This window comes from Microcebus murinus, chromosome 22 (genome assembly GCF_040939455.1).
Source record: "Microcebus murinus isolate Inina chromosome 22, M.murinus_Inina_mat1.0, whole genome shotgun sequence".
In the NCBI taxonomy this organism is placed as follows: Eukaryota; Metazoa; Chordata; class Mammalia; order Primates; family Cheirogaleidae; genus Microcebus; species Microcebus murinus.
In genome coordinates, this window is record NC_134125.1 from 23,633,030 (window position 1) to 23,705,118 (window position 72,089).

At 45.9% G+C, this 72,089-nt stretch overlaps 1 long non-coding RNA gene and 1 pseudogene across 1 annotated transcript; one reads left to right on the forward strand and one right to left on the reverse strand.

Moving 5' to 3' along the window:
- The first annotated feature begins 27,634 nt into the window (after positions 1-27,634).
- Positions 27,635-41,385, forward strand: LOC142863527 (uncharacterized). Its single transcript, XR_012914303.1, has 3 exons — positions 27,635-27,703; positions 30,259-30,315; positions 40,013-41,385. It is a non-coding gene; the product is annotated as an uncharacterized LOC142863527 (long non-coding RNA).
- Positions 38,273-38,923, reverse strand: LOC105862787 (NADH dehydrogenase [ubiquinone] 1 beta subcomplex subunit 9 pseudogene; annotated as a pseudogene).
- Positions 41,386-72,089: the final 30,704 nt, after the last annotated feature.

Genomic DNA, 72,089 nt, shown 5'->3' on the forward strand with positions numbered 1-72,089 from the left:
GTCTGACCTCTGGGTCCCAGAGTTCAAACTATATCCCCACCAGGGAGAGCAGTGCTGGTCCCAATTCACCCACAGGGAGCCCAAGCTGGGTCTATGTCTCTCAGCCTCAGGGGCTGCCCCGTTCTCCTGGGATCACTGTGCCAGCAGCACCTGGGAGGGCTGGCAGGTAGGGAGCTCACAGTCTAAGTTCCCCTTAGTCAGCTATAGGGTCCCAAAAGGAAAGGTCCCATTCCCTGGAGGTGCCTCCGGCTGGTGGCTATATTGTCTCTCTGGGCAGCCGCCAATAGGGTCGGCAGAGGGGAGAATGAGGCAATATGGCACCTGCCATGCAGTTCCGGTCTGTGCACATGGAGGTGCCCGCGGGAGTTGGGAGCCTGGTGCCACGTCTGCCACTGGCTTACTGCTCACTGGCAGCGGCCATCTCTGGGCTGGTGTCTGCAGGTCTCTCCACCCACTGGGCAGCCCACCAGCAGTCTGAGATGCAGGGGAGGGGAAACCTGGCCGAGCCACCTACCCTTCCCGCTGGTCTCCGGGCTCCTCCAGCAGTCTTAGCTTCCAGTTCTCCTCCGCAACCTCCTCCCGTGGTCTCAGGTACCCCTCCTTCTGACCCTCGTCCACTGTATGCTTGTCTTCTTGCTTCTTTCTTCTAATTTCTGCTAGAATCTGTCTTTTCTGCAGAGACACTCTGTCTGGCGGTGTTTCTCATCCGCCATCTTTGAACCAGTCCTGATTGGGTAATTTGTGAATCCCACTGTTTTGGGTTGGATGTTAAAGCCTGTTACTGATTGGATGTTCAAGCCTGTAGTTGATTGGACGCTTCTTGAGCCCTACCAAAGGTATAAAAGCAGGGGCAAAAGGGCAGGAAGGGGGAGAAGATCGGAAGACAGGAAGAGACCTGTAACAGTAGGTGTGCTGAGCCTGCTGTAGAAGAATAAAGGCTGTTCTCCGACTCTTCATGTACGGCTTGGTTCTTTCCCCGGTCAAATGGATAAGAGCTGTAACACTAGCTGTACACACTGCCACCTGACTGACTACCGTGATTACACAGCCATGATCGTGAGAATGTCCATCTGAATGAGGGCACACCACAAGCCCTCTTAACCGAGCTGTGCCTTAATCAGTAGTGAACCTTCTGAACTCATGCCCTTAAAACACAGGGCAGGCTCAAATGACAGATGCCTTCGGCCAAACAGACACTAGTCATGAAGCAATGGACAGGCCAGGAAATGTACCCGAGGCCATGGGATGTGGGGAAAGCACCCTGACTACACGGAGAAAAGAGGTATCTGTGCAAACAGAGTAAGATCAGGAGGAAATACCCAAATTTCCACCTCCAGGGCTTTCCCAAGGATAGCTAAGGCCTTGCTTACCTCCAAAGGAGGGTGGATTTCACAGGGCTGAGTAAGAAACTGAGACCTGAGCTATCAGGCCACAGGTCAGACCTGCTGGCTATAGTGGGGCACACCCAGGAACAATGTTCTTCCAAATAAGTGTTTACACTGTAATCCTAGCACCCAGGGAGGCTGAGGTAGGAGGATCCCTTGAGCTCAGGAGTTGGAGACCAGCCTGAGCAAGAGTGAGACCCCCATCTCTACAAAAAATAGAAAAATTAGCTGGGCACAACTGGCGCATGCCTGTACTCCCAGCTACTAGGGAGATGGAGGCAGGAGGATCGCTTAAGCCCAGGAGTTTGAGGTTGCTGTGAGCTATGATGATGCCACCGCACTCTACCCAGGGTGGCAGAGCAAGACCCTGTCTGAAGAAAAAAACAAAACAAACAAAAAACAAAAACAGAAAAAAAGAAAACAAAAAACATAATGGAATTCTGTTGAATGAAACAATGTTATTCAAGCACCTGCTGTTTTTTTTTTTTTTTAAGTTTGTTTAAACCCTCCTTTGTAGCTCTCAAATAACAAGGCCAGCGGCACAGGCGGGCCAGATGCCAGCTCAGCCCTCCACTGCAGCTACCCTGCGGTGCAGAGGAAAGAAAGGGACTTGTTCTCTCCTGTTTTCACTAACACAGTGCTTCACACGCGGGGTTCTTTTCCAGCTCCAATTCAATAAACTGCCTGAGCCTCAGTGTCCCAGTCAGTATCACCAAATGGTCACTATGCCCAGGGAGTGCTGGCAAATGTCTAACAGCCAGCACAGAGTGGGGGAGCCTGAATTTGTAGCATCTCTCTATTTCCACGGTGTGGATACTCCCACCGTGGCTTGTCAAGCTACCAAGGTGTCCCAGGGAAGAGGCGCCCGGGATCGTGGGCTCTCCTGAGCTGCCGCGAACAGGCTCCAGCGCACCACTGACTGCGCTCTCTGCAACTCCCTGTTCCTTAATTCTCTGCAACTCCCTGTTCCTTAATTCTCTGCAACTCCCTGTTCCTTAATTCTCTGGTCTGGGCACAGTGGCCTCCCTGTGCTTCTGTACAAGTAGACAGCGACACCCGGTGGCACACGAGTAAGAAGCATACCCCCTTCCACCACCCCCACCCTCCCAGGACTTTCTCTCCTCCCTCCTGACCAGCCCTGGGGCCCATGGTGTCCTGCCAAGGCTCAGAGCCCTCCGTGTGCCTATGGAGGACCCCATGGATCTCCCTCCACGTGGGGGCTGGGAAGCAGTGGCTTGGATCCTGGCGTTGGAATAAGCAGTGGCCTTATGGAGCAGTAATTGCCACTCCCTGCCCCTTGGGTGAGAGTTATCACAAGGGCACCTCAACCCAAAGCAGTCGCCACAGCACTCCTAGAACTAGAGTTACTCAGCATTTGTTACTGAGGAGTACCCTCTTGGGTCCTGGAATTGGAACCCACATCTCAGGGCCTCCCTTTGCTAGACTTCCCTCTGAGTCCATGTGCAGCCCTTGCCTCCCAAATCGCAGTGGCTTCAACAGCCCAACCTATGGCAGGATAGGTTTGCAACAGCAAAACCATCACACTTAGCCCTTGGCCACCAAGACCCTGTGTGGCAGCAACAGGTTGCTAATTAACAAAGGTTCCCCCCCTTTCCATGGCGTACTCTTAGAGAAGGCATCCATTCAGCCCAGGACTCCATTTTTCACATCCCTTAAAGGGCAACGGAGGAAAAGATCACTAATTCAGACACATCCCCAGGCTGCCGCTTCCACGGGGCAGCTCCTACGCATGCTCAGCCGCGGCCTCCCACCCCAGGGCTGCTCCTGCAGCCTGCTCTGGCCCGCCCACACCCTCCAGCAATGGTAAGCCCTTCTGTGAACCAGCTATGGCTCACTCCCTGGCAAGTCCCTTGGCCTCCGGAAGGCTACATATTCCTCCAAAGCCGAGCTCTCTTGGAAAAGCCCGAATCCCAGCCTTCTGTGGGGTCCCTCTCCCGAGCCCCTAGTTCCTTCGTGGGCCAGCACCCTTGGTGTGGATCAGCAGCTGTTTTCTGAAATCGCTGCTAGTGAACTGCTTACACTCCTTGTTCAAACTCTTCAAGAGTTAACAACTCATTACTGCTAAGCAACTCTGAAAAGTTTCCAGTTCAAATTACTGACGTGGTTTGTCTCCTGACTCCACCGTGATCAAGTCAGTAACTCAGCATCAAAAGATGAGCTGGAAATGGGGTCATCTCCAAACTGGTGTTAAAAGTTACCTAACACCCAAACCAGCGTAAAAATACCTGTTTCCAGGGATAAGTAGGAGATGTGGAATGGGAGGTGCCACCAGGGAGGTGGTTCAGACTGTACAGATACACCTCACTCACCTGTGGCCCTGCGCAGCAGGTAAAACCTAAGTAGACCTGGCATGGGGGGAGAATATCAATTCAAACACATCCCCTGGTATAGATGGACATCAATTAGTACTGGCTAAAGGGAGAAGTCCTCAGCTAAACCTCCCACTTCTCCATGGTAGATAAGGCTGATAGTTTTGGAGTGGCCTTTATAAAAGACTTCTGGAGATAATTGCCTTCTTGTGGGACACAGTCCCATATTTTGCATCTGGCTCTCATGATGCTTCCAGTGCATTCTGTGTCCTCTGGGTTCTCATGCATGAAGCCTCTAGGCTTTGGGTCTTGCAGGAGGCAAAGAGCCACCTGCCACAGGGAACAGCGGAGGGCAAGAGCTGTCACCAAACAGCTCAATTGCTAATCGGCCCAAGCCAAATTGGGGTTAAACTGGGGGCAGATATCTGCCAGTGAGCACGCAGTCACCTTCCTTTGGATGGCCATTTGGGGGGTGTAAAGAATGGACGCGGATGCTCTCTCCTCTCCAATGAGTAATGTGGACTACAAGGCCCACTAGGCTTAGTGAGATTTTACTCCCAGTGAGATTTACTCTCACTACACTACTCGTGTAGTGAGAAAACTACACGAGAGAAATCTGTCCAGCAGTATATAAAAGAAATCAAAAATTTCTGGTGACCCCAGAAGGTGTGACAGCTCAGGACAAAGTAAAAACACTCTTGCAAATGCCTCAGGCCTACGTCTAGTAAAAAGTGATGGGCCATGGCCAGGAGCGGTGGCTCACACCTATAATCCTAGCACTCTGGGAGGCCAAGGCAGGCAATTGCTCAAGGTCAGGAGTTCGAAACCAGGCTGTGTAAGAGGGAGGCCCTGTCTCTACTAAAAATAGAAAGAAATTATCTGGACAACTAAAAATATATATAGAAAAAATTAGCCAGGCATGGTGGCACATGCCTGTAGTCCCAGCTACCCAGGAGGCTGAGGCAGAAGGATTGCTTGAGCCCAGGAGTTTGAGGTTGCTATGAGCTAGGCTGACGCCACGGCACTCACTCTAGCCTGGGCAACAGAGTGAGACTCTGTCTCAAAAAAAAAAAAAAAAAAGTGATGGGCCAATCATGTGTCCAAGAGCTCATAGGGGCTCAAGTGCATGTCAATAAGGAGAAAACTGGCAAGGCACAATGGCTCATGCTGGCACTTTGGAAGGCAGGAGCATCACTTGAGGCCAGCAGTTTGAAATGAGCCTGGGCCATATAGCATGCCCCGGTCTCCACAAAAAAATTTTTTTAAAAATTAACCAGGTATGGTGGTGCGTGCCTGAACTCCTAGCTACACAAGAGGCTAAGGTGAGAGGATTGCTCGAGCCCAGGAGTTTGAAGTTACAGTGAGCTATGATCATGCCACTACACACCAGCCTGCATGACAGAGCAAAACCCTGACTCTTAAAAATAAAAATAAATACTGAGGAAACCAATTTTCCTTTAGCCTTTGCTTCCCTAGAGCTGTCACACTCAAATGTTCCCATTTCCAAGTTCATGGAAAGAGATGTCATCTTAGTGAAGACAACCCTAATGATGGCTTAGAGTGGAAAACTTCTCATTTCAAGGATGGCCTCACACAGGATGGACATGAACTCCAGTCCTCCAGCGCACCAAGGTCACGTTTCCCAACAGTGGCCATCCCTGTCACTTTTAGGTCTTTTCATGTGGTGAGGAGGCAGTGGAGGTATGACCTGCAGTAACTGAAACCAACATTCCAGCGGAACTGGAGAACGGTAAGTGAAATAAGCCAAGCACAGAAAGACGAATCTGACGTGTTCTCACTCATATGTAGGAGCTAAATAATAAAAACGGTTGATCTCTTACCAGAGCTGGGAAGGCTAGTGGGGTCGGGAGGATAAAGTGGGGATGGTTAATGGGTACAAAAATATAGTTAGATAGGTAGATAGAATGAACAATATTTGATAACACAACAAACTGACAATAATCAATATTATGTTAGAGTTTAAAATAAAGAGTGGAATTGGAATGTTCCTAAGACAGAAAAGATAAATGACTGAGGTGATAGATACCCCAAATACCCTGACTGGACTAATTCCCATTGTATGCCTGTACCAAAACATCACATGTACCCTATAAAGATATACAACTATTATGTACCCATAATAAATAAAAATAATTTTTTTAATTTAAAAAATAAAAAACAAAACCAACATTCCAAGACAAACTACCACTGAGGAGGCTGAATTTTGTCTTTTCTAAATGATCCTTCACAAGTCAAATGAGGAAGTGGAGTCCGTTGCACTGATCAACCAGTTAAGCGACATGGATGACAGAAAACAGCTCTGGAGTCCAAGAGCATCAGCTTCTGACTGGCTACAGACAATAAGCCTCCAGCCCTTGGGAACAAATCCAGGCAATTTAGCCTGGCAACCACTAGATGGCTGAGCTGGAGGGACATCTGCATCCGATCGATGCCAATGGACGCCTCTCTGCCGGAAGGACGTTGTCGGGTGAGAGTAACTGGATCCAAATGAAGGTCGTCCCCCACTGCTCACTGGGATGAAGACACACAATGTGGCATAGTGGGAATCCCAACAAAGGAGGACCACGGATGCTTTCTGTCCTTTGAAGCTCTAGGTGTAAAAACAACAAGCTCCAAAAACAGCCTCTCTTCTTGGTCTTTCAACTGCTGGTCAGCATGACTGGGAGAGGACTGGCTGATAACACCCCTGGTATATCCTTTATGATTAACTCCAATGTTTGCCAAGTTTGCTGCCCAAGAACCGGAAGGAACCCTGAACTAGAGGCCCAGGGACACACATACCTTGCATACTCTACAATGAGCCCACACCTGAACTCAGCACCACTGGGGAAGTACCAGCCAGCAGCCTGTGGGCATGGAACCAGGTTGATTATTCGGAACCCTCCGCTAACAAGCTCCAAGTCTGGTTCCTGGTAGCACTGTCATACTCACTGGGTAAAAAATAACCTCATCGAAATGCATTATGGTCAAACTACCACAAGACACCAGGGTAAGATGTTTCAACACTAGAGGGAGCCAGAGACCACCAAATGTAATCAAGGCTCAGGGTGGTCTATGCAAAATTGGCCACCAGGTGGGGTGGCAGAAATGCAGGAAGATGGTTGGCATTTACAAATAGTTTCTGCCCCAGGTTCCCCTGTCTCTGATGAGATAGAATGAATCCAACCCTAAAAGAGGACTGCATAACTACTTGATTGTGACTGTTCCGAAAGGGCTAAGAAATTTAAAATTAAAGGTAACAAGGGTTTTGGTCTACGAGCTAATACATGGCTAGCAAAAAACAAAAAACAAAAAATCATTTGCATTTAAAAAGAAATTAAGAGATGGGTCCTCAAGTCTTCCTGCAGTGGGAGACACCCACCTACACACCCACCTGGCCATGTACATCCAGAGTTTCAAAAATCTACTGGGGTTGGGGAGGGGGTAGTTCCACTTCCAGAATATCAGTGTGTATAATAGTTAAGATTGGTTGATTGATTGATCGATTGATAGTCTCTGAAAATGGCCTTACAGGAATATAGCAAATAAATATTTATTCAAGAAAATCAACTACTACTTGGCAAGAACACATGGCATGTCAATCATGACCTGCTCCCTTCCTCCCACTGCCAGCCCAGTGTGACAGAAACTCCACTCCAGGTAGATATAGCCAAGAACACAGGGCAGCCTCTCCACCCAGCTTCAAGTCAAGGGCTGCAATGCCTTCCTAGGAGGGCCAATCCATCAGCATTTTCATCCCGCTCCAGCTAACCAGGCTTGCAGACTAAATTTGAGGTGATTGTGGCTATAGGTTTGAGCCCTCTTCTTCCACTCAGCCCCGACTTATGGGACAGAGGCTCTGCCTTGGGGCAGGGTACTGAGAATACTGGGACATCTGTCACCCTTGCCCTGGCTCCTTTGTAAAGCACAGGTTCCATGCTATAAGAAGCAAGGTAAGAATATCAGAGTCCCTCCAATAAGCACCTAGCTCCTAAAGCAGGGGTGTCCCTCACAAAGAAGCAACCACTGTCCCCAACCCCAGCCACAGTGCCATAGCTCAACAGTTCTGAGGTTTGTCCCAGGAGGAAAGGCAGAACATAAAATAGAGAGCTCCAAATGAACCTGGATGGAACTAGAGACCATTATCCTAAGTGAAGTATCTCACTTAGGAATAGAAAAACAAATACCCCACGTTCTCACTTACAAGTGTGATCTAAACAAAGCAGTGTGATGAACATTGAAAACTAAGAAGGGGGAGGGTGGGAGGGGGCTGAGGGATAAAAATCTACCTGTCGGGCACCATGTACACTATTCTGGTGATGGGTACATTAAAATCCCTTACTTCAGCATTATACAATTCATCCATGTAACAAAAAAAAACTTGTATCCCTGAAATCTACTGAAATAAAAAAGATGTATACTATAAACTTTAAAGCAACTACTGAGATAATACAACAAGGAGTTAGAGTTAATAAGCTAATCAAGGAGATAAAATGAAAGCACAAGTACACACACACACACACATGCGTACCAATTAATCCAAAAGAAGAAGGAAAAAGAGAAAAAAGAACATATGGGACAAATGGAAAAGAAACAGCAAAATGGTACATTTAAACACAACTATATCAATACTCATATAAGTGTAAATGATCTGAGTCTGCTAATTAAAAGATAACCTGATTTTTAAAAAGCAATACCCAACTATTTGCTAGCTATAGAAACCTCACCATAAATATAAAAACACAAATAAGCTAAAGATAAAATGATAGAAAAAGATACACTATGCTAACACTAATCAAAAAAAGAAGTGGTTATATTAACATAAAAATAGATTTTAGAGTAAAGAACATTACCAGGTACAAAGGAGTCAATTCAACTGAAGGACATAATGTTTATGCATCATGCATGGTAGAGCTGTTTATTGGATGTGTAAAAAACTTTAAAGATAATAAAATGAACAATATTAACGTTACCAAAAGTTCAGCACTTGTCCCCAAGGCCACATCAGAAGAATGAGGACAAGTGGTTTGAGAAAAAAGGAAAGAGACCTTTATTAATTTCACCGCAAATGAGGAGAGCAGTGGACTAGTGTCTCAAAGACTGCCATCCTGTCTTTAAGCAGAAATACAGGGTTTTTTAAAAGGGAGAGAGGTTGGTGGTTGGGCTTGCGTCTACATGACCAGTGTCACATATCATATCATGGCTTTTGCCCTTTAACTGACCTTATCTCCAGTGATGGCAGTCTACTGACCCCTGTCCAGGATAATTCTGTTGAGCTACCTCATATGGTTTAAGATACTAGAAAACAAACAGCAAAGAACATTCTTCTGCCCCTTTGATTACTGGCCTCAGGAAAGGAATGAAGGTTTTAATTCCCCAAAAGGTGGGAGTTTTAGAGAGACAACTCCTAAACATTTCATTGTCCATTGTTTTTTTTTTAATCTTTACCTGTCTTATACAACTACATAATCAATTTGATAAAAAGTTTGTTTTCAATGGTTCAAAAAAATTGATAAAATGAGTTGCCTAAAATCAGAAATAAATATCCAACAATAAAATTGTAATGATTTTTAACAGAAGTTGAGTTTCTAACTTTGCCCAGCTTTAAAACAGCTTGGATTCTTGCACCAAAAAGAAAAATGTTTCAGATGGAAAAATGACAAAAGGAATTATTATTTCATTTACCAAAAAAGGTCCATTCATGAGCTAGATCAAACTTATAACATAGATATTTTTAATCTTTTACATTTATCAAAGAAGAATTTCAGCTAAACATGAAAAAAATAGTTTTTATGATGATAGATAGTACTCCAACTATGTCAGGTCAAAATTCTGGATTTAATGGAATTTTAAAACAATAGACCGATGTTTCCCTTTATTGCTATATTCTACTCTGTGATACATACTAAAAATATTTGTGCTCAGTTTTTATAGCAGACTCTATGAAAAGCATTGTTGATGGATAGAGTTGTTACAACCACTCAGTATATACGTGCAAGTTCTATAAATAATCACCATTCTATGGAACTGATGAAAGAAATAGAAGATAATGAATTTTTTAAATGGCAGTCTGTACTTACATTTTCTCACTAATGTATACTGTCTAAGAATAAGCTAAATAAGAAGAGCCAAAGAAACAAAAGGCGTATTTGTGATCTAACTAGACAGGTATGAGAACTCATGATGAAACTGAAACTTTTCATAACACAAATCAATAATGATGACTTTACACATTCTCCTGACATAAGTTAGTATGCCAAAGATTTTAATTGTAACTAGCTGTGTTATACAAATGGAGTACAAATGTTGCAGCAGTGTATACAGCTAAGTGTTACAGCTCTTGTTATAGCTCTTATCCATTTGACCGGGGAAAGAACCGAGCAGCACAAAAAAGCCCGAGAACAGCCTTTATTCTTCTACAGCAGACTCAGCACACCTAGTATTACAGCTCTCTTTTTGTCTTCCGATGTTCTCCCCCTTCCTGCCCTTCTGCCCCTGCTTTTATACCCTCAGTAGGCCTCAAGAAGCATCCAATCAACTACAAGCTTTAACATCCAATCAACAACAAGCCTTAATATGCAATCAAAAACAGTGGGATTCAAAAATTACCCAATCAGGATCACACAAACAGCTGGCCGGAAACAGGCAGTGGCACATGGGCCTGGGGACATTGGGGGGGGGGGTGGCAGGCGGGTATCTGGAGGCTGTGTGCCTGGGGGGGACAGCAGGGGGAGGGCAGCAGGGGGGGGCAGCAGGCAGGTATCTGGAGGCTGTGTGTGGGGGGGGGAAGCAGGGGGGGGCAGCAGGGGGGGCAGCAGGTGGGTATCCGGAGGCTGTGTGCCTGGGGGGGGCAGCAGGGGAGGCAGCAGGGGGGGCAGCAGGGGGGAGCAGCAGGCGGGTATCCGGAGGCTGTGGGGGGGGTGGGGGGGGCAGCAGGGGGGAGCAGCAGGCGGGTATCCGGAGGCTGTGGGGGGGTGGGGGGGCAGCAGGGGGGGCAGCAGACGGGTATCCAGAGGCTGTGTGCCTGGGGGGGCAGCAGGGGGGCCAGCAGGGGGGAGCAGCAGGCGGGTATCCGGAGGCTGTGTGCCTGGGGGGGCAGCAGGGGGGGGCAGCCGGCGGGTATCCGGAGGCTGTGTGTGGGGGGGAAGCAGGGGGGGCAGCAGGTGGGTATCCAGAGGCTCTGTGCCTGGGGGGGGCAGCAGGGGGGGCACCAGGGGGGCCAGCAGGGGGGAGCAGCAGGCGGGTATCCGGAGGCTGTGTGCCTGGGGGGGCAGCAGGGGGGCAGCAGGCGGGTATCCAGAGGCTCTGTGCCTTGGGGCGGCCCTAGCAGCGTGCCTCTAACTGGCCGCGCAGCACTGACCCCCAGGAGATGCCGAACTACGGGGAGGCAGTAATCGGCTGCCTCCCGGCGCCGGACATTTTCCGCACCACAAAAACTAGAAGAAAATTTGAAAAACACTTTGTATTTATTAATCAATTTAAAAATGCCTTTCAAATTATGTATTGCCTCTATGAACTCAATAATAATGAGTTGACAACAATAGTGAATTAACTTGGACAGACATAATTTTGAAACTGATATGCCTTTACTTAAATCAATTCTTCTGAAAGGTTGAACCAGTTTTGTCACTGACTTAAAGGAAAATGACATTTTGGCACTTAATTCAGTTATTGGAAAACTTTTAATTGTGTTTAGAACAACTTGGTATGTGAATATACTTTCACAACAGTAAATTTTATTAAATCTAAATACACATCAAGCATTTCTGACAACTTACTGTATGAATTGAGACGCACTGTAAGTGTAAAATATACACCAGATTTCAAAGACCTAGTGTGGAAAAAAAAGAAAAGAATATATCTGAACAACTTTTTACACTGATTACATATTTTGGATATAGCGGGTTAAAGTATATCACAAATTAATTTCACCGATTTCCTTTTTTTTTTTTTTAGTGTGGCTACTGGAAATTTTTTTCACAGAAATTATATCTGTGATTCTTATTTTTATTGGGCAGCACTGAACTAAACTAGGACCATAGAATTCTGCCCAGGAGGCTGACACCATAGACTTCCCACTTGTCACAAGAACAAGCATCCCTGCCCTTGTCATAGACTCAGGCCGTTTCAATATCGTGAGAACTAAATGCGCTCATACTTAATACGAAGTGCATGAAAGGTGTGGCACCTAGCAAGAGCTATATAAGCGTTAGCTATTATTATCGTTACTAGTGTTATTGACCAAGATTTACAGAAACACAATTTAACACAGAAACACATGAGGAAGGAAAATGCTTGGCTCGGATTAAAAATGCACACATCGGGAGTCCACTTGCTCCGGGCTTCTCGGGCGTGGCTCCAGGACATTTTTTCGATATAAAAATATAAATATAAATAAAAATGCACACATCCCCAGTAAACGATCACATTGCAAAAGGGTGAGGACCCTCTGCGATCAGTTCTTCCAACCAGAGCTGTGACTAGGGTAAGTTTTGGTGTAGAATGTAAAGGGACGCCCAAAAACTCAGTAATCGAGATAAATAATGTACTAATGACATATTTCAAGCAATCAGAATTCATGTAAAAAATACACGATGAGCAAAACATCAAAGTTTAAATAAAGACAGCAGTGGTCTTCCCGATTTCGGCTCTGAAAGCCACCACGGCCCATCCTGCCTCCGTGGACTCACGCTAGACTCGCCGCGTCCGACCCTTACCGGAGGATGAGGCGACTGCGGCGACAGAGGGACAGCACTGTGCGGGGCCTGGAAGCGCCTTCGCCTCCCGCAAGGCCGGCGCCTGGAGAGAGAGGTCTCCGAGGCCTGGCGGGAGCCGCCGCAGGGCCCGCTGGGAAGGGAACGCCCAGGCTGCCCCACGGCCCTTCCCGGCATGCCCTGCGGCAGCCGCCGGAGCCTGAGCTGTTGCGCCTGCAGCGCCGCCTCCCTGGCGGCCGGAAACGCCGCTATGGACCACAGCGGGTCCGGCTTCGCCTCAAACTGGAGCACCGAGGGCCTCGGCATCCACGACACCCTGGACTCCCTGGTGTTGGCTCTGTACCTCCTGTCGGTCCTCAGTGTCGGACTGTGGGTACGGCAGGGCCCAGAGGGCAGGGTGGGGTCCGGACTCCTGTGTGGGCTTGACTGCTCCCTGCCGGTACCCGGCCCCACCTCGCGTGCAGACCCTCTCCGCACCCCTCTGCCTTCCCTTTGCCTACCCACTCCCGCCTTTCCGGCCGAGGGAGATGAGCTTCCTTAGCAGTGAGGCCGCACTTGGCCATGGCTTCCTCACATCTTCGTCCTCTTCCTCCCTGCCCCACCCCACACACAGGTCAGATGCTCCTGTGCCGGCCTCCTGGAACCTAAGCGGTATTTCATGAGGAGTCGTTTTGAGGACCGTCATGGTGATAGTGGTAGTAGAGACAGCGATTAAACTTAAGTGCTTGCGTGCCAGGTCCTCCTCCAGCACCAGGCCCTCACAACCATGCTGTGAATAACGTAGTGTTATGTGAACTGTTGCAAAGAGATTAAGCGATAGCCACGGAGTGATGGAGTACGGATTCAGACCTAGAGCTGTGTGACCTGATTCTTGAGCTTAACCTCTCTGCCTTGCCAGTAAGACCTCAAAGGGTCATGTGCAAGTTAGGGCTCTAAGTGTTTCCTTTAATAGGGTGGAGACCATGTCTCCTTCACTACCATCTTCCCACTAGAGTTTAGCATGTAAACACTCAAAAAGATGTCCCTTAACCACAGTACCCAGGGCCAGATACTGCCCGTGTTCCACTGAAAGGTCAGGTGAAGATAAAAGCTTTGGCTGTTGTCACTTGTCTCCCCTAGGCTAAGCTGTTAACCATCAGAGGCCTCTGCCTGGCCTGCTTCACCAAGCAGGAATGGCAGGTGACAGTGCCGCCAAGACAGTTCCACCAATTGCTAACCAGCTGGAGAGTTTTCATTGCAGGAAGCCCCCACCCAGCTGAAGCATTCATGGGCATGCAACCTTTACTCTGGGGGGCTTTACCTGATCACAGGCAGCATCTTACTGTGGCAGTTGTAGCCCTTCAACATATAATCATTAGACAGTGTTCAGGGCTTAGGAGTCATTACGCCACTAGTGAAAAGATGCAGTAATGGAGATGTGGGCCCTATCCTTTTAAGAGGATTTTGTACCAGAGAAGAAAATATTGTCCCTTTATTCCAAATGCGAAGGGGAAACCTGAGGTTTTTTTCCAGATCATTCAGACAAATGATTTTTTTAAAATTGTCCTCAATTAGGAGAAACACCCTTCTTGGTGGTGCAGGGGCTCTGAAGAGTGAGCACCTGTTTGGGGATCATCCCCTCAGTGCTCTTACTGAATTAGGAGGCCCACACACAGCTTTCTCTTGGCCCACTTGGGGCCCACATCTCACTGAAGTCGGAGGACTAGTAACCCATCCAGTCACTTCCAAAGGAAACGTGCTGTTCCTTCTGTTCTTCCAGAAGCCATAAACGATGCAAGGATCCTTTTTTCCCTTAAATTATTATCTTTCTCTTGGTTCTTTTTAAAAATCATATATACTGTTGACAGGGAAAACCCTCAGGCCCTGGGAGGCAGCCAGCCGCTAGCTGCCAGCCACCGATCCCCGCCTCCCTGCCCACCCCCCCAGGAGTGGCTATGGCTGAGGCCCTTGCCTCCCTCCACCGTGCTGCTTGTGTGATCTTGATTGGATACTTTTTGAATCCCACTGTTGCTGATTGGATGTTAAAACTTGTTGCTGATTGGACACTTTTTGAGTCCTACCAAGGGTATAAAAATTGGAGGAGAACAAGGAAGGGGGGGGTCAGCTGAGCCTGATGGTAAGGTAAAGGCTGTTTTCCAACTCTACATTCCCTGTCCAGCTCTGTACCACTTGCCTTAACACTGTTAATTACAAAAGTATTACATGCTTGTTTTGAGAAATGAAAGATGCATAAAGACTTAAAAGAATGAGTTGTTATTCTTCCTCCATGTTTCCTGTCTTTCTGAGGTAACCAAGGGCTGTGTATACTTCTTCCTCTTTCTCAGTGCTTATGCAAACATACAGACACATATGTAGGGTTTTTGTGTGTTGTCTTCACAAAAAATGGGACTATATCATACAGTTTACTCTGCAGCTTGCTTTTTAACTACACTACAATAGATACAGATCTAGTTCATGTTTTAATTAGCTGCACAATAGTCATACAGACATGTACTTCCCTATTAATTAACACTTAGATTGCTGCCAGGTTTGTTTGTTTAATGTGTTGGGACTTTGAATTTGTGTGGCATAGATTCCCGAAATTGGAATTGCTGAGTCAGAAGGGTATGTTTACTTTAAATTTTAGCAGATGTTACTTAATGGGGAAATCCCCAAAGGTAGTTGAGATTTGTTATTTCTCACAACCAGTGTATAATGAGCATGCTCTTTTCCCCAAGCCCTCACCAGCTATGAATGTTACTTCTTGTTTAATGTTTTTTTTTGTTTTTTGATAATCTGATGGGTGAACGAGGTATGTCATTGTAGTTTTACTTTGTTTGTCCTAGACTCTAACGAGGTTGAGCATCTTTTCATGAGTTTTTTGTCCACTGAATTTTCTTTGCTGTGAATAGCAAGTTTATTTCCCCATGTTTTAATTGGATTGTTTGATCTTGCTTTTGTCAAGTTGTCTGTCATTTGAATCGCTGAACTACCATTTGTCTAGACCAGTGTTTCTCAACCTTAGCACTACTGACATTTGGGTCCAGATAATTCCTTGTTGTGACGGGTCTGTCCTGTGCACTATAGAGTGCTTAGAAGGATCCCCAACCCCTACCCACTTGTGACAACCAAAAATGTCTCCAGAATTTACCAAATACCCCCTCAGAAAATGGGGCAGATTCACTCCTCATTCAGAACCACTAGTCTAGACTCTGGTAATGGTGTCTTTTTGTCATTTCAATTTTTGTTCACTTTAAAGAAGTCCAGTATCTCTCTTTTCTTTTGTCTCTTCTAGATTTCCTGGCACTTTTCCCCCACTCAAAGATTGAACAAAGATTATTCTTAAGTTTCTTCTAACATTTTATAGGTTTCTTTATATTTAAATCTCTAAAATATCTGGAATTTACCTTTTTACATGATGTGATGGGAGGAGTCTAGATTTATTTTTTTCTACTTATCAAACATAACTCCCTTTTCCCACGGAATTGAAATGCCCACATTTGCACAGATGGGACTCCTTTCTGAAGCATTCATAAGCTTAGGTCTGCTAGCCCTCACAGGGAAATGGGAAGTCTTAGTCTTCATTGCTGTTGTCCTGGCTCTTAAAGGGTTATAAGGGAGAAAAAAACTTATACTTTTTTTATTTGCTTTCTCTTTATCCATTTCAGCCTAGAGATCTTTGGGAAAGTATTGGAGGCATATTCCTCCCTGACAGCCTGGCTTTTATGGCTGTTGTTTTATTCCAGAAACAGCAGGAAGAAAGAGTCATGTGCTTAAGCCACTTTCTTCCCCAAATCTCTTCTTCCTGTTTGGTTCTTTTTTAATGGAAAGAGAGGGTGACTTCATTCATCTTAGAACATTTTATAAATTCCTTTTAAAGTTCTAATGCATCTCTACTTACATGCTGCTAATACCTTTTCTAAGAAAGATCAGCTATACACATAGTAGCCCCTCCATAAATATTTGCTGAGTGGAAGAAATAGGATTAACTTAATGTGTATGAATTTAGAGTTACTTTTTTGGTTTTATGATGTGAAGAGACTGACCATTAAAATGTAGATACCTTGGGTGGTGGTAGTAAGTTCACTCTTTCCATGGAAAGCATTTCTATCAACCAGTTGTCATACTTAGATCATGCTAGTCCTCAGCAATCCAAGAAATGGCAGTATTGTCTTGTTACATGTCACATCTGGGAATCACAGCTGGGGACCCTGAGCAGAGAAGACTTGGATGCACTGGAAAGATGCTATAGTAATGGCAATGTGACTGCTAGGCATGTATTCACATTTGCCATCCCTGATTGATCCATGTATTCTCTAAACCACTTATCTCCCTAACTGTGCCCCAAACCATGGCAGTGGTTAAGTATTTGGTAAAAAAATAAAGCAATCTTATTTTCACAAGAGTGAAGAGAGATGGACATGGCCATGTAGTTTCATAGCTAGAAGAGACTCTAGTCTCCAGGTAGGTGGCCATAGGCCCTCCTATAATTCAGGTTCTATTCCTTAAAAGAAAGAATGAAAGAAGGAAACTGGGGATAAGTGAAGGCCATCTGTTTAAGAGACCTGTGTCTTTGGAGCAGTTAAGTTTCTTGTATTCCATTGTGATTTTTTGTTTTTGTTTTTAGGCCATGCTGTCAAGCAGTCGTGGGACCGTAACAGACTTCTTTCTGGCTGGCCGGAATCTGGCATGGTGGCTGGTGAGCAAGCCTTGCATCCACTTCGAGGGTCTATGTGTTAGCTTGTTTATTACTTTGATTTAAGTGTCTAATACCCAAAATAATTTGAAGTTGCTAAATCAGGAATATGATTTAATTGGTAGTTCCCTTAACTATTGAGTAATTTCTTACCTAAATGTTTCCATTCAACTCTGTTTAGATCAGTAACCATTTATAGGTGCCCAGTGTATACAAGGCAGTGTTCTAGATTCTAGAACATAGACAGGAAATAGATAGTCCCACCCTGTGTAAGTACACAGATTGAGAATTAGATGCATATTCAACAAATTACAGCACGTTACAGCATCGGACTCCTTGATATGAATGAAAGGTAACGTAGGGCTTGCTGGGTGGAGGGAGTACATACTGCAGGGTGGAATGATCTTAAAGAGGTTGGGTTGTTTGAGCAGGCTTTGGAGATGGAGTTGTAAGGGAGAACTTTTCCACTCCCTTCCTAATAATAGCATAACTGCAAACTAGCATGACAAAGCAACTAAAAGAGTGACCTTTGACTAGATTTCAATTCTGTGCATAACTGCAAAATAGCATGACTAAGCAACTATAGAGTAACACGTGACTAGACCTTGGTCTTGTGCAGACTTTGTAACCATTTGTGTCTGTAACATATAAAAGCCACCATGCTCAAACCCCATTTTGCTCAGAATTTGGAGGCGAGACCCCTCTGAGCCCGCCATCGCAATTAAAGCCTGTTTTGCAGTACTCTCATGTGGCTCTTGGTTTGCTTCCCAGTCCGGTTTCCTGTAACAGAGTAGGTGTTTGCCAGGTAGACGAAGTATGAGCGCTTCCAGGCAGAGGGAATAGCATGAGCCAAAGCATGGAGGTGTGGGACAGCGAGATGGAAGGAGACAGGGAGGAGGGCAAGAAACATTTTTTGTTGTTTGTGTGTTAAATAATTTATGGATTATACAGAGTTATTCCATCCAAGAGGAGTGACTCAGAACCCCATGGCAGTGGAAGCAGCTGCCCATCCACAGCCCTGTAGCCATGATGGAGTAGGTGGGGGCACCCCAGCAGGGAGGAGGGTGAGTTGAATGGAAACATTTAAGAGGCCCGTGCCAAGTATGAGACGGGGCTGCTTCGTGATGTGTTATATAAAAATACACACGCATTTCAAAATACACACGCATTTCCAACGTAGGAATGTAAGGATCATTTAGAGAATTGTGCAAGAACCAGGCCCTTGGTTCATAATTTATCCTTTGTCCTCAAATGTTACACGGTCTGATGGCTAGGATTCTGTTTTTCCCATGAGGGTAACACTTCACCAGACAAGTCTCATCTCAGGAGGAGGAAATGCCTTTAATCAAAGGGAAGAGGAAACTGCAGTCATTAACTCTGATGAATCAAACAATCCAACAGAAGTAGCTTTCCCTTAGTTATCTGGGAGGTTGGCAAAAAGCTTTTTCCTGCTTAACTCTCTGAATTATTATTACTTTTCATTTTTCCTAAACCTGGTTAAGAGATTGATGTGGCAAAGAAATATTTGCAGTGGACCTCTTCCCTCAGTTTGTTTTTTGGCACAGGATTCCAGCAACACAATCCCTTCCTGAGCTGTGAGGCCCCCGGTCTTTTGTCTGAGCCACTCTTTGGCCTTCAAGTCATGTTATCTGTACCCAGCAGACCAGGATCTGCTACTCATGTTACCTTGTATAACTGTGACACTTGATATGGCATTGAGAAGACATTACTATGCTTTAACCTCACAATGTTTATATTGTGATTTATTAATTTCTTTACTGTGACTTCTTTTTTCATTATTGGGATTATTGCTCGATGAATAAAATATATTATGATATTAAAGGAAATTCAAATCAAAGAATAATTTTACCACTTTAACTTTCTTTATTAGTCTTTTGTATTTTTACACAGTCAGCAAATATCTGATAGGTATTAATGACCCTTGTCAGGGACCCCAGTAACTTCCCCATAGCTTATTCTTGTCATCAGTTGTCCATCCCCATCTTGCCTGGCTTAGCTCTGGCATCTGAAACCCTCACCCTCCACCTCTCCCTGTTGGTCTCCTGGCTCCCACGCCATCGCCCTCCTCATGCCCTGCTCCTCCAGCCCCTGCTCAGACTCCCTTGCTGGTTCTTCCCTATCTCCCAGCTTCTTAATGCTGCAGGTCCCTAGGGCTTACTCCCTGACCTCTTTTTCCCAGTTACTCTACTCACTTGGCACTCTCTCTAGTCCCATGGCTTTAAATACCAGTGACATGCTAACAAATGCCAAATTTACATCCCCATCCCAGATCTCTCCCTTCAACTCCCAACTGGTATTGTCCAGCTGCCTATTTGACACCTTGCCTTGAAAGGTCTGTCACCCCAACCCTAACCCTAACCTGTCAGGGCTCTCAAACTGAACAAGTTTCCAAAGGAAATGCTGGGTTTTCCTCTGTAAATCTGCTCCTCCCAAAGTCTTCCCCATTTTGTTAATAGCAACTCCATCCTAAGATCCTAATTGCTCAGGTTGACAAACTTGGAGTCATTTTAGACTCTCTTATTTCTTTTCTTTTCTTTCTTTTTTTAATGTAGAGACAGGGTCTTACTGTGTTGCGCAGGCTGGTCTAGAACTCCTGGCCTCAAATGATCCTCCCATCTTGGCCTCCTAATTGCTGGGATCACAGGTGTGAGCCACCACACCTGGCCCCTGAGACCCTTTCTTTTCTCTCATACTCAGCATCCAGTGCCCCAGGAAATGCTGTGACTTTATCTGAAGAGATAATTTGGAATCTGACTACTTCTCATCAACTCTACCTCCAGGTCCATGCTGCCATCGTCTCCCACCTGGATCGATTGTAACAGCCTCTTTGGGCTCCTTCTTCCTACCTTTGCTCCTCTATACCCAGTCTCAACAAAGCAGCTGAAGGGAGCCTATTACAACTCAAGTCAGACCATGGCACTTTTCTGCTTAGAACCCTCCAGGGCCTCCCGTCTCACCCAGAATGAAAGCCCAGTTGTTTACGGTGGCCTACATTAGGCCACAGATGGCCTACACCTTTTCCCTCTTGGACCTTGCCTCCTAGGATGCCTGTCCCAGGGTCCTTTAACACTCCAGGCGTGCTCCTGCCTCAGGGCCTCTGCCCCTGCTGCTACCTCTGCCTGGCTGCTCTCCCCAGACAGCCACACAGCTTGCAGCTTGGCGCTTCCCCTCATCTGGTGAACCTCAGCTCATGTCTCAGGACAGTCTCCCCTGACCACTCTGCTGCTAAGCATTGCTGTCCACGTTCCCACTTTTCTTTTCTTTATAGTATTTATCACTATTATGCTATAAAATAATATATTGTGTGTTTTTTTTGGTGTTTTATTTTAGAGACAGGGTCCCACTCTGTCGCCCAGGCTGGAATGCGGTGGCATGATCATCGCTCACTGCAAACTTGAACTCTTGGGCTCAAGTGATCCTCCTACCTCAGCCTCCCAAGTAGCTAGGACTATAAGATGCACACCACCGCTCCCAGCTATTATTTATTTATTTGTATAGATGGGGATCTCGCTGTGTCCTCCAGGCTGCTCTCAAACTCCTGGCCTCAAGTGATCCTCCCATCTCAGCCTCCCAAAGTACTGGAATTACAGTTGCAAGCCACTATGCCTGGCCTATTGTGTTTATTGTTTCTCTTCTTTCCAAGCGAATGTTAGCTTCATGGGTGCAGGGATAGGATTTTTTCTATTTTACTCACTAATGTATTCCTAATACCAATAACGGTACCTGGCCCATAGTTGGCAATAGGCATTAATTAATGGTCATTGAATTAATGAATGATAACTTTTTAACCTATCTTTTCATTTAATAATGTGATAAGATATATCACTTATTATATAGACCCAGAAAGGTCTATATAAACATAGACAAATATAGATATACTTATATGCAATTGCATAGTATCATAGGATATGGACATTCCACTATGTACCATATTATAGGGCAGTCTAGACTGTATGTATATAATTTTTCACTATCATGATAAATACAGTGAACATTCTTTTTTTTTTCAGTTTTTTCTCTGTTTTTTTAGCCTTTATAACTTTGAGACCAGTGAACATTTTTTTTTTAAGTTTAAGTTTCACCCATCCAAGTTTAGACTTAAGACAATTTAAACTAGATGCCTGCAAAATTATTTGTGAATCAATTGTCTTTTAAGTTCTAGTCACTCAATAACTTATGGGATCCAGGCTTACAAGCAAATGTTACAAATTTAGCACAGAATGATTAATTCTTTGGGTAAAGATTAAGAGATAATAACATAAATATAGTTTGAAAAAGTGTCAAGTCTTATATCTTCTTCAAGGTTATTACGGAAGAAAATAAGGTATACGTATTTAGCTAACCTTAGAGTTAATAAATAAGCTATTTAGATAAAAATAATTAAATTGATGCTACAAATTCAAACTCAAGTATTTCTGATTATTGAGGTAGTTAATATTCTACCACCTGAAATCTCAGTAGCAAACATAATACATAAATTCAACATATTTTTGCTATTTGTTAAATATATATGCATATAAATGTTTCCTTCAGTAAACTGTAAGTAGAAAAACTAAAGAACAGATCTTTTTCATATTTGACTTATTTGACTTGAAAATAGTATACTTTCCAGCTTTCAATATATATACAAATTTCTTCCCTAATTGTATAATTTTACACAACTTGTATTATTCTACTGCTATTAGCTGTATTAATTTATTACACAGAAACATTTGTATAAGGGAACTCAAAAATTCACATTTGGGCAGAAAATGAGAACTGAACAGTGATTTTATCACTGCAAAGTTAATGGTTACTTAGTATCCCCTAATGCTAACATATGGCAGATCACTAGCCATAAAGTGCATTCTGGGATTTAAGGGACATTAGTTGAAGTCCTTCAATACAATCATATCATTCCCAACATTACCTTTGAAAATAAACACTTGGAATTCTAGGACATATCTTAGATCCTGTTTGGACATTCCATTCAATTTATTGGAATACTTTTTAAAGAATGTGGCATTACAAATAGAGAATGAAGGGGAAAAAAAGTTAAATTTCACCTTAAGCACTTACCAGTCTAATAGCATCACTAAAAATGGTATTCTTTTGGTCATGGCATGAAATATGCATATAATCTAAGGCTGTTTTTAATTACCGAGTGCTTTCAAGTTGGAAAATGTATTATGAAACAAAGATGTTGCCAGGTTTACTCAAAGAGTGCTTTTAACAGTATATAAATAAGTAATACCATACTTATATGGTAATATAAGTAGTAAGACAGAGTAATACCATAGTTATATGATTGGGACTCAAGAATCATTAAATGATACAACTGAAAAGAGCTGTATGATTCATTTGTCCAGGATTTATAAAACTGTTTCCCAATAAAATACTTAAACTATGCATACTCTCTAAAACAGTCTTTCAATTTGTCCAACATGCTTGCTCTCCTGACTAGATATTAGCTAGAAATCAGCAAGAAAAGCCTTTTCCCCTATTATCACCTGGCAAATAATGTAAAACCAAACTCTGAAACCTTTCTGCCAGCGGGGCTGCCCTCTACTGGACTATTTACGGTATTCAGTCAACAGGTCAATGCAATTTTACAAGGTTACACAGTAGATATAAATGTAAATTTCCCATATCTCAATCAAACTGAAGTTCCCTGAATATGTTTTTAAAAAACAGACAACAAAAAATAACTCCTGCCGAGTCAAAACCTAATTCAGAAGCTCTGCTCTTCACCACCATTTACCTCTCAGAATTTTCCAGAAGCATCTTTTAATTCAGATATTCAACTCACCTTATCTTTTCTTTGTAAAAAAAAGCCAAAGCCAATGTTATTACTTAATTCCAATTATATGAAATTTTAGTATACCTTCTTTCCTTTTTAGTATACCTTCTTCTAACATAAGGTATACCTTTAGTATACCTTCTTTCCTTTTTAGTATACCTTCTTCTAACATATGGCAGATCACTAGCCATAAAGTGGCTTTTCTTTCCCTTTTCCCCAAATGGTTTCTGACTCTTCTTCTTCTTAAACTATCTTTTAATTATAAGCCACCTTCATTCCTCTCTGAAAGTAGGCAAACAACAAAAAGAATACCTTAAAATGGGCTCAATTAATCCCCCCAAATTAAGAATGCACCCCCCAAATTTAAGATGGCAAAGATCATGTACTGGAAAGTATATGCATGGGCCTTTATTTGTAAGGTCCCAGTAGTGATACACTTGTTAGGTTCAAAACAAATAGTAACTGAGCTTGCATCTCATTTAAGAGCCTGGCCTACATAGCATCCTAATTTAATTGTTCTTCTCCCTCATGGTTTCAGGCTGTATTTCTGCTCTGTTCTCTTGGTTGGATATTTGTTCCTGTTTACATTAAGGCTGAGGTGAGTGTCTGGTACCAGGTATTCTACTCTCTGAAACATTTTTTATCGTAAGTATTACATGTACAGTGAAAACATCCTGGAGGATAAGTTAAACTTCTCGGTCTTTTGATCCTTGTACTGACTGCCCTAAATCCTGAGATGCCAGCAGTACATCATTCTGCCTTGGGTAAGCAGACACCTGTAACTCTCTGCTTTTTTATTCTGGCCCTTACTCAGTGGTTCACCTCTTAAGGCTTTTATGGAAAACTTTTTAAAATTTAATTAAAAAGTAAGACCTACATAAGTGAAGAGAGCAACTATGTTAATTACTGGAAGACTCAATATCTTAGAAATGTTCGTTCTCCCCAAATTGGTCCGTGTACAGAATGTAATTCCAAACAAAATCCAAACAAGGTTTTGTAAGGAACTTGACAAGCTGATTCTAAAATATACATAGAAGAGTAAAAGTATAAGAATAGAAAAGATAATCCTATCATAGAAAAGGACCTTTCCCTAACAAATAGCAAGATTTTCTTATAAAGTTGTAATAACTAATGCACTATGATATTGAAACAGGGATAAACACTGACAAGGGAAAAGGGGGGAAAGCCCAGAAACACATACACACACACGGAAACTTGACTTACGACATTGGTGGCATTGCAGATCACTGAAGAAACCAGTGCCAATTGATTATCATATAAAAAATAAAATTAGAACCAGGTGCAGTAGCTTATACCTTTAATCCTAGCACTCTGGGAGGCTGAAGTAGGAGGATTTCTTGAGGCCAGGAGTTCAAGACCAGCCTGAGCAAGAGGAAGACCCCATCTCTACAAAAACAGAAAAATTAGCTGGGTATGCTGGTGAGCACCTGTAGTCTCAGCTACTCAGGAGGCTGAGGCAGGAGGATCACTTGAACCCAGGAGTTTGAGGTTGCTGTAAGCTATGATGATGCCACTACACTCTAGCCCTAGTGACCAAGCCAGACTCTGTCTAACAATAATTAATTAAAATAAAACTGGATCCCTACTCTATACAGAAATAATTTCAGATTGATTAAAGACTGAAATAGGAAAGGCAAAAAGTATAAACATTTGTAAGAAAGTTTAGAATATATTTATGTCCTTGAGATAGAGAAGGATTTTTAAGTAAGATATAAAAATCCCAAATCCCTGGCTGACCACTAAAGTAAGTAAACATGTATACGTGAGACTGCAGTGAACCTAGTCAGAAAAAAGAGAGAAACTAGAAGAAAATCTATATTGGGAAGACAAGACTGGACCCGGTGAGTTTGTGAGTTTATGGTGCCTTCAACTGACCGTATTCCCCAAGCCACAGGGTGTAGGCACTGGATAGCGAAGTCTTCGGTTTGAGACGTCAGAGGACGACGTGAGTACCAGCAGAGCAACTGGAAATTTAGATGAGAGCTCTGAAAACAAGGAAACCAAAGAGAAGGTGACTCCCAAATCTGAGTATATTTTCTGCCCAGATGCTTACCTGACTGCTGAGCTACACAGGTGCGGAGGAAACCTCCAGAGAGCCAGGCTAAATTAGCAGCAGCTGGAAGCTGAAAGAAACAGAAACATCAGCTGCTGCACATGGCAGGATGGGAGTGGGGAATGGCATGAAAGATTTTGCAGTTTGAGTTCAGGCAAAGTACTTGTCTACTAAAACAAGAAAGAGCAATCCCCAAAAGAACAAAACAGATTCTAAGGTGGTACATTGTATTATCTATGATGGTGAATTTTCTACCAAGAATTACCAGTTGTACAGAGAAATGGGAAAATAAGTGTGATCCAGACTCTGGAAGAAAAAAAGTCATAAAGAGAAGCTGACTCTGCGCAGGCCACACCACAGCAAGAGCCACCACCACAGCCAGAGCTGCCACCAGCACCTCAGCCACAGCCTGAGCCTGAGCTGACGCAGCCACAGCTGGAGCTGCTGCCACAGCTGCCCAAAGGTCTTCTTCAACATGGGCGTTTCCTTCTCGTGGCAATACGTTGTCCTTAGATGTGCTTTGTCATTCTCTGACCTTCATGAAGGCTGCTGTCTTCTGTATTAGAATCTTACATTTATTTGATTTGACTTGTTTTGATATAGAAACATAAAACACTTTGCATAAGGGATTTTATCCCATTTCCCAACACGGCGACAAAACAAATCTAACTGGAGAATAGGTTTATAGCTCAGTGAGCCATTAGGGGGCCATATCTCCCCAGACCCAAGAGAGTACTGGGGCCAGGCATTATTACACAAATCTGCCATCCTTTTCTTCTTCGTAGCCTCATAACTATACTCAGACCGGTTTTGAATGATACAACCCAACGGCTACATTCAGGAATTGAATTCTTACTTCCCATAGTCGCACATAGACACACACACACACACACAAACTGCAGTTCCAACAAATAAGCCCAAGGAGTGCCAAATACAAACTGTCAGAGGTCCTGCACTCCCAAAGGGCTGAGGCTCTCAACTCAGACAGGAATTTCAGAGGCTCGCTCCACGTAGAGAGAGAGGTTGTTCCGCTGTGCACTACCTTCAAACAGCACTCACCTGTTCAGACACAAATGCCAAAATCCAAGGGTCAGAGGTCCATTCTTCCCTGACAGTCGGGTGGCCTGGAGCTGTTGAGAGCAAAGCCAGCGGGAGAAACTAAAACCAGTCTCCGCAGACACTCAGCCAGCCTGTGACCAGGGAGGCTTCAAAGTCTCTCCCTGTCCCATATCCTCTAGCGGTGAAAAACAAAAAAAGCAGAAATAAAAAATACGAGAAAAAAATAATAAAGTCGCTCCCTGTTCCATGGCCCCCAAGCCATGAGCAACAGATCCTGGACAAGACCCCAAATTGCTGACGAACCCACAAGAGGGGGTTCAGTGTTGCTCATTGGGCAGAAAGCCAATAACAAAGACAACAAGGACTGTCCAGGAAGAAAGGATTTATTAGTGGGGATGCATCTACTGGGAGTGGGAGGCACGGACCATGAATCCACCTCCCCGACCAACAGGGCCGGGTTTTCTGGAGGTGAAATGAATAATGTATGAGGGGAGTGAGCCTCACTGCGTGTTTGGGTACCGTGCAGGGCACGCAAGCGCCGTGAGAAATCATGCTGATACACGTGTATTCCATGATCAAAAATGGTGGGTAAGTCATTCCCAGGGTGGGGACTTTAGTATTATAATGAGCGAGGGGTTAATACGGTCATTCTTTCGGCCTTGTGCACAGGCTCAGTGGGTATTTGGGCACGATCCATGGTGGACTGTCACTCGTCTTCTCCAGACAAACAGGTGACGTGAGACTTTGTAGTTCCTTGCGGCTGCATGGAGGTGCTGCCATTTCTGGGGGAAAAACCTCAGAATGTATCAGTGCAACGGAAAGGTACAAAGTTCTGGTCAGCAGATCACACTGAGAGCTCTCCACCTGTTTTCTGCCTACTGTGAGACTGCGGCTGCTAAGCCACCAGGGCTGAGATAAAAGTCACTGTCAAGGTCACTTAGAGCAGCCCGCCCCAGCCACACTGTGAACTCATTTGAAATATGAAGGAACTAGAAACACTATCGAGAAAACATTTTCTTGCTTATGGAGCTGGTTACAACATTGATAGAGAAATTCCTGTGTGAATTCACAGAGATTGAGAGATAACTCAGTACACAGCAATATATACATATGAAGAAAATACAGTTTGATAATCATATGCCAAGAGAAATATGATGTTTTATGCCTAATATCTGTTAATGCTGTCTTTTGTCTAATCCTGAACAAAGTCTACTTACTGGTTCTAGAAACATTTGATGACTCAGGAGTGGTAGGAATGTCTAAGGATGGTATTTCTAACCAAGAATGGGACCTCTGTGTGTTCCTAACATGTCAGATTTGTTCCTCTTCAATTTGAAATCCTCGCTATTGACTACATTTGGGGGTGCACCCCCCTCCTATAACTTGCTACAAGAAACAGAGAATAATGATTGTGGGTTTGGGATTCAGTTTCTAAACTAAAACACTTAATCTTCAATGACATTTTGTGTGTGTAAAGGCACACTGGTCTACACCGCAGCAGTCGGACCTCACAGTGTGGATTGTGCAGTCACTCTGAAAGGTGTATGATGCCCTGTCGCCATGGTTACGTGAATATATATATATATATATATATATATATATGGCCACCAGCTCTAGCTACCACTGTCCTGAAACATGGGCAACCTGTGTTCTTCTCGTGCTAAAGGTATGTTCCTATTGAATAGTTGAACGCTGTTCTCCTTCAAAGGGACTAGTTAGTATTTGTCAAAATATTTTATATAAAAAACACTATCGTCTGCATTTTTCCATGGGCAGTTACAAATGTATTTTGTGGTTTGTTTTATTCCTCCATTTATATATTTAATTCTTCTGCAAGCCTTTAAACTTCTCCACCATTTAAAAATGTGTTATTTTCTAGTACATCATACACCCATCAAACTTCCCCCAATTAGGTAACCATTGGGGAAAATATGGCAGAATCTATTTTAATGCTGTTTTTACCTAATTAAGAACCTATTAAAATTATTATTTCCAAAATTTGGAGGAAATCCAGAATGGTACAGATGATTTTTGAAGTTTTTCACACAAAAATGGATATTTTTAACATGTTTCCCTCTTCCTTTTCATGGAATCTGTATTTAGTTCAATAAATCTTGGGTATGTCGTTTCTATTCATATATTAATATATAAACATAATAAAAACATGTCCATCCATCAGTGTATGGAAAAAAGACACATTTATATTTATGCATTTATATTTGACATCATACAGAATCATAGAGATATCTATTATAGCTGATCACCCAACCTTCGTACCTCTCCAGGGGTAAATATGGTCAAGTAGAGTCATTTTCTCCTTGGTTACCTAGTGATTAGCCACTGTTTCAATAGGCAAAGGTCGATATAATGAATTAGTAGAGACTGTTAACCAACACTATGCAGATTTATTTACACTCAAAAACCAGTAGATCATACACATACTTATGGAGATAAATACAAGTTATACTAAGAGATACTTGTGTAAATTTAAATATAACACTGTACCTTTGAGAAACTATTTCTCTGTTAATGCTATTTTGATGTATTATGTGACCTAGTTCTTCTGACCCACCATCCAGAGCTCTTTCTAAGAGCTAAGCTATGGTTGGTTTCACGACTTGGAAGCCTTCTAAGGGTAGAGGCATTTATATTTGTTGACAATAAATAAGACATGAATTTTTTCATGATTTGAGCATATCAAACTTGTTAATAGATACGCTGTTCCACCCAGCCCACGGGCGTTCATCTCATTGCTCATCTCATCAGTCGACCATGAGTCAGACAACTGGACCATTCTGGAAGACAATGGTGTCCTTTTCTGTGGAGTGCTCACTGCGTGTGCACTCAGGCAGACACAGACAGCAATGTTAGAAACCTTACCTGATTCTTGAAAAGTGGGTCTGGATTGGAATGAAGTAGGTGTTTTTAGGCCGAGCAGGTGTCTGTCATAGGAAGAACAATGGCTTGGGAATTCAGAATCTTGGGCTTGAATGAGCCTCTGAGCCTTGTTAAGCTTTGAAATATAAAGCAGGACATTCCACTGATAATTAAGCGTCACGGGCATTTTTACTGCACACTTTACATGCATGGAATTATTCCACAGTCACCACAGACATAGGGCATGGCTTATTTATTTACGACCCATCCCCTTTGGGTCAAGAAAAACAGACACAGATGGATGTGCCCAAGCTCATGGGCTCCTAGGTAGAAGAGCCAATGTGGAAACCCAAGCCTGTAGCCCCAGTGCTGAGGCTCTGAGCTTCACACCTGCGCTCATCAGTCAGCTGTGGCATTATGAGACACTGTACAAAGGGATTCCAACATCTGAATACATGTCTGGGATTCCCTGAGTCTATAGAGTTCCTACACACGCTCCATAGCATAAGTTAGTGGCAGTGGTCACATGCCCCAGGGCAGGCGTTAGTGCATGAACAGAACAGAATTTGCCGCAGTCATTATGTGAAAAGCTCATAGAAATCCCATATGCGTTTGGACAGATGACAGATTCTGAGAGCTGGGAGATACTACTTGGGACAAATTCTTCCAGTACTGCGACACTGCTCAGCACCTGTCCCAAATACCAGATGTTCTCTAATGCCTGTAAAGCATCATTCGCCTTAAAGGGTGAAAAATAGACCTCCCTCCTCCAGTACTCTGGAGCCATCCGAGCACCCGCTCCGTGTTCAGCCGCTACTGAGGATCACGCTTGTTCTTCCTGCCACTTAGTAAACACAGAGAACTACTGAAGTACCCATCCTCTTTCTCATGATTTACCTCTACTCAGTTTTAACCTCATAATGCAGTATTAATAAGTAATCCCTATTACAATTTGAATATGACAATGCAGAGAACTGAGGGCAGAGGGATCACATGAGGTTCTCAGGTCCACGTGGTTCAAAGTGGGGTTTGGACCCAACCCTCACTCTGCCCCAGCACCCCTGCTCCCAGTCTCCTTGCTCTGCCGCCCTTCTGTACCAACTCATCTACATGGAGGCAGGGCCCCCACAGTCCTCCCGACAGGTGTGATAAGTGCTCCCTGAACTCCTTGATCTCCCTGAAACCCAACTCTGATTCAGATGGCTCTGCTCAAAAGCCAGTAAACGATGGGATCAAAACTTTATGCTTAGATGACTTCTCACTAATTTCTCTTTGGTCCTCTGTCAGCAACTTGCCTATGGCTCCATCCATTGTGAATGCATTAACCATGTTCTTCTCTTATAGTGACCCCACTGCGCCCAAGGCGTATCAAAGTGAAGCCCTGCCTGGACATCAATGATGGTAATGGGATGATTAAGGTTATTCAAGTATAAAAGTTGTGTATGGCTTGGTGTCCCATGTGTAACAGAAACCTAGGAAGAGGTTAAACCATATTTTTTAATATATCAAAATTTTAATTTACTTAGTCAATAAGTCCTGCTGCAGCCACAGAATTAGATATGCATTTTAAAAGTCAAGATTTGTTCACTTTTCATGGTAGATAATATTTTAAGCTAATGTCTAGACATTACCTGATTATTGAACATTAGCATAAAAAGATCTCCTGGGCCAGGCATGATGGCTCATGCCTGTAATCCTAGCACTCTGAAAGGCCAAGGCAGGAGGATTGCTTGAGGCTAGGAGTTGGGGACAAGCCTGAGCAAGAGTAAGACCTTGTCACTACAAAAAGATAGAAAAATTAGCCAGGTGTGGTGGTGTGTTCCTGTAGTTCCAGCTACTCAGGAGGCTGAGGCAGGAGGATCGCTTGAGCCCAGGAGTTTGAGGTTGCTGTGAGCTAGGCTGATGCCACTGCACTCTAGCACTCTAGCCCGGGTGACAGAATAAGATGCTGTCTCAAAGAAAAAAAAAATCCCTTAAAAATGGTGCTAGATTATTATTTTTAATTGATATATATTCTTATCTAGAAGAGTTTGGGCTTAATATAAAAATGGAGCATATTATCAACAGTTTCCTTATCATTCTGTCTTCTCTCCCCCACCTCATAATTCCAACAATTATTAACATCTTACATTACTGGGGTACATTTGCTAAAATTAATTAACTAATACTGATACATTATTATCTAAATTTAATCATTTACATTAAAGTTCACTCTTTCTGTTATACATTTCTTTAAGTTTTGAAATATTCAATGTTATGTTTACCACTGTACTCTCATACAATATAATTTTACACCCCGATAATTCCCTATTCTTCACTTATAAATCTCTGTTCTCTTTCTCCAGAAACCTTGGCAACTATTAATATTTTTACTGTCTATAGTTTTGCCTTTTCCAGAATGTCATATAGTTCAACTCATATAATAGGCAGTTTTTCAGACTCACGTGTCACTAACAATATATATTTAAAGTTCCTTCATGTCTTTTATAATGGTTTGATAACTAAGTCCCTTAAATTACAGAATAATATTATATTGTATGGATGAGCCAAAGATCATCTTCCCAATGACATCCTGAGGGATGTCTTTGTGCTTCCAGTTTGGATGATTATTTTTTTTTTAATTTCAGAATTTTACAGGGCTGCAAATGTTTTGGTTACATGAATTACTTTTGTACAGTTTGAGTCAAAGTTATAAATATGTAACCTCACCCAGAGAGTGTGCACTGTACCCACCAGGTCTGAATTTACCCATGCCCCCTCTCCCTTGCCACCTGCTTGATTTGTATTGAATTTTACTACCATATGTATACATAAGTGTTGATCATTTAGCTCTGATTTGATAGCAAGTACATGTGGTGTTTGTCTTTGCATTCTTGCAATACTTCACTTAGGAAGATGGTCTTCAGTTCCATCCAGGTTGTTACAAAAGATATTAGTTCACCATTTTTTATGACTGAGTAATACTCCATAGTATACATATACCACATTGTATTAAATCTACTCATGTATTGATGGGCACTTGGGTTGTTTCCACATCTTTGTGACTGTGAATTGTGCTTCTATAAGCATTCAAGTGCAGGTGTCTTTTTTATAAAATGTCTTTCTTTCCTTTGGGTAAATAGTCATTAGTGGGATTGCTGGATCAAATTGTAGGTCTATTTTCAGTTCTTTGAGGTCTCTTCATACTACTCTCTATAGAGCTTGAACTAGTTTGCAGTTCCACCAACAGTGTGTAAGTGCTCCTTTCTGCATCCATGCCAGCCTCTGCTGTTTTGGGCTTTTTGATAAAAGCCATTCTCATTGGAGTTAGGTGATATGCCCTTGTGTTGTTTTTTATTATTTATTTATTTTTATTTTTTGAGACAGAGTCTCACTTTGTTGCTTAGGCTAAAGTGAGTGCCGTGGCGTCAGCCTAGCTCACAGCAACCTCAATCTCCTGGGCTCAAGAGATCCCTACTGCCTCAGCCTCCTGAGTAGCTGGGACTACAGGCATGTGCCACCATGCCCGGCTCATTTTTTGTATATATATTTTTAGATGGTCAATTAGTTTCTTTCTATTTTTAGTAGAGGCGGTGTCTCGCTCAGGCTGTGTCCTTGTGGTTTTGATTTGCATTTCTCTGACGATTAGAGACATTGAGCATTTTTTCATATGTTTATTGGTCATTGTCTATCTTTTGAAAAGCTTCTGTTCATGTCTTTTTCCCACTTTTTAATGGGATGTTTGATTTTTTTTGCCGATTTGCTTGAGTTTTTGTATATTCTGATTATTAGCCCTTTATCAGGTATACAGCATACAAATATTTTGTCCAGTTTGGGTGATTATTATGCTGCCACAAACATTCCTTTGGAAGTTCTTTTGTGTGGACCTAAGTTTTCATCTCCATTGGTTAAATACCTAAGAGCGTAATTTTGAGGTCATATGACAAAAATATGTCACGATCCATAAGGATCTGATAGACTTCATAAGTGACACCATCTAGATCTGGTGCTTTCTTTTCTGGAATGTTCTTAATGTTGACTCAACTTCCGTAGTAGACATAATTTTATTAAGATTATATGTCTAGTGTGAGTACGGGAAGATTATATCTTTCAAAGAAATGATTCGGTTCACCAAGGTTTATCAACATGTGGGCATAGAATCATTCATGATAATCCTTTCTTATCCTTTCAATGCCCATAGGGTCAGTAGATTTGGCCTCTTTTTCATTTCTGATATTAATAATTTTCATTTTCTTTTTGTGGTTAGCCTGCATACAGGTTTATCAATGTTATTGATCATAAAGAGCCAGCTTTTGGTTTCATCAAGTTTCTGATGATTTCTGTGTTTTGATTTCATTGCCTCCTATGATATTTCTTTTGTTTGCTTTATATTGCTTTGCTATAGTTTCTACAGTTTCCTAACTGAAACCTTAGATTATTGATTCTAGGTCTTATTATTGGTATTATTACATTTAAAGCTATAAATTTCACTATAAGCACCGCTTATGTTGCATTTCACAAATTTCATCATCTCCTTTACATTTAATGTACTCCAAGATATTGTCAAATATCCGTTGAGATTTTTTTCTGTAACCCATGAGTTAATTCAAAGTACATTGTTAATTTTGGAATATATGGATATTTTCTGGCTGCATTTGTGTCGTTGATTCTTTGTTTAATCCCACAGTGGTCTGAACACATTTGCATGATTTTTATTCCTTTAATATTAGCTGAGGAGTACTGTTTATTGGCTAAGGATGGTCTCTCTGTGATTGACCCATATGACCTTGAGAAGCACGTGTGCTCTGCTGTTTTAAATGAAGTATTCCATGAGTGTGAGTTAGTTCCTGTTAATTGGTGGTGCTCTCCCATTCACCTATGTTCTTCCTGCCAGCAGAGTCTGTCAACTCATTACTAGGACTTACAATTCAGACTCTATAACTGATTCTCTCTTATAATTCTTACCACTTATTTGATGTTCCCTATTTCAGAAGATAATCTCCTACTATCTCTGGGTTTTTAGACATAGTTTCTCATATTATTTAAACTATATATATATATTTATATATACATGATTACTGATTTAAACCTTTGTTCGCAAAGTCCAAGGTCTTGCTTTCCCAGGGATAACTTCTTTACATTGCTCTTCTTCCTAATTCTGGTCCTGTGATGATTGTTCCTGAGACCAGTCCCAAGTTAGGCAATGTCTAGGAGGACTCACAGCACTCACCAAATGGTCTTAAACTTGTCCATGATTTATTACAATAAAAGAATATAAAGTAAAATCAACAGAGAGAAACTGTGCATGGGGTGAGGTCCAGAGAAAATCTATTGAAAGGCCCCAAGGCTGCTCTCCCAGGAGGTGACTGCTAAGTTCTCCAGCAGGGAGTGTGAGAGCATGTGAGGTGTGATCTACCAGGGAGTCTGATTATAGACTCAGAGTTTCCAGATTGATTAGATATTTGTCATGTAGGTGCCCCCTACCTCGTATGTACCAAAGTCCCTCATTCTTGGACAACAGATGTTCTGCGTGAGCCGTGCTATGTGCACAAACCGTTTAGGCACATGTTATGCCATTCTTACTAATGCAGGTAGTGGTGGGAACCCTCCAGATACCCATTCTCAGGTGTCAGGCATGGGCCAAACTTGGATTCACTCCTTTTGAAAGACAGGACTTTAAAATTTGCTTTATTAACCCTTCCTGCATGGGCCCATACTTTGTTTTTGTCTACGTGTGCCTGGTATTATTTTCTGATTAACTGGATATATTAAATTAAATGTGATAACTAGAAATCAGAATCTCTGCATATACCAGCATTTATTGTTGTAGCTATATATTTTAGTTGTTTTTATTTGATTCTTTGTGACTCTTCTGAAATCTAGACCTAGGAATGATCAAATCCTGAAAGCTTTAGAAATAATTACATACTTTAGAAATAATGACAAATAACAAAGGGAAGGAACACTTGGTTATCATTTCATCACATTTGTTACAATTCATTGTATTGCACAGTTAAAATGCACCAGCTTTCTTTCACCCAGTGTCTCCTCTCTTGAAATAATCTCACACTGACTGGCCAGTACCAGCAAAGGTATCCTCCCCACTCTGTTACTGCACATGACACGCCTCCCATAATTGCATAGAATACATTAGTCAGTCATACCATGGACTGTTTTGCCTAGAGAGAATCCAATGCACTTGTTAATGTTTGCTTTTATTCAAAGGCAAATCCTATTTTGAAAAACACAATAACTGCAGAGGCACACATGTGAATCCACGTAGGTGAATACAGGAAAGTTTCAAGAAGACTTGGCATCAGTCTCAGCTGGAGGCCTGTATAATTAAGATAAACAAAGCACACAAGCTAATACTGTTTCGGGAGGTTTAGATACCATTTAGCTGGGTTTCAAAGCCAACAGTATGAGTGATGGGACCCTCTCATCAACTGATAGCATGCAGTTTAGTACCATTTGATTCTAGTTTGTGTTGCCTTCCGTTTCCATTAGCAATTGCCAAGGACTCAGTTTCTCATTGCTTTTCTGCTCTTCTTTCTTGCCTGTCTTCCCATGAGGGAGGATGGTCCAGCAGCAGCTCCATCTGTGTTGCTTTTCTTTTCTTTTCTTTTCTTTTGTTTGCAACAGAGTCTCACTCTTTTGCCTTGCTACAGTGCCATGGCATTAGCCTAGCTCACAGCAACCTCAGACTCCTGGGCTCAAGTGATTCTCCTTCCTGAGCCTCCTGAATAGCTGAGACTACAGGCAAACACCACCACACCAGCTAATGTTTTTCATTTATAATGGAGACAGGGTCTCACTCCTGCTCATGCTGGTCTTGAACTCCTGAGCTCAAGTGACCTCTTGCCTCGGCCTCCCAGAGTGCTAGGATCACAGGCGTGAGCCACCTCACCTGGCCCATCAGTGCTTTTGACCCAAACACACCCACACACACTGTCCCACTGTCTACATGACACAGAGCTCCAGACAAAGTCATGAGCAACAGCCCCGATGGCGGACAGTATTCTGTGTCCTCCTCGCCTCACAGAAGGACCTGGTGCAGAAGCAGTCCAGTGCAAGGGCACGTGAAAGGAGGCCGTGGACTGTGAGGGTGAGGTTGCCTTATTTTGCTTAAACTAGAAATGTTGCTTTCTTGGTTTCTCTCTTTTTCTATGGATTTAAAATATGAAAATATGATAATACACATTATAGATATTAACCACTCTTTTCTGGGATGGTGCACAGGAGATCATTAGCAACTCATGTCTGATGCCAAAGGACATTGACACACGGCAGAACTAGGTAGTAAACTGTATCCCAAGGGTCTTCTTCCTGGTAGTCAGAGTCTGCTCCTTGCATGAAGTATTTTGTACTTCCCAACCTAAGTGGACAGGAGAGACCTTTCCTCTAGGAAAATCTCATGTCTCTCTGTGGTGGCCCTGCCCTTGCTGTGGACACCTTTGACTTGACTACAGCGTCTCCTCTAGTTTTCAATACCCATGGAGGGAAACAGTGCCACGTGCAAACCATCCACACAACACGACGTCATCTGCATAATGTTGTTTTCTGTATTGCAGTGGTACAGGTAGCCTCAGTAGCATGTGATGACAGTAAGTATTCGCAATTACTTGATGAAGAAAAGATCTAGATGCTAAGAGAGGTGTGGCATTTTTGCTGGCTTCAATTTCAAGAGCCACCCTGATGCCAGGTTTCACATGGGAATAAGGACAGTAGAAGTTTTTGTTTTTGTGTTTTTTTAGTAATTCTCTAGGGAAAAGGCCATAGCCATGTTTCTACGTTACATGTAAGCAACTATGGTCTCTGTAGGTTGGCAGGGGGTGTGTGCTTGAGGAACGGTGGTGTCTTGTGTGATGCTAAGTAGGGTGATGGGCATTTGTGTCTTCTCAGCAGCTACTTCCTATTTACAGAGCATGATCGCCAGGGTCACTTTTGTAAAATAAAATCCGTTACCATCACATACTTCATATGCATTACCTCATTCAGACCTCACCAGAGCCATATCTGGGGTTTGGTTTATTATCTCCACTGATCAGTTGAAGAAACTGAAGTGCAAAACTGAGTGACCCAAGCCCTGCAATTCTTCCTGAGTGCGTGAATCCAGGTGTGGCTGTGTGCTGACACCCTCAACTACTGACATGCGCCTAACCCTCCATAATGGGGATAGGACACGAGAGAGTGAGTTCAGCATTACCACGTATGAGCTGAAGCCCTGAGCAGAAGAGATCCCAGACATTGCCCATCCTTATAAGACAGATTCAGTAGTTAAATGAATCAGCGTAGTTATAGGTACATTTTGCCACAGACTGGCACAGTCATTACTATGAAAAGCACAAAGAGACCCAGATGCTTCCAGTCAGGGTCTAAGAAATGTGTGGGACCACATAGGCCAGCATGGCCCACTTCTGTCAGATTTGAGTTCATTCTGCCCAGCAGCTGCCCAAAGCATACAACAATCAGGGATATATTTTAGTATATTCTGTATTATTATCTTCACAAGCACTAAATGCTCCAATCCTGCCAGCTATAAACGGCAAGGACAGTGACAATTAAGAACTGGATGCACCACGTGGTTCTTAGCCTGCTTTCCCTGATTACACACCATCAGCACCGCCAGTTCACTGGCATGGAGCGGTTCATGACATCCACCTGTGGCCTGTTGTTTACTCTCTGCCACCTCTGTCTTCCTACTGATTCTAAGAGGAATTTTTGAGATTTCTCTTCTTTACTTGATAGGTCTCCCTAAAGACTTGTGTTGTACACTTTCTCAGTGAAACAACTGTGGGCTATCTTCTCCCTTCTCCTTGTTTTCTCTTTCGTCAGTTTCTCTTCCCGTCTGTGTTAGGGCGGGGACCTCCTGAGGACCTCGCACTGCAGGTTGGAGAAAGAATTCTCACACCGGGATTAGGATACAGAGAAGTAAAAGTTTAGGCATTTGTCCAGGAAAGGAAGAAAGGGGGAGAGAGAGAAAGGCAGGGCGGGGCCAGGGCACAGGGAGGAAGGAGAGAAAGTGCCAGGCAGCTGGGGGAAAGCTGCTTGAAGTTTTAAAGGGACAAATGGCTTTTTTCCGCTGGGCTTCAAGACTGATAACAGAAGCAGCTGGGGGATGGCAGGGGGTGCTTTTGCTCTTTTCTCTGTGACACCAGCTCACTGAGTCCTTGGAATCTGGCTTTCTGGCAGGAACTGAGGCAGAGAGCTGCAGCAGGGCACTCACAGCCCTACAGACGGTGCCGGGTGTTCGAGGCTGAGAAATGGAAACTCTTGGAGCCAGCGAGTTAGGCCACAAGGGGTTTTTTTGTTTGTTCGTTTGTTTGACCATTTCAGTTATTTTTATTAGGGCATGTGTGTGTCTATTCTGTAACTTATTTCACTTGCAAGCATGAATAGTGAGGTCTCTATCTCTCTCTCTCTCTCTCTCTCTCTCTCTCTCTCTGTCTGTCTGTCTGTCTCTCTCTCTCTCTCTCTCTCTCTCTCTCTCTCTCTCCACAGGCCGATCCCTGGGTCTGGTCACAATATGCCACCACAGTTGGGGCAAATCACCTTCCTTTTGGGCAGGGGGCAAAGCTTCAGGCAGAGGACCACCAGGTGGGGTTTCCTCCTGCAGCTGCTTCACCTCTCTCGCCCAGCTTTCCCTCCGCAGTTTCTTCCACTGCTCTCTCTTGGCAAAGTAATCAGGATACATTGCCTTCTCAGAAGGATGCCAGTGATCTAAGCACCACTCTGGAAGCTTGTAGCACTCGTATCTCTTATAGGAGGTACCTCCAGGAGAGTCAGGGAAGATATATGGCTGCGGGTGCTGACGGAACCAGAATTCTTCCTCCGCCTCCCTCAGCAGCTGGATTGCCTTCCTCATATCCTTTTCATTCTTATGTTCTTCAAACCTGGCTCTCATCAAACAAGTAAAGTACCAGTATTTGTCCCTGTGTATGCACCAAGACTCGAGGTGGCATAGCGCCCACTTATAAAACCTCCACACCTGCTGATGGGTCAGGTAGGCCACCGGCGCCGAGAACGCCATGATAGCCGCTGCCCTTCAGTGGCCGCAGGGGATCCCACAGGTGTTTTAATTGAGCTAAACAAAGGGCAGCTGTGCTGTCAGTTCTTTCTTCAAAGGGATAATTATATGTCTTGAGTTTATTCCTCTTTCTGTTTGATAATTTATTTTCCTCTGCTATCTAGGTGATGGGGAAGGCCACCTTTTAATCTGCATATCCTTCCATTACACTATTTGGATTTATTCTGATGTTATTTTTTCTAATTTAAGTTGGATATTCATTCATTTCCAGCCTTTCTGCTTTTCTAATGTAAATTACTATACATTGTTCTCACGTCACGCTCTTGGCTGCATCTTCACAGTTATAAATGTTGCACAGTTTTCATCATTAGTAAGTATTGCCTAATTTTTTTATGATTTTGAGACATTTGAGATTCCAAATATGCTTTATCTTTGCTCCTGATATAACAAATGGCCTTGTGCCTGAGCTTTGTGATAATTTTTGCCCATCTACATTTGGGACAGACTTTGAGATGTTTCATTGTGGGTCAAAGGGTTTACACCTATGCAGTTTTGCTTAATACTCCCCAATTTCTCTCCATGTGTGTTGAATCATACTTTCTTAGCAAGTGTGTACACAACCATGCGGTTAGATGTGAAAATTTTGACATTTAGTCACTGAAGGTGGTATCTCAGCATAGTTTTATTTAGAAGTTTTCTCTTTTGAATGAGATTAAGAGTTATTTGTCTTTTTTTTCTTTGAACTGTTGGTTTGTGTTTCTAACATGCTTCCATGGGATCGGTGGCAGTCTTTTCTTCCCTATTTTTAGAGACATAAGTGTATTAAAATCTTTGTGATATGCTATGCAGACTTTTTTCCTATTCACCATTTATCTTTTGGGTTTGTTTTTGGAACTTTATGTCATATACAAGTTTTCTAATTTGATATAACAAACTTTAAATGTATGTTCCCTGGTGTTCTTCTATCTAACACTTTCACCAGCTTATGATCACTCTCTACAGCAATCTCTGCTCATTAATGACAGCTAGGGTCAGTTGAACTAAGTTCTATTCCCTTGTGTTTGATAATCTGTTTCTCTGGGTTTGTTTCAGGTGATCAGCCTGTCACCATCCAGTCCTGCCCAGAGACTACAAACCCCCAGACCTGCTGGGAAAGACGTCCCATCTGCCTCCACTGCCCTAGGATCTGCTCGTGTGGCATCAGTATTGGCATGACTGAACCAGGTCCAATCAACCCACCCAGGAGCCATCCAGGCATCTCATGGGCCGGCAGTAGAAAGCCAGGGTGCCCACCCACCTGCTGGGCCAGGAAGCAGGTCACACCTAGGCTGGAGCCCAGCATCCCCAGCCACCCCAAGCTGCCAGGTAGGAAAGTGCATTTTAGACATGGTTTCCTACATTATTTGAAAATAGATAGATAGATAGATACATACATACATACATACATAGACAGATAGATACTGACTTAAAACCTTTGTTTGCAAAGTCCAAGGTCTTGGTTTCCCATGGATAATTTCTTTTCATTGCTCTTCTTCCTGATTATGGTCCTGGGTTGATTGTTCCTGAGAGCGGTACCAGGCTTGGTGATCTCAAAGAAGACTCACAGGACTCACCTAATAGTCTTTAATTTGTCCATGATTTACTACAATAAAAGCATACGAAGTAAAATCAACAGAGAGAAACTGTGCATGGGGTGAGGTCTACGGAAAACCTACTGAAAGACCCCAAGGCTGCTCTCCCAGGAGATGACTCTTAAGTTCTCCAGCAGGGAGTGTGAGAGCATGTGAGGTGTGGTCTACCAGGGAGTCTGATTACAGACTCACTGTTTCCAGATTGATAGCATGTACCAAAGTCCCTCATCCTCGGACAACAGATGTTCTGAGTGAGCCATGCTGTCTGCACAAACCATTTAGGCATAGGGTATGCCAGTCTTGTTAATGCTGGTAATGGTGAAAACCCTCCAGATACCCATTCTCAGATGGCAAGCATGGGCCAAACTTGGAATCACTCCTTTTGAAGGACAGCACTTTAAAATTTGCTTTACTAAACCTTCCTGCATTGTCCTATAATTTGTTTTCTCCTATGCATGCCTTGCTTTATTTTGTGATTAACTGGATATATTAAATAATGTGATGACTAGGAATCAGAATCTCTACATACAGCAGGGTTTATTGTTGTTGCTATATATTTTAGTTGTTTTATTTGCTTCTTAGTGACTCTTCTGAAATTAAGACCCAGGAATTATCAAATCCTGAAAGCTACATACTTTAGAAGTAATGAAAAATAACAAAGGGAAGGATGGCTTTGTTATTATTTTATCACATTTTTTTGCAATTCATTATATTACAGAGTTAAAATGCACCAGCTTTCACCCCTTATCTCCTCTCTTGACATAGTCTCAAATTGACCAGCCTGTACAAGGAAAGATATCCTCCTCACTCTGTTAATACACAGGACATATCTCCCATAATTGGATAACGCAGATTAGTCAGTAAATACCATAGACTGTTTTGCCTAGAAAGAACCCAATTCATTTGTTAAACGTTGCTTTTATTCAAGTGCAAAATCCTATTTTAAAAAAATCAATAGGCCTGGCATGGTGGTTCAGGCCTGTAATCCTAGCACTCTGACAGGCCAAGGCAGGCAGATCTTTTGAGCTCAAGACTTTGAGACCACCCAGTGCAAGAGGGAGACCCCATCTCTACGAAAAATAGAAAAAAATAGCCAGCATGGTTGCACATGCCTGTAGTCGCAGCTACTCAGAGGGCTGAGGCAGAAGGATTGTTTGAGTCCAGGAGTTTGAGGTTGCTGTTGACCTAGGCTGACACTACTGTACTCTAGCCTGGGCAACAGAGTGAGACTCTGTTTCAAAAAAATGAAAATAAAAACAAAAATAAAAAAGATAAAAAAACACAACAGCTGCAGAGACACAGAGTGAATCCACATAGGTCAAAACAGTTGGGAAAGTTTCAAGAAGACTTGGCATCAGTCTCAGCTGGAGGCCTGTATACTTAAGATACACAAAGCACACAAGCTAATACTGTTTCGGGAGGTTTAGATACCATTTAGCTGGGTTTCAAAGCCAACAGTATGAGTGATGGGACCCTCTCATCAACTGATAGCATGCAGTTTAGTACCATTTGAGACTAGTTTGTGTTGCCTTCGGTTTCCATTAGCAATTGCCAAGGACTCATTTTCTCGTTGTTTTTGTGTTCTTCTTTCCTGCCTGTCTTCCCATGAGGGAGGATGGTCCAGCAGCAGCTCCATCTGTGTTGCTTTTCTTTTCTTTTGTTTGCAACAGAGTCTCACTCTGTTGCCCAAGCTACAGTGCCATGGCATCAGCCTAGCTCACAGCAACCTCAGACTCCTGGGCTCAAGTGATCCTCCTTCCTGAGCCTCCTGAATAGCTGAGACTACAGGCAAACACCACCACACCAGCTAATGTTTTTCATTTTTAATAGAGACAGGGTCTCACCTCTGCTCATGCTGGTCTTGAACTCATGAGCTCAAGTGATCCTCTTGCCTCGGCCCCCCAGAGTGCAAGGATCACGGGCAGAGCCACCTCAACCGGACTGTGCTTTTGACCCAAAACACTGTCCCACTTTCTACATGACGCAGGAGAAAGTCATGAGCAACAGCACCGATGGTGGACAGTATTCTGTGTCCTCCTCGCCTCACAGAACGACCTGGTGCAGAAGCAGTCCAGTGCAAGGGCATATGAAAGGAGGCCATGGACTGTGAGGGTTAAGTTGTTTGGTTTCACTCAAACTAGAAATGTTGCTTTCTTAGTTTCTCTCTTTATCAATGCATTTCAGATATGAAAACATGACAATGCACATTATAGATATTAAGTACTCTTTTCTGGGGTGGTGGACTAGAGACCATTAGCAACTGATGTCTGATCCCAAAGTAAATTGACACACAGCACTAGATTGTAAGCTGTATCCAAGCGTCTTTTTCCTTGGAAGCAATGTCTTCTCCTTGCATGAAGTATTTTGTACTTCCCAACCTAAGTGCACAGGAGAGACCCTTCCTCCAGGAAAAGCTCATGTCTTTCCAGTGGTGGCCCTGCCCTTGCTGTGGACGCCTTTGACTTGACTACAGCATCTCCTCTAGTTTTCAATACCCATGGAGGGAAACAGTGGATGTGCAAACCTTCCACACAACACGACGTCATCCGCTAATGTTGTCTTCTGCATTGCAGTGGCACAGGTGCCCTCCGCAGCCTGTGATGACAGTAAGTATTCCAGAATATCTTGATGAAGAAAAACATCTAGATGCTACGAAAGGTGTTGCATTTTTGCTGGATTCAATGTAAAGAACCACCCTGATTTCATATTTCTCATGGCAATAAGAACAGTAGGGTTTTTGGGTTTTGTTTTGTTTTTTTTAATTCTCTAGGGAAAAAACTATAGCCAAGTTTCTACATTTCATGTAAGTGACTGTGCTCTCTGTAGGTTGCCAGGGTGTGTGCTTGAGGAATGGGGCTGTCTTGTGTGATGCTACATAGGGTGATGGGCATTTGTGTTTGCTCAGAGGCTACTTCTACTTACACAGCACGATCACCAAGGTTACCTTTGTAAAATGAAATCCTTTGCCTTCACACACTTCATATGCATTAACTCATTCAGCCTTCACAAGAGTCGTTGCTGGGGTTTAGTTTATTATCCTCCATGATCAGTTGGAGAAACTGAAGTGCAAAAGTGAATGACCCAAGCTTTGGAGTTCCTGAGTGGATAAAGCAAGGTGTGTGGCTGCATGCTGACGCCCTCAACTGCTGACATGCACCTAACCCTCCATAATGGGGATAAGGACACGACACAGTGAGTGCAGCATTCCAATGAATGAGCTGAAGCCCAGAGCCAAAGACATCCTGGACACTGCCCATTCTTATAAGACAGATTCAGTAGTTACATAAATCAGGGTAGTTATAGGTACATTTTGCCACAGACTGGCACAGTCATTACTATGGAAAGCACAAAGAGACCCAGATGCTTCCAGTCAGGGTCTAAGAAGTTGTGGGACCACATTGGACAGCATGGCCCACTTCTGTCAGTGTTGAGTTCATTCTGCCCAGCAGCTGCCCAAAGCATACAACAATCAGGGATATATTTTAGTATATTCTGTATTATTATCTTCACAAGCACTAAATGCTCCAATCCTGCCAGCTATAAACGGCAAGGACAGTGACAATTAAGAACTGGATGCACCACGTGGTTCTTAGCCTGCTTTCCCTGATTACACACCATCAGCACCGCCAGTTCACTGGCATGGAGCGGTTCATGACATCCACCTGTGGCCTGTTGTTTACTCTCTGCCACCTCTGTCTTCCTACTGATTCTAAGAGGAATTTTTGAGATTTCTCTTGTTTACTTGATAAGTCTCCCTAAAGACTTGTGTTGTACACTTTCTCAGTGAAACAACTGTGGGCTATCTTCTCCCTTCTCCTTGTTTTCTCTTTCGTCAGTTTCTCTTCCCGTCTGTGTTAGGGCGGGGACCTCCTGAGGACCTCCAGCCCTACAGTCGGTGCTGAGCTCTTCTAAGCTGAGAAAAAGAAACTCTTGGAGCCAACGAGTTAGACCACAAGTTTTAATTGAGCTAAACAAAGGACAGCTGTGCTGTCACTTCTTTCTTCACAGGGACAATTATGTGCCTTGAGTTTCTCTTTCTGTTTGACAGTTTATTGTCCTCTGTTAGCTAGGTGTTGAGGAAGGTCACCTTTTAATCTACATATCCTTCCATTACACTATATGGATTTATTCTAATGTTATTTTTTCCAACTTAAGTTGGATATCCATTCATTTCCAGCCTTTTTGTTTTTCTTTATTACTATGCATTGTTATCACATCATGCTCTTGCTACATTTCACAATTATAAATGTTGCACAATTTTCATTATTCCTGCATATTGCCTGATTTTCATTGTGATTTATAGATGTTTGAGATTAGAAGTATGCTTTAACTTTTCTGCCAATACAACAAATGGCGTTGTGCCTGAGCCTTGTGATATTTTTTTGCCAGTCCACCTTTGTGACAGTTTTTGAGATGTTAGGTTGTGGGTCAAATGGTTTACACCTATGCAGTGTTGCTGAATACTGCCCAGTTTCTCTCCATGTGTGTTGAATCATACTTTCTTAACAAGTGTGTGCACAACCACACGGTTAGATATGAGACTTTTTTGTTTATATTTGAGACAGAGTCTCACTCTGTTGTCCAGACTAAAGTGCTGTGGCATCAGTCTAGCTCACAGCAACCTCAAACTCCTGGGCTTAAGCAATCCTTCTGCCTCAGCCCCTTGAGTAGCTGGGACTACAGTCATGCGTCACAATGCCTGGCTAATTTTTTTCTATATATTTTTTAGTTGACCAATTAAATTCTTTCTATTTTTAGTAGAGACAGGGTCTCGCTCTTTCTCAGGCTGGTTTCGAACCTATGACCTTGAGCGATCCACCTGCCTCGGCCTCCCAGAGTACTAGGATTACAGGCGTGAGCAACCGTTCAGGTCGAAACTTTTGACATATCATCACTGAAGTGATATCTCAGCATAGTTTTAATTAGAAGTTTTCTTTTTTCAATGGGATTAAGAGTTATTTTTCTTTTTTTCTTTTCTTTGTACTGTTGGTTCATGTCTCAAACATGCTTCCATGGGATTGGCGGCACTCTTTTCTTCCCTATTTTTAGAGACTTGAGTATATTAAAATCTTTCTGATATGCTATGCAGATTCTTTTCCTATTCGCCATTTATCTTTTGGGTTTTGTTTATTAAACTCTGTTTTCCAATTTGATACATCAAACTTTAATTCTACGTTCCCCAGTGTTCTTCTGACACTTTCACCAGCTTGTGATCACTCTCTACAGCAATCTGTGCTCATTGACAACAGCTAGTGTCAGAGTTCAATTCCCCTTATGTTTGATAATCTGTTTCTCTGGGTTTGTTTCAGAAGACGTTCCGAAGAGTGACCAGCCTGTGATGGTCCAACCCTGCCCAGAGAGCGCGACCCCCCAGACCTGCAGGGAGAGATGTAGCCGCTGCCTCTCCTGCCCCAGTCACCACCTATGTGGCCTTCACACCGTAATAGCTGAGCCAGGTCCCTGGCAAGCAGTCAGGGGCCGTCCAGGCACCCCAACACTGGGCCATAAAAAGCCAGGGCCCCGACCCGTCTGGTGGGCAAGGAAGCAGGTACCACCTAGGCTGAAGCCCGGTGCCCCCAGCCACCCCATATCCCCAGGTAGGAACATGGATTTTTAGACATGGTTTCCTGCATTATTTGAAAATATAAATGTATATCTAATTACTGACTTTAAACCTTTGTTTGCAAAGTCCAAGGTCTTGGTTTCCCAGGGATGATTTGTTTTCATTGCTCTGATTCCTGATTCTGGTCCTGTGTTGATTGTTCCTGAAACCAGTACCAGGCTTGGTGAACTCTAGGAGGACTCACAGGACTCACCTAATAGTCTTTAACCTGTCCATGATTTATTACAATAAAAAGATACAAAGTAAAATCAACAGAGAGAAACTGTGCATGGGGTGAGGTCCAGAGAAAACCTATTGAAAAACCCCAAGGCTGCTCTCCCAGGAGATGACTGCTAAGTTCTCTAGCAGGGGGTGTGAGAGCATGTGAGGTGTGGTCTACCAGAGAGTCTGATTACAGACATGGGGTTTCCAGATTGATGAGATATTTGTCATGTAGGTGCCCCCTATCTCACATGTACCAAAGTCCCTCATTCTCAGACAACAGATGTTCTGTGTGAGCCGTGCTGTCTGCACACACCGTTCAGGCACACGCTCTGCCACTCTTACTAATGCTGGTAGTGGTGGGAACCCTCCAGATACCCATAGTCAGATGTCAGGCATGAGCCAAACTTGGAGTCACTCCTTTTGAAAGACAGGACTTTAAATTTTGCTTTATTAACCATTCTTCCATGAACCCATACTTTGTTTTTGCCTATGCATGCATGTTATTTTCTGATTAACTGGATATATTAAATCAAATAATATGATGACTAGCAATCAGAATCTCTGCATACACCAGTATTTATTGTTGTTGCCATATATTTTAGTTGTTTTTATTTGATTCTTAGTGACTCTTCTGAAATCCAGATCTAGCAATGATCAAATCCTGAAAGCTACATACTTTAAAAATAATGACCGATGACAAAGGGAAGGGCCACTTGGTTATTATTTCATCACATTTATTGCAATTCATTGTATTGCAGAGTTAAAATGCACCAGCTTTCACCCAGAAATAATCTCACACTGGCTGGCCAGTACCAGCAAAGATATCCTCCCCACTCTGTTAATGCACATGACACGCCTCCCATAATTGCATATAACAGATTAGTCAGTAAATACCACAGACTGTTTTGCCTAGACACAATCCAATCCATTTGTTAAACTTTGCTTTTATTCAAATGCAAAATCCTATTTTAAAAAAGACAATAACTGCAGAGGCACACATGTGGATCCACGTAGATGAAAACAGTTGGGAAAGTTTCAAGAAGACTTGGCATCAGTCTCAGCTGGAGGCCTGTATACTTAAGATAAACAAATCACACAAGCTAATACTGTTTCGGGAGGTTTAGATACCATTTAGCTGGGTTTCAAGCCAACAGTATGGGTGATAGGACCCTCTCATCAAGTGATAGCGTGCAGTTTAGTACCATTTGAGACTAGTTTGTGTTGCCTTCCGTTTCCATTACCAAAATGCCAAGGACTCAGTTTCTCATTGCTTTTGTGCTCTTCTTTCTTGCCTCTCTTCCCATGAGGGAGGATGGTCCAGCAGCAGCTCCATCTGTGCTGCTTTTCTTTTCTTTTTGACAGATTCTCACTCTGTGGCCCAGACTACAGTGCCATGGCATTAGCCTAACTCACAGCAACCTCAAACTCCTGGGCTCTAGTGATCCTTCTTCCTCAGCCTCCTCAGTCGCTAGAACAACAGGCAAACACCACCACACCAGCTAATGTTTTTCATTTATAATGGAGACAGGGTCTCACTCCTGCTCATGCTGGTCTCGAACTCATGAGCTCAAGTGATCCTCTTGCCTCGGCCTCCCAGAGTGCTAGGATCACAGGCGTGAGCCACCTCACCTGGCCCATCAGTGCTTTTGACCCAAACACACCCACACACACTGTCCCACTGTCTACATGACACAGAGCTCCTGAAAAAGTCATGGGCAACAGCACCGATGGCTGACGGCATTCTGTGTCCTCCTCACCTCACAGAAGGACCTGGTGCAGAAGCAGTCCAGTGCAAGGGCACGTGAAAGGAGGCCATGGACTGTGAGGGTCAAGTTGCCCTGTTTTACTCAAACTAGTAATGTTGCTTTCTTCATTCTTGTCTTCTTCAGTGGATATAAAATATGAAAACATGACAATGCACTAGACTATATCTAGTTATAGATATTAAGTACTCTTTTCTGGGGTGGTAGACAAGAGACCATTAGCAGCTGATGTCTAATCCCAAAGGACATTGACACACAACAGTACTAGATTGTAAAGTATATCCCAAGGATCTCCTTCCTGGGAAGCATTCTCCTTGGATGAAGTATTTCGTACTTCCCGACCTAAGTGGACAGGAGAGACCTTTCCTCCAGGAAAAGCTCATGTCTTTCCGTGGTGGGCCCAGCCCTTATATGGAGGCCTTTTACTTGACTACATGTCTCCTCTAGTTTTCAATACCCATGGAGAGAAAGAGTGGATGTGCAAACCTTCCACACAATACGGCATCATCCACATGTTGGCCCCAGTAGCATGTGATGACAGTATTACAGAATTACTTAATAAAGAAGAACATCTAGATACTAAGAAAGGTGTGATACTTTTGCTGACTTCAATTTGAAGAGGCACCCTGATGCCAGATTTCACATGGGAATAAGGACATTAGTTTTTGGTTTTGGTTTTATTGTCAGTAATTCTCTAGGATAAAAAGTATAGCCAAGTTTCTACATTTCATGTAAGTGACTATGCTCTCTGTAGGTAGCCAAGGGGTGTGTGCTTGAGGAATAGGGCTGTCTTGTGTGATGCTACATAGGGTGATGGGCATTTGTGTTTTCTCAGGAGCTACTTCCTACTTAAACAGCATGATCACCAGGGCTACCTTTGTAAAATGAAATCCTTTGCCTTCACACACTTCATATGCATTAACTCGTTGAGCCCTCAGCAGACCCGGATCTGGGGTTTGGTTTATTATCCCCACTAATCAGTTGGAGAAACTAAAGTGCAAAACTGAGTAACCCAAGCCCTGGAATACCTGAGTGGGTGAACCAAGGTGTGTGCCTGCATGCTGACGCCCTCAACTACTGACATGCACCTAACCCTCCATAATGGGGATAGGACACGACACAGTGAGTTCAGCATTCCTATGTATGAGTTGAAGCCCTGAGCGGAAGAGATCCCAGACACTGCCAATCGTCATAAGACAGATTCAGTAGCTACTTTAATCAGGGTAGTTATAGGTACATTTTGCCTCAGACTGGCACAGTCATTACTGTGAAAAGCACAAAGAGACCCAGATGCTTCCAGTCAGGGTCTAAGAAGTTGTGGGACCACATTGGACAGCATGGCCCACTTCTGTCAGTGTTGAGTTCATTCTGCCCAGCAGCTGCCCAAAGCATACAACAATCAGGGATATATTTTAGTATATTCTGTATTATTATCTTCACAAGCACTAAATGCTCCAATCCTGCCAGCTATAAACGGCAAGGACAGTGACAATTAAGAACTGGATGCACCACGTGGTTCTTAGCCTGCTTTCCCTGATTACACACCATCAGCACCGCCAGTTCACTGGCATGGAGCGGTTCATGACATCCACCTGTGGCCTGTTGTTTACTCTCTGCCACCTCTGTCTTCCTACTGATTCTAAGAGGAATTTTTGAGATTTCTCTTGTTTACTTGATAAGTCTCCCTAAAGACTTGTGTTGTACACTTTCTCAGTGAAACAACTGTGGGCTATCTTCTCCCTTCTCCTTGTTTTCTCTTTCGTCAGTTTCTCTTCCCGTCTGTGTTAGGGCGGGGACCTCCTGAGGACCTCGCACTGCAGGTTGGAGAAAGAATTCTCACACCGGGATTAGGATACAGAGAAGTAAAAGTTTAGGCATTTGTCCAGGAAAGGAAGAAAGGGGGAGAGAGAGAAAGTCAGGGCGGGGCCAGGGGACACGAGGCAGGGGAGAAAGTGCCAGGCAGCTGGGGGAAAGCTGCTTGGAGTTTTAAAGGGGACAAATGGCTTTTTTCAGCTCGGCCTCAGCAGACTGATAACAGAAGCAGCTGTGGGATGGCAGGGGGTGCTTTTGCTCTTTTCTCTGTGACACCAGCTCATCGAGTCCTTGGAATCTGGCTTTTTGTCAGGAACTGAAGCAGAGATTGGAGCAGGGCACTCACAGCCCTACAGTTTGTGTCTGGCTCTTCAAGGCTGAGTAAAGAAAACTCTTGCAGCCAATGAGTTAGGCCACAGGTGTTTTAATTCAAGTAAACAAAGGACAGTTGTGCTGTCAGTTCTTTCTTCACAGGGACAATTATGTGCCTTGAGTTCATTCCTCTTTTTGTTTGATAGTTTATTGTACTCTGTTAACTAGGTGATGAGGAAGGCCCCTTTTAATCTACATATCCTTCCATTACACTATTTAGGTTTATTCTGATTTTATTTTTTCTAACTTAAGTTGGATATTCATTCATTTCCAGCCTTTCTGCTTTTCTAATGTAAATTACTATACATTGTTCTCACATCATGGTCTTAGCTGCATCTCACAGTTAGAAATGTTGCACAACCTTCATCATTAGTACGTATTGCCGTATTTTCATTATGATTTAGACATTTGAGATTAGAAGTATGCTTTAACTTTTCTGCCGATATAACAAATGGCCTTGTGCCTGAGTTTTGTGATTTTTTTTTCCAGTCCATCTTTGGGACAGTTTTTGAGATGTTAGGTTGTGGGTCAAAGGGTTAACACCTATGTAGTATTGCTGAATACTGCCCAGTTTCTCTCCATGGTTGAATCATACTTTCTTAACAAGTGTGTGCACACCCACATGGTTAGATGTGGAATTTTTGACATGTAGTTACTGAAGCGGTAACTCAACATAGTTTTCATTTGAACTTTATTTTTTTTAATGGGATTAAAAATTATTTGTCTTTTTTTTTTCTTGGAACTGTTGATTCATGTCTCTAACATACTTCCATGTGATCGGTGGCAGTCTTCCCTATTTTTAGAGACCTAAGTGTATTAAAATCTTTTTCGTATGCTATGCAGACTTTTTTCCTATTAACCATTTATATTTTGGGTTTTGTTTATTGAACTTTACATCATACACAAGTTTTCTAATTTGATATAACAAACTTTAATCCTATGTTCCCAGGTGTCCTTCTATCTAACACTTTGACCGGCTTGTGATCACTCTCTACAGCAACCTGTGCTCATTGACAACAGCTAGTGTCAGTTGAACTAAGAGTTCTATTCCCGTTGTGTTTAATAATCTGTTTCTCTGGGTTTATTTCAGAAGACGTTCCGAAGAGTGATCAGCTTGTCCCTGTCCAGCCCCTCCCAGAGACCACAACCCCCTAGACCTACAGGGAGAGATGTTGCCCCTGCCTCCGCTGCCCCAGTTGCTGCCCATGTGGCCTTTGCACCATTGTGCCTGACCCAGGTCCCTGGAAACCAGTCAGGGGCCGTCCAGACACCCGAACGCCAGGCTTTAAAAAGCCAAGGCCCCTGCCCGTCTGGTGGGCCAGGAAGCAGGTCACACCTAGGCTGAAACCCAGCACCCCCAGCCACCCCATACCTCCAGGTACGAAAGTGAGTTTTTAGACGTGGTTTCCTGCATTATTTGAAAATATGTGTATATCTAATTATTGACTTTAAACCTTTGTTTGCAAAGTCCAAGGTCTTGGTTTCCCAGGGATGATTTGTTTTCATTGCTCTGATTCCTGATTCTGGTCCTGTGTTGATTGTTCCTGAAACCAGTACCAGGCTTGGTGAACTCTAGGAGGATTCACAGGACTCACCTAATAGTCTTTAACCTGTCCATGATTTATTACAATAAAAAGATACAAAGTAAAATCAACAGAGAGAAACTGTCCATGGGGTGAGGTCCAAGGAAAACCTATTGAAAAACCCCAAGGCTGCTCTCCCAGGAGATGACTGCTAAGTTCTCCAGCAGGGGGTGTGAGAGCATGTGAGGTGTGGTCTACCAGCGGAGTCAGATGACAGACTTGGGGTTTCCAGATTGATGAGATATTTGTCATGTAGCTGCCCCCTACCTAGTGTGTACCAAGTCCCTCATTCTCAGACAACAGATGTTCTGTGTGAGCCGTGCTGTCTGCACACACTGTTTAGGCACACGTTCTGCCACTCTTACTAATGCTAGTAATCGTGGGAACCCTCCAGATATCCATTCTCATATGTTAGGCATGGACAAACTTGGTTTCACTTTTTTTGAAGGACAGCAGTTTAAAATTTCCTTTATTAACCCTACCTCTATGGGCCCATACTTTGTCTTCTGCTGTGTATCCTCGTATTATTTTCTGGGTAACTGGATATGTTAAATCAAATAATGTGATGACTAGCAATCAGAATCTTTACTTACCACAGCATTTATTATTGTTGCTATGTATTTTAGTTGTTTTTATTTGCTTCTTAGTGACTCTTCTCAAATCAAGACCTAGGAATGATCAAATCCTGAAAGCTACATACTTTAGAAATAAGGACAAATAACAAAGGAAAGGACCACTTTATTATTATTGCATCACATTTCTTGCAATTCATTGTATTGCAGCGTTAAAATGCACCAGCTTTCACCCAGTGTCTCCTCTCCTGAAATAATCTCACACTGACTGGCCAGTACCAGCAAAGGTATCCTCCCCACTCTGTTACTGCACATGACACGCCTCCCATAATTGCATAGAATACATTAGTCAGTCATACCATGGACTGTTTTGACTAGAGAGAATCCAATGCACTTGTTAATGTTTGCTTTTATTCAAAGGCAAATCCTATTTTGAAAAACACAATAACTGCAGAGGCACACATGTGAATCCATGTAGGTGAATACAGGAAAGTTTCAAGAAGACTTGGCATCAGTCTCAGCTGGAGGCCTGTATAATTAAGATAAACAAAGCACACAAGCTAATACTGTTTCGGGAGGTTTAGATACCATTTAGCTGGGTTTCAAAGCCAACAGTATGAGTGATGGGACCCTCTTATCAACTGATAGCATGCAGTTTAGTACCATTTGATTCTAGTTTGTGTTGCTTTCCGTTTCCATTAGCAATTGCCAAGGACTCAGTTTCTCATTGCTTTTGTGCTCTTCTTTCTTGCCTATCTTCCCATGAGGGAGGATGGTCCAGCAGCAGCTCCATCTGTGTTGCTTTTCTTTTCTTTTCTTTTCTTTTGTTTGCAACAGAGTCTCACTCTTTTGCCCCTGCTACAGTGCCATGGCATTAGCCTAGCTCACAGCAACCTCAGACTCCTGGGCTCTAGTGATCCTCCTGACTCAGCCTCCTGAGTAGCTGAGACTACAGGCAAACACCACCACACCAGCTAATGTTTTTCATTTATAATGGAGACAGGGTCTCACTCCTGCTCATGCTGGTCTGGAACTCATGAGCTCAAGTGATCCTCTTGCCTCGGCCTCCCAGAGTGCTAGGATCACAGGCGTGAGCCACCTCACCTGGCCCATCAGTGCTTTTGACCCAAACACACCCACACACACTGTCCCACTGTCTACATGACACAGAGCTCCTGAAAAAGTCATGGGCAACAGCACCGATGGCTGACGGCATTCTGTGTCCTCCTCGCCTCACAGAAGGACCTGGTGCAGAAGCAGTCCAGTGCAAGGGCACGTGAAAGGAGGCCGTGGACTGTGAGGGTGAGGTTGCCTTATTTTGCTTAAACTAGAAATGTTGCTTTCTTGGTTTCTCTCTTTTTCTATGGATTTAAAATATGAAAATATGATAATACACATTATAGATATTAACTACTCTTTTCTGGGATGGTGCACAGGAGATCATTAGCAACTCATGTCTGATGCCAAAGGACATTGACACACGGCAGAACTAGGTAGTAAACTGTATCCCAAGGGTCTTCTTCCTGGGAGGCAAAGTCTGCTCCGTGCATAATGTATTTTGTACTTCCCAACCTAAGTACACAGGAGAGACCCTTCCTCTAGGAAAATCTCATGTCTCTCTGTGGTGGCCCTGCCCTTGCTGTGGACACCTTTGACTTGACTACAGCGTCTCCTCTAGTTTTCAATACCCATGGAGGGAAACCGTGGATGTGCAAACCATTCACACAACACGACGTCTTCCGCATAATGTTGTTTTCTGTATTGCAGTGGTACAGGTAGCCTCAGTAGCATGTGATGACAGTAAGTATTCGCAATTACTTGATGAAGAAAAGATCTAGATGCTAAGAGAGGTGTGGCATTTTTGCTGGCTTCAATTTCAAGAGCCACCCTGATGCCAGGTTTCACATGGGAATAAGGAGAGTAAAAGTTTTACTTTTTGTGTTTTTTAGTAATTCTCTAGGAAAAATAACTATAGCCAAATTTCTACATTTCATGTAAGCGACTATAGTCTCTGTAGGTTGGCAGGGGGTGTGTGCTTGAGGGACGGTGCTGTCTTGTGTGATGCTACATAGGGTGATGGGCATTTGTGTTTGCTCAGGAGCTACTTCCTATTTACAGAGCATGATCGCCAGGGTCACCTTTTTTTTTTTTTTTGAGACAGAGTCTCGCTTTGTTGCCCAGGCTAGAGTGAGTACCATGGCGTCAGCCTAGCCCACAGTAACCTCAAACTCCTGGGCTCAGGCGATCCTTCTGCCTCAGCCTCCCAAGTAGCTGGGACTACAGGCATGCGCCACCATGCCCGGCTAATTTTTTCTATATATATTAGTTGGCCAATTAATTTCTTTCTATTTATAGTATAGACGGACAGGGTCTCGCTCTTTCTCAGGCTGGTTTCGAACTGTTCCCCTCGAGCAATCTGCCTGCCTCGACTTCCCAGAGTGCTAGGATTACAGGTGTGAGCCACCGCGCCCAGCCCAGGGTCACCTTTATAAAATAAAATCTGTTGCCATCACACATTTCATATGCATTACCTCATTCAGCCCTCACCAGAGCCGTATCTAGGTTTGGTTTATTATCCCCAGTGATCAGTTGGAGAAATTGAAGGGCAAAACTTAGTGACCCAAGCCTTGCAATTCTTCCTGAGTGCGTGCACCAAGGCGTGTGTCTGCCTGCTGACACCCTCAACTGCTGACATGCGCGGAACTCTCCGCCATGGGGATAGGACACGACACAGCGAGTGCAGCGTTCCCACGTGACAGTTTAAGCGCTGAGCCAAAGACATCCCGGACACTGCCCATCGTTATAAGACGGATTCAGTAGTTACATAAATCAGGGTAGTTATAGGTACATTTTGCCACAGACTGGCACAGTCATTACTATGGAAAGCACAAGAGACCCAGATGCTTCTAGTCAGGGTCTAAGAAGTTGTGGGACCACATTGGACAGCATGGCCCACTTCTGTCAGTTTTGAGTTCATTCTGCCCAGCAGCTGCCCAAAGCATACAACAATCAGGGATATATTTTAGTATATTCTGTATTATTATCTTCACAAGCACTAAATGCTCCAATCCTGCCAGCTATAAACGGCAAGGACAGTGACAATTAAGAACTGGATGCACCACGTGGTTCTTAGCCTGCTTTCCCTGATTACACACCATCAGCACCGCCAGTTCACTGGCATGGAGCGGTTCATGACATCCACCTGTGGCCTGTTGTTTACTCTCTGCCACCTCTGTCTTCCTACTGATTCTAAGAGGAATTTTTGAGATTTCTCTTCTTTACTTGATAAGTCTCCCTAAAGACTTGTGTTGTACACTTTCTCAGTGAAACAACTGTGGGCTATCTTCTCTCTTCTCCTTGTTTTCTCTTTCGTCAGTTTCTCTTCCCGTCTGTGTTAGAGCCGGGACCCCCTGAGGAGCTCGCACTGTGGGTTGGAGAAAGAATTCTCACACCGGGATTAGGATACAGAGAAGTAAAAGTTTAGGCATTTGTCCAGGAAAGGAAGAAAGGGGGAGAGAGAGAAAGGCAGGGCGGGGCCAGGGCACAGGGAGGAAGGAGAGAAAGTGCCAGGCAGCTGGGGGAAAGCTACTTGGAGTTTTAAAGGGAACAAATGGCTTTTTTTCCCTCGGCCTCAGCAGACTGATAACAGAAGCAGCTGGGGGATGGCAGGGGGTGCTTTTGCTCTTTTCTCTGTGACACCAGCTCACTGAGTCCTTGGAATCTGGCTTTCTGGCAGGAACTGAGGCAGAGAGCTGCAGCAGGGCACTCACAGCCCTACAGTCGGTGCCGGGTGTTCGAGGCTGAGAAATGGAAACTCTTGGAGCCAGCAAGCTAGGCCACAAGGGGTTTTGGGTGATTTTTTGTTTCTTGAGACAGTCTCTAGCTTTGTTGCCCAGGCTAGAGTGAGTGCCGTGGCGTCAGCCTCGCTCACAGCAACCTCAAACTCCTGGGCTCAGGCGATCCTCCTGCCTCAGCCTCCCGAGTAGCTGGGACTACAGGCATGCGCCCCCATGCCCGGCTAATTTTTTCTATATATATTGGTAGGTCAATTAATTTCTTTCTATTTATAGTAGAGACAGGGGTCTCACTCTTGCTCAGGCTGGTTTTGAACTCCTGACCTCGAGCAATCCGCCCGCCTCAGCCTCCCAGAGTGCTAGGATTACAGGCGTGTGCAGGTGTTTTAATTCAAGTAAACAAAGGGCAGTTGTGCTGTCAGTTCCTTCTTCAAAGGGACAATTATATGTGTGAGTTTATTCCTCTTTCTGTTTGATACTTTATTGTCCTCTGTTAGCTAGATGATGAGGAAAGTCACCTTTTAATCTACATATCCTTCCATTAAATATTTGGGTTTATTCTAATGTTATTTTTTCCAACTTAAGTTAGATATTCATTCATTTCCCACCTTTCTGCTTTTCTGTGTAAATTACTATACATTGTTCTCACATCGTGCTCTTTGCTGCTTCTCACAATTGTAAATGTTGTACAATTTTCATCATTAATAGTATTGCCTGATTTTCATTATCATTTATAGACATTGGAGATTAGAAGTATGCTTTAACTTTTCTGATTACAGGTGTGAGCCACCACGCCCGACCAGAATCATACTTTCTTAGCAAGTGTGTGCACAGCCACACAGTTAGATGTGAAACTTTTGACATTTAGTCACTGAAGTGGGATCTCAGCATAGTTTTAATCTGAAGTTCTCTTTTTTGGATGGGATTAGGAATTATTTGTCTTTTTTTTTTCAACTATTGGTTCGTGTCCCTAACATGCTTCCATGGGATAGGTGGCAGTCTTTGTTTTCCCTATTTTTAGACACTTAAGTATATTAAAATCTTTGTGATACACTATGCAGATTTTTTTCCTATTCACCATTTATCTTTTGGGTTTTCTTTATTGAAGTTTATGTTATACATAAGTTTTGTAATTTGATATAACAAACTTTAATTCTACGTTCCCAGGTGTCCTTCTATCTAACACTTGGACCGGCTTGTGATCACTCTCAATGTGTGCTCATTGACGACAGCCAGTGTAGTTGAACTAAGAGTTCTACTACCCTTGTGTGTGATGATCTGTTTTTCTGGGTTTGTTTCAGAAGACGTTCCAGAGGGTGATCAGCGTGACAGCATACAGCCCCGCCCGGAGAGCGAGACCCCCCAGACCTGCTGGGAGCGCTGTTCGGCCTGCCTCTGGTGCTTCTGGGCCTGCGCGTATTGCCTCAGCACTGTGCTCCCCGAGCCAGATCCCCGGAAACGTGCCAGGTCCCGTCCACACACCCCGTGCCCAGGCGGTGACAATACAAGGCGCCCGAGTGTCTGGCGGGCCATGGAGCAGGTCACATCTTGGCTGGAGCCCGGCACCCCCAGCCACCCCATGCCCCCAGGTAGTGTTCGACAGCCTGGAGATGCCAATGAGGTGGTGGAGGCCCCGCGTCCCAACTTCACTCCCTGTTCCCCACTGAGGCCATCTCCGGTCCCTTTCAATCCCTGACTGGGACGTGGGCTCTGCGCCGACTTGGCGGTGGGATATCCAAGTTTCCCAGCTAAGTAAGCCCTGTTGCCACCGCCCAGGCTGCGCCTCTAGGCCACTGTGACCCACAGCTCCTCGCCTCTCAGTAGGTGCTGGGTTAATGTTCGCTGACCGGGGTGAGGGAAGGACAGCGCCAAGTTCAAGTCCAGCCTTAGGCTCAGCAAGTGGCTGGGGGTGGGGGGAAGAGCCGGGTGCGGGTCCTGGCTCGACTTCGCCCCCTGTGTGGCTAGGCTTCTCCAAGCCTCAGTTTCCTCATCTGCAGTAGGGGCCCCCGACAGACACTAACCAGGACAATTGTGACCCACCGCTGGGGCATGCTGCTGCTTCTCAGGGAGCAGCCAGAGGCAGGCCTGGCAGTGACTCCGTTTCCTCCGCATGACCGGCGTTGCCTGAGGGCTGCGGTTCCCAGAAGAAACCGTAGGGTCCCGAGCAGCTCCCGAAGAACCAGGCTGTTGAAGGAAGGGGATGGGGGGACGCTTGGTGCGCAGCCCGAGGAGGGGTGTGATGGGGGAGTGTCGCCGAGGCAGGGTGGGAGGGGTGTGGAGACACTGCCCTCCCTTAGGAACCCCAGTTAGAGGCCTCTGGGCCTCACTCGGCCGCTGCCTATGGAAGCTTCCTCTGAGCAGAGACGCTTCCACGTCCTCACTCTAAAGCCCTGCCCTCATCGGACAGTCCACGATGTCACGCTGCTTTGAGCATTTTGCACAGTGTTTCCTTGACCAGGTGGGTCAAGACTGGGCTGTTTTATTTACGTTTTCCTTACATTGGAAGCCACTCAGGTTAAGCCCTGCAAACACCTGGGAGGTGTTCTTGTTGTCAAGGGGCGGACCCCCAGCTGCCTGCACGGCCTCCTGTCCCCAGCCCCTCCGCCTCCACACAGACTGCCCGGTGCCACTTCAGCACCTTCCCTGGTGCCGAGGGCAGAGCTGCGCCTGCGACGCCATCACTGGACCGTCAGGGGGCCTCCGCAGCGTCCTCCCTGCTCAGTCCCAGGCTGGGTGTCGTCTGTGTCTGAGCCGGGCGGGCAGACAGGCTGGAATGCGGACCGCTGGCCCTCCGGTTCTGGCAGCCCATTCAAAGGCTCCCTTGGTGGCACTTGCTCCTCCCTCCCCACCCTCCTTTACTCACTGCACAGGGGACGCAGAGGGTTTTACCCACCTGTCTCGAGATCTGTGTTTGAGTCTTGTCTCTGCCATTACTGCCTGGCTGGAGGCACGTGACCTATCCGCTTTCTGCCTCTGTGTCCTCGTCTGAACTGCCCTCTTAGGCTTCTTTTGGGGACGTGCTTCCTATTCTTGTTTATAAACGTGGCAGCTTAACGCAGCTCCCACTTGCTCTGTCCCAGTCCCGCAGTCAGAAGTCCAGGCTGGACTCACGGCGTCCATGGCTTTGCGCTTATTTGGAGGTTGGAGGGACGACTCTGCTTCCGAGCTCAGCCAGGTTGCTGGCCGAATCCAGTCCTTGGAGTTGCGGGAGTCAGGTCCCTGTTTCCTTGCCGGCTGTGATCCAGGGACTACGCTGTATTTTAGGGTCCAGCGACTTGGGATTTTTATTGCATCTGCAAAATTCCTTCACAGCGGGCCTAGATGATGTGTGATCGAACAACCAGGGGACGGGAATCTTGGGGGACTATTTTTAGAATTCCGCCTACCCCTGAGGATCACATGAGGAAATACATGCAGAGCCTTAGAGGCAGTCCTGGGTAGCAAGTGCTGTACAAGTGCTACCAAGGATTCGCCACCACTCACTGGGCGCCAAAGGTGGCCACTGTGGACTGCATGAAAAGGGCATTTCTGGCTGGGCTCACGCCTGCAATCCCAGCACTCTGGGAGTCTGAAGTGGGAGAATGGTTTGAGCCCAGGGGTTCCACAGCAGCCTGGGCAACAGAGTAAGACCCTATCTTTAAAAAATGCCCAGGTTGGTGTCCACACTAAAACACGGGAATTGGCAGTGCGGTGTGTGTTGAGTTGCACAAATGTTCTCTGGGGCATCATGAAACTACATTCTTTTGTGTGGCAGATGTTGAGATTTCATCGTTGTTTTTCCGCAGTGGTTTGCTAAGGTGGCCGTCCCCGGCGCCCACTGGAGGCTGCCATGGCGTTCGTCATCTGCAGCCACGCCGCTTCCTACTGGTAAGTATCGACTGCCCGTCTGAGTGTCATGTGAGACCGCTGCGTGGCTGAGGGCCTGGCCAGCTGTCTCCACTGGCTGGAAGAACTGTGTGGTGGTGGCTTTGAGGGGCGTGTGGTGGAATCGGTGGCAGAGTGGGCGTTAGACCCCTTCCGCTTGACTTTGCCTCCCTGTTACTGCGGGACCTCGGGTGTCTGCACCCTCTGAGCTCTGGTTTCCTCATCTACAGGACAAGGTGCTGCCCCTCGGGGTCTCCACCACGGTGTGACCTCCTCGGAGCGGGCAGTGCAGAGTGCAGGACTGGAGCCGGGGCAGGAGTGGGCACTGTCCTCGGCCCCTGTCCACACCCTCCCTGCCTCAGCATCACACGCCATCTCCCCGTGGCTGGTGCAGCGCATGTTCCGCAGCCTGGATGGCATCCTCATTGGCTGGAACCTCCGCTGCCTACAGGCCTGCGTGGACCCCGTGGGGCTCGGGGTCGCCACGCAATTTCTAGGCCCTGGGGAGGTAGGTTTGTTAGCTGAGCAGGGCTGGGTGCTTCCTCATGGGGACCCCATTTTTAAATCAGTCTGTTTCTTAAAATGAAGAATGAATCCCAGGCTGGGTGTGGTGGCTCGCACCTGTAATCCTAGTACTTTGAGAGGCCGAGGCAGGAGGACTGTATCACTGCAGGAGTTTAAGTCCAGCCTGGGCAACATAGCGATACCCCGTCTCTACTCAAAAATTTTGAAAAATTAGTCAGGCATGTGCCAGCTACTTGCCACAGTGGCTGTTCAGGGTCCGGGAGGCACTGATAATTAGAACTGTAACGGCTACTGATCCTTTAAAGACCAATCCAAGCTCTGCCAGAGGAGAAGCTGCCACACTGCCTGGTGTGCTCCTGACTGAGGGTCACGTGGGGACATGTGACCAGGTGCTTTGCTCTTCTGAGTCTCCCCCATTCCAGGGGCAAATTGCCAGCGCCTTGCTCCGGGGACGAGAGGCAAAGGAGATGGGGCTCAGAAACACGCCTGGATATTGGCCTTGCCATTTGTAGGTTTTTGTGAGGATGATGGGAGAGACCCTCAGCCAAGGCTCTTATGCTCAAGGGCTGCCCACGAGCCTCCCTCCGTCTCTCTGCAGGGCCGTGAAGGTGTCCACCCAGGAGCACGTCCTCCCCCCCGTCTGTCTGTCCCACCAGTGCGTGTGGGGAGGGCCGGCCACTGCAGCACGCAGCGGGGTTCCTGCTCTGCAGGAGCAGCTGCAGAGGGCCGAGGGCCAGGAGGGAGGGGCAGTGTCCTGGTGAAGCGTCTGGCTCTGTTCACCCCATGTCGGGAGAGGTGACGAGGGAGGCTGTGGCTCGTGGGAAATGCAAGAGCTTTGTGGACGCTTCCTCAGAAAGTGAGCGGGTGGAGGCCAAGTGGCACTGTGGCCCGGGTCCCTGCTGGGAACGTGGCCCAGGAGGGGTGCAGAGTTGGAAGAGCCAGTGCGGCCTGGAAACCTGTGGGAAAATATCCTGCAGGGTTCCTGTGGCTGGGCGGGGCGCAGCAAGAGTCGGGCCCAGACTCTGCAGGACGGCCCGGAAGCAGGTGCTCGCTCAAGCCGGGGAAGGTGGGTTCCCGGTTCCCGTGTGGGTGCTGTCCCCTCCTCTTAGCCGCAGGGACGATACCATGGGTGAGGATCCCAGGCCGGGTGGGATGGAAGGACCAGGATCGGGACCAGAGCAGGAGAAGGCTCCTGCTGGAGCCTCACCGCCTGGCACTGGCGCCCCTCTGCTCCCCTAGTCTGTTAGTGCTGGGGGGTGTTGTGTCCCCTGCTATTCTCCTTCCTTCAGAATCGTGCAGATTCATCGCACAAACACGTAGATACAGACAAGCAGAAGAAACTGCCTCCCACCCTGTAGTTCCATCCTCAGACTTAGCCCCTGGCCCGTGGGCTGTGTCACCGGCATGTGTGCAGGTGTTTTCGTGGCGGGGAGACCTGAGTTGACAGTGCTGTGGGCAGTGGCCCGTGCCAGGGCTGGGTGAGTCTTGCAGCCCCAGGCCAAGCACTCCGCCCAACCCCGGGGCGCTGGTCTCAGTTCAGACCAAGCAGCGGGACTGCTGGGTGCCAGGCACGCTGGTGCCCCGGGGACTGGCCCCACTCCCAGCCTGGCTGGTGCCTCTGTCAGGAGCAGAGTGAGCAGCCCAGGGGCGCATGTGGTTGGACTGGGGGCTGAGCAATGTGGACGCTGCAGAGCTCCCTGGGCCCTGACAGCCTCCTCCACCTCCACTTAGGGCTCGTTTGAGTCCTTGACACGGACATGCAAATTCTGTCCCCGCAAGATCTGGCTCTTGCACAATCCCCCTCTTACCGTAATAGGAGTCCAAGCACTGTACTCACCCATATCCCATGGCATTGGTCCTAAAACTCTGTCCCTGTCAGACATGTCTCAATCATGGCATCTGTAAGTACACACTGGGGAAACTGAGGCACTGCACCTGTAATCTGCACAGGCAGCCCAGTCAAAGGCAGGAACTCACAATGACTTCATAGCTCTTTAAAACTCCGTGTGTACTTCACAAATAATTTAATTCAAGCTCAGCTACTCAGAGAGTGTGACCTGGGGAAGACCCTGCACCTGTTAAGCCTCATGATGTCCCTATGGAAGAGGTTCCATAAACGCAGACAGACTCACTTCTGAGCTCAGCATGGGCAGGACAGCCCAGGAGTGAGGCCAGGAAACAGTCAGGGCTGGAGACGTCAGCTGAGACTTTGGGACCAGCAAGGGAAGGAGAGTCTCTAGGACAGGAGGTGGCTCTGCAGGGGGCGTCTATCCCCTCCCCGGTCCCCTGGGGCTGAGCCCTTCTCTGGAAACCACAGAGCGCTCAGGCAGCAGCCCTGGCCAGGCTGATGTGCATCAGGGCCGCTCTCTCCACAGGACATACGACAGGCCCGGGAGGCGCCTGCCCAGCCTGGGCCTCGGGCAGCAGCCTCGGGGGCGCCTCCGCTGTGGCCTGGACCCCTCTCCTCCTCGGCCTCCTGGCTCACTGCACAGGTGCTGCCCGGGTCCCACCCACCCAGCCCCAGGGCCTGGGGACAAGCCTGGCCCCGACTCTGAGCTCAGCAGGGCCTGGCCGTGGGGGCAGGAGGCTCCTGGCCCTGCTGCAGGAGGGGGGCCGGGGGGTGAGACCCCCGCGCTGTGTTGCTGGTGCCCTGAGGGCCCTTTCATCCCTGACCTTCTGTGTAGGACAGGCAGGGAAAGGTGTCCTTGGTGTGAGCCCCTCAGTCTCAAGCCTTTTCTCTCCTAGCAGGTTCTGTATCCTCCTATGGTCTCTCTCAGCCACCCTCAGTGTCAGTGGCCCTGGGACAGATTGCCAGGATCACCTGTGAGGGAAACGACATTGGAGATAAATACGCTCACTGATACCAGCAGAAGACAGGCAAGTCCCCTGTGCTGATTATATACGGTGACAGCAACCAGCCGTCAGGGATCCCTGAGCGGTTCTCAGGGTCCAGCTCGGGGAACACGGCCACCCTGACTATCAGTGGGGCCCAGGCTGGGGACGAGGCTGACTACTACTGTGCCACGTCTGATGGCAGTGGGAGCAGCTGGCAGTGACTCATGGTGACACACAGATGTGGATGTGGGACAGGAACCCCCCCCCCCCAGCCTGTCTGTCACTCTCACACACCCTCTGAGCAATGACCATGACTTTGGTCTCAACTCACTCAGTCCCTTCGTCCATGCAGCTCAAACAACGGGAAAAGCCTGTGTTTCCATTTGATAACTGGTTTCACAAATAATTACCTTCATTTTCTATCCAAATGTGTTGTCACTTTAATCCAGGGCCCTGCAGAGACCAGTGCACAGGTTCATGGGATGGAACCGTCGCCAGAGAGCCTGGTTCCTGCACTAGAGACTCAGGACAAGGACCTGTTCTTTGAGTTTCTGTGTCTGAGAACTTGGTCTTGAGAGATGAGGTTTTCGAGCCCCGTGGGATCGTGTCCGCAGTGTGGGATGTGCTGATCTGGATGTCTGAGAACAAGACTTCACCTACTGTGACTGAGAAAAACTGCGCACGAGGCTCTCGGGTGCGGCAAGGACAGAGCAGACCTTTCCACAAGGCGTGTCAGTTTCATCATAAAAGGTGTGCAGGTCACACAGCCCATGGGTCTACACTGGCATCGCCCATGGGAGTTGACATAAATGCAGGTCTCTGCTCCCAGCCCTGCACATGGAGGAGCCTGCTGGGCTCCTGGCCCCTCTACTGGGGGTATCATGGCACAGCTGGCACTCCTGTGTGACCTGCCACATAGCCTTCCCACTTGGGGACCTGGGAACATTGAGGAAACTGTCCTTGTCTTTGAGATACATTTTGAGCAACATCCCTGATGCGAATAATGCCACTTCCACCACCCAGAGTGACCGTACAGACCGCATGGTTCCCCCTAATGGCAGTTGGGATGCAGTAACATGTCCTTCCTCTCATGGGAGGTGCCCCAATGCTCCAGAGAACTGGCCCCTGCACACTCGAGCTGCTGAGCAGGAATGACTCTCGGTTCTTCTGTTCCACACGCTGATGCCTGTGTCCGCCCAGATCTCCAACACACCCGGCCCTCCATGCATGCCGGATCCAAATACTAGCACGTTCTGGAGCCCTGGAATGTTCTCCCGATGTCCACATGGCCCAGCCACCATGGACTGTATTATGCGGGGGGGGGGGGGGGGGAGTTAAGCAGCTGAGGGAAGAAGGATAACCATGTCCTGTTGTCCAGTCTCCTAGACCGCACTGTGTCTGGTCGTGCTCTGTGACGGAGACACAGAACTCAGGTCCTGCATCAGGGCTGCGTAACACGCACCTGCAGCGTGGATTCTGCACGTGCAGGTCCCACGTCAGGCGGACGCTGCAACTGCAGCGCGTCTAGCATGTCTGTGTGTGTCTCCTGCCACCTTCTAAGATAAACATTGCAGGACTATGACAATAAATCAAATGCATTTAGAAGCCAACCCGGGGCTGGACTCAGTCACTCACGCCTATAATCTGAGGACTTTGAGAGGCCAAGGAGGGAGGATCTTTTGATCCCAGGAGACTGAGGTTGCAGAGAGCTGTGATGATGCCACTGCACTCTACTCTGGCCAACAGAGAAACTTTGTCTCCAAAAGAAAACAAAACAAAAACAACCCCAACCAATGAGTCTGTTAGTCTGTAATGGTGGCACTGGTCTACATCATTCCCCACCTCAGGATGATATGTTATTTTATACATTCATAGATAGAATGGAAGTGGAGAAAGAAAGTTTATCACATGCACAAAGGCCAGGTGGCGTGTGTCTGGTGTTTGGAGCCTTACAGTATCTGTTGCAACTCCCCCAGCTGCCATCCAGAACAGCACCTGCTTTAGCAGAGCTTAGTGGTCCCAAACATCATCCTTTCTGGGAGGATGACCAAGCTCAAGACACCCTGCCCGGCTGTGGGCTCAGAGTCAGAGCCCTGGAGGTCTCCCTATGGCCTGCACCCCTCTCCTGCTCTCCCTCCTCACTCCACACAGGATCAGCTCCCAAAGGACCCCAGGCTTGCCCCTGACCATGAGCTCAGCCCAGGAGAGGCTGCAGGATGGCAGGACCCTGAGGACCCTGAGGATGAGCCCACCATTCCCTGAGCCTGCAGACCCTATGGTCTCCTAAATACTGAGCTGCCTCAGAGGGGAGACCATGTCCCCATGAGACCGTGTCCCCACCTGCTCAGAAGAGAGGGGAGCAGGCCACAGAGCAGAGCAAGCCAGCGGGGACCAGGCCCTGCACAGCCACAGCAGCCCCCACACCCACGCTCTCTCCAGCTCTGTCCTGGGCACAGCCTGCTGACCCAGCACATACAGGCCCAGGGGCCCCTCACGATGGCCAAGGCCGTGACGGAGCATGGCAGTGAGATGCGGGGACACAGCCACCTGGCCACCATCCCCCACATCTCCTCCCTGCCCACCCTGGTCCAGCTCTGCCCCCAAAGCCCAGGGTCTGAGTTCAGGACACCTGGGCCAACCATGGACTTGCCCCAGCTGTGCCATGTTCCCTGGGCGGCATGGTCTCTCAGGGTGTAAACCTGTCTGCTGTGCAGTGGGGAGGCTCATTCCGCCCTTCAGAAATGGTTTTTCTTTCCACACTAACTGGTACAAATTCCACAGAGTGGTTTGATGACTCATGGGAGGCGCAGCAGGAGTATCAGCAAGGGCACAGCCTGGGGGTCCTGTCTGTCCGCTGCGGGACCCGGGACGGGGCTCGGCACAGAGCGTGTTCCCGGACGATGGGAACTGGCTCCCCAGGTCAGGGCGAGCAGGACACTCCCGTGTCATCAGACTGAGACAAAGTGGACATGCTCTCAGCACAGACAGCCACCGTGTGCCATGAAATAAAACAATCGCGTCAGAGAGTAATGAGGATGATGACGATGATGATGATGTAAGTGCACGACTGAGCTCTAGTGACACATCAAAGGGTCCAAGTGGATTGTAGCTGCTCTCACTGGAAGGGTGGAGAAAGACTTTGTTTCCTAAACACGGAGGAAGTCCAGGTCACTAGAGGGTGTCCCAGATGTGTCTCTGGACGTTGGCACTTTGCAGAAGAGCCACAGCTTGTCCTGTGCCCTGTCTTCTGTGAAACACCGAGGATCGGAGAAGGGAGTTTCCAACTCACATAGGGTTCCAGAACCCGCACCTGCCCGCCTTCCTGCACACCACACTCTGTGTGCTGGGCTGGGGAGAGCAGGCGGGTCTCAGTGGCACAGGGTGAGGCTGGACTGACTGGGCCCCACCCACCAGGTGACAGGTGCTGTGGGGGAACCTGGAGGAGGGAAGCTCCTGCTCTGAGTCTCCTCCACCAGCAGGGGGCGGCAGAGCTGCAGCTGGAGCAGCAGGAGACAGGCTGGGGCTGCCCAGGTGGGGCCTGTCCTTGGTGCAGTGACAGGATCCACTTTGGTGGAGGGACCACTGACCACCCCCCTCCAGACCTCACACCCTGTGCAGAGACAGTGGCCCTGGGACCCTCACAGTGACCACGGGGCCTAAGGTGGGACCCCAAGTCAGGTGTGATTTCCTTGTGCTGTTTACATAAGACATTGATGAGAATGAAATGAAAAAAGGTGGAGCTAAGGGTGACAACAGCTAGTCCACTGTGGGGATGGGAATGTCACAGAAGGAGCCACACCACCTGTGCAGTGAGACCAGGAGCTGTGGCGAATCCTCAAACACAGACAGTTGTTCAACAAGCAGACGACCCTGTAGTGAATGATTCACTGTATCCTAACAACAGAGACTGTCATTTGGGTGAAATGACCAGGTGGGACCTCAGTGAGTTTGGGGACCCAGAGGGGAGATGGAGGAGAAGGAAGAGGATGATCTGGGTCCCCCTTATGCTGGGGCAGGTGTGGTCAGTTATCTCACAGTGTCCTGGAAGGGAAACAGCCCTGCTGAGCCTGGCCCAGGACAGACCCCAGCCAGGAGGGTTGGAACAGGGGTCATGAGGTCAGTCCCCAGGAAGGTGACTGTGACCTCAGGCCTTGGAAGCCGAGGCTGATTTGCTGACCTGAGAAGCACTGGAGAAAGCCAGGGCACCCCCCTCCCTGCCCAGTCCCTGTGCTGCCCCCGCAGCTGGGTGAGTGACATCCCCCAAGGAGGAGGCCCAGGGGACACGGATTTGCATGAACACCAAACACTCCCTGCCCCCCAGGGCCTGAGAGGGAATAAGAGAGGCCTGGGGGAGCCCAGCTGTGCTGTGGGTCAGAGGCAGAGCTCTGGGTGTCACCATGGCCTGGACCCCTCTCCTGCTCCCCTCCTCACTCTCTGCACAGGTGCCGCCCCAGGCCCTGCCCCCACAGCACCAGGGCTCAGCCTGGCCCTGACCTTCCGCTCAGCACAGGGGCTGCTGCCGGGTGTGGGGTCCTCCAGGGTTGAGACCGTCACCCTCAGACCCCCCTCTGCTGTCCTCTCTTGCAGGTTCTGTGGCCTCTCAGCTGACTCAGGTGCCTGCAGTGTCTATGGCCTTGGGACAGACGGCCAGCATCACCTGCCAGGGAGATGGCTTAAGGAGCTACTATCCCGACTGGTACCAGCAGAAGCCCGGCCAGGCCCCTGTGCTGGTCGTCTATAGTGACATCTTTGGTGACAGAACCAGCCCTCAGGGATCCCTGAGCTATTCTCTGGCTCCAAATCAGGGAACACGCCACCCTGACCATCATCGGGGCCCAGGCTGGGGACGAGGCTGACTATCACTGCGGCTCATATGCAGGAAGTGACACTCGCCACGGTGGTCTACCTTCATGGGGAAATTAGATCAAAATCCCCTGTGAGCTCACTCAGGTACCTCATTACTAATCTCAGGGTCTCATTTGCTTTATTCTTTGATACACTTTGATATTGAAATAATTACAAGTTTAAGGAAAATTTGAAAAAAATAATATACAAAACTCCTGAATAACCTAGTCCCAGAATCACCAACTTTTAACATGTTTTCATAAATGCTTTCTATTCTCTTTCTCTCTCTGTACATATATAGGTATATATTTTTTGTATATGTGTATCATGTATGTATATATATATCTATGTATTTGTCCATGTTATATATATATATGTACACACACAGGCACGTGCACATAAAATTTATTTATTTTCTGAATCATTTGAAAGCTGGTGGCATCCATAAAGCCACTAGGCCTTTACACTTTTGGGGGAATTATAATTCACATTCCATAAATTTCAACATTTTAAGTTGTATAAGTCAGTGGTTTTTAGTCTATTGATAGGTATGTGCAACCCCTAAGACCCTCTAATCCCACAACACTTTTTTTTTTTTTGGTAGAGATAGGGTGTCTCTCTTACTCAGGCTGGTTTCGAACTCCTGAGTTCAAGTGATCCTCCCGCCCTCACCCTTCCAGAGTGCTAAGATTACAGGCGTGACCCACCACACCCCGCCCCAGAACACTTTTTTTTTTTTTGAGACAGAGTCTCACTTTGTTGCCCAGGCTAGAGTGAGTGCCGTGGCGTCAGCCTAGCTCACAGCAACCTCTAACTCCTGGGCTCAAGCGACCCTCCTGCCTCAGCCTCCCGAGTAGCTGGGACCACAGGCATGCGCCACCATGCCCAGCTAATTTTTTCTACATATATTAGTTAGCCAATTAATTTCTTTCTATTTATAGTAGAGATGGGGTCTCGCTCTTGCTCAGGGTGGTTTCAAACTACTGACCTGGAGCAATCTGCCCGCCTCAGCCTCCCAGAGAGCTAGGATTACAGGCGTGAGCCACGTCGCCCGGCCCCAGAACACTTTTAATACCCTTAAAAGAAGCACCTCACCTGTTACATGTCACACCCTATTTCCCACGTCCCTGAGCCCTGCTACCCACACTCTGACTCTAAGGACATGTGCATGGTGGGCATGACCCATGTATGGATCATGCAGTAGGTGGCCTTTGTACCTGGCATCTGTCACTTGGCATAATGTCTTCGGAGTTCATTGCATCGCAGCGTCTATCCCAACGTCATCCATGTTCACGAGAGAACAAGGTTCCATGCACAGATGTCCCATACTGGATGTCTGGGACCAGCTGACCGGCGCTCGTCCATGCCTGTGTGTCTCTTCCATCACAGTCCAGGACAGAGAGCCCTTGAAGGATTGTTGGCATGGAAATGCTACTGTCCCCATACTGCACGTGAACAAATAACAACATAATATTCACTGTTGGGAACAATGTTTGGAGACAGCAAAATCCTGACTCTGCTCCCATCCTGGGGCCATCCTTCCTCCCAGGAACCCCCCTTGAGGCCCATTGTCCCTGCCCCTTCCCGCTGTCTGGACACGCAGAGGACCAGCTGCAGGGGCAGGGAGGGGCTGCGGCCTCAGCCTCAGCTTCCCCAGAGCAGCAGGAGCAGCCGTGCCCGCCACTGGCTCCGTCTGTCTTCCCCTGTCTCATTGTTCACGAATCCTGGTGACATGGCTGCCACCGCCTCCAAAATGTGAAGGTCTGTTTTTTCGCCTTATTTTTGTATCTATTCATGGAAAATTTCTCCACTGCTGTATGTGTTCTGCTACCCTGCCTATGTATGAAAGTAAAATGATTTACGTCAATTTTGTTTCAATGTCCCATGTATTTTTATTGCGAGTGGTAGCATACCTACATAAGTGCATATGGAATGAATATTTTCAATTTATGAAAGAAGACAAAATGCAAACCACATCCACCTGCCCCTGGATCTGTGCAGATCACACCATCCACATCTCGTCTGGACCCAGATTTGGAGTCAGTCACTCCATCGCTTCCCTTTTCATTGTGTCAACTAAGAGTCACCCACGAGCACGTGCTGAGATCTGGGACAGTGAGTGCCAGCAGGGAGCCAGCTGGGTACGGAGAGGACAGCATGTCCATGACAGGACGCCCATCACAGACTTAGGCCAAGGTCTGGCTGAGTTTCTCCATGAGATGACCAGAGCCCTCCTGAAACCCTGAGCGGCAGGTGAGCCCAGAGGGGACAAAAAGACCCCCTCACCACCAGGCATCTGCCATTGCTGGGGTGTGGGCCAGGCACTGACGTCCAGCAGAATTGTGTCCAGGGATCGGGTGATTCAAACTTCCTTTTCCTTTGCTCAGAATGTTCCTGAGGAATATTCCAAGATCCCCTCCCGGGAAGGTGCAGAAGAGAGAGTGTTGTAGGGACTGATGGGGACATTGGGTCCTGGCTCAGGATCAAGGCCAGCCTGGTGCAGAGCAGAGAGTACAGGTGAGAGTCGGGTCAGACACACCCGGACGGTACATCTCGGCTTTCAGATCACACCAGTACTGTCACACTCTTGTCACTGTCAGCTTCTTCAGAAATGAGCTGGGCACTGACCTTACAATAAAGGGAGGAACGGGGAAGGGTGAGTGCAGAGGGCTGGGCACACGGTGCTGTCATGGTGCCCTGGCTGCCTGCTCTGCCTGGCCTGGCCTCATGCAGAGAAGTGTGTCACCCCGTCAAGAACCAACCTGGACAGGAGTGAGCCGGGGACTCAGCCTTACTGCTAGGAGGAGCAGAGGACCCAACCCCCACCTTCCCCTCAAACAGCTCCACTCGCTCCTTCCAATGTCACCCCTCCCCCATCACTGCCGTAGCCACAGTCACTGGCATTCCTACAGGGCATCTCGGGGCTGTCACCGCAGATCTGGGAAGGAGCTGTCTCAGAAATGAGGCAGTTAACACTTGTCAATCTGCTTCCCTATTTCCACGTCTGCGATGCTCTCTCTTCTGTGTTTGCGACAGCCTTGTGTGCAAACGCGTGTCCTAAACTCTCCCTGCAGGTTAGTGCGGTTTCCGGAGGAGCACACTCAGGTGTGTTCACCCACATTCAACTCAGCAACTCGATCCCCTAGTTGCACTTTCTCTGCGGCCACACAGGCGGTTTGAACAGGAGTCACCTGTGCGGCCATGATGTGAGTCCAGCTGCCAAAATGGACAGAGAGAAATTTATTCTTGGAATTGCTGTTCTAAAAACTGAGAAGAGTGAGTACAAGAAATTTTATGACAGACTCTTCAGGGACTGAACATCCATTGTCGAGATTTTATTAACAATGGAGCCTGGAGAGGGCTCTAGAAGCACTTTCGCCAGAACAAGAATATTGGTGACGATGAACCTTATGTGATTTCTATCTCTGTCATTCAAATTCATTGAATTGCTTGAAATATGGGGTATAGCTTTCCTTAGGCTCGGTCCGTTATTGTCCCATTATTTCTTCTGTCTCTTCCCCCTTAGAGATTAAGTAACATGAATAAGAGGCATCATACAGTCATCCCACAAGTCACTGCTCCTTTTTCTCTTTTTTTTTGGGGGGGGGTCCTTTTTTCTGTATGTTTTATTTTGATTAGTTTCTCTTGCTATGGCTTCAGAGGCCCTAATGCTTTCTTCTGCAGTGTCTAGTCCACTGCAGTAGCATGTGGTGGGTTTTGATTTTGGTTTGTTGTTTTTCTAGCAG